This window comes from Vidua macroura, chromosome 5 (genome assembly GCF_024509145.1).
Source record: "Vidua macroura isolate BioBank_ID:100142 chromosome 5, ASM2450914v1, whole genome shotgun sequence".
Taxonomy (NCBI): domain Eukaryota; kingdom Metazoa; phylum Chordata; class Aves; order Passeriformes; family Viduidae; genus Vidua; species Vidua macroura.
The window spans coordinates 43,571,069-43,634,847 of NC_071575.1; the positions used below are offsets into that span (position 1 = coordinate 43,571,069).

General features: G+C 41.7%; 1 protein-coding gene across 2 annotated transcripts; it reads left to right on the forward strand.

Annotated features, from left to right (window-relative positions):
- Positions 1-13,999: 13,999 nt before the first annotated feature.
- SLC38A1 (solute carrier family 38 member 1) lies at positions 14,000-56,389 on the forward strand. Of its 2 annotated transcripts, XR_008437146.1 has the most exons (17): positions 14,000-14,195; positions 22,844-23,056; positions 30,768-30,843; positions 31,415-31,530; positions 36,402-36,475; positions 38,107-38,199; positions 38,513-38,594; positions 39,742-39,824; positions 40,739-40,797; positions 41,512-41,631; positions 43,758-43,837; positions 44,876-44,976; positions 48,141-48,259; positions 48,815-48,956; positions 49,066-49,163; positions 50,211-50,398; positions 53,531-56,389. XR_008437146.1 is itself a non-coding variant. In XM_053977716.1 (16 exons), exons 2-16 carry the CDS (start codon positions 22,938-22,940, stop codon positions 50,310-50,312), a joined length of 1,464 nt encoding a protein of 487 aa, XP_053833691.1. In that variant the 5' UTR covers positions 14,000-14,195; positions 22,844-22,937; the 3' UTR covers positions 50,313-56,389. The 2 variants fall into 2 exon arrangements, 1 of the variants encoding a protein (XP_053833691.1); XM_053977716.1 differs by having other exon boundaries at positions 50,211-56,389.
- The last annotated feature ends 7,390 nt before the right edge of the window (positions 56,390-63,779 follow it).

The window sequence follows — 63,779 nt, forward strand, 5'->3', positions numbered from 1 at the left end:
TACAGAATTAATTTAGAAACTAAAAAAAGAAATTGTAACTCAAACTTTGCACTGAAACAAGCAAGTAACTTTCTCAGACATGTGCTGAGAAAGGTGACAGAGAGAATCCCTGCAGCATGAGAAGAGTTACCCCAGCTCCCGGGCTTGCTGTAGATACCTAATCCTATTACAAACTCTGCTGAATCCTTACCAAAACTGTTCTCATTATATTTTCCTGGCTGACATACCTGCGTGTGTTTCATCAGACATGGCACCATAATAAGAGAGGGTATGGCGTCAGCAGGGCCAGGAAAGCCAAGCATGGTAAAAACAAACTGTGCAACTGGGATGCATTTTCCAGGCATTTGGCCTTTGAACACACCAGGTTTTTCAGCTTAATGGGCTCTTACAAATATTCCCAGACATTCCTTCAGCTGAACCAGTCAAGGAATTTCTCACAGATGTCCTTTCACAGTAAATGTTTCAAGAAACTTCTCAGCTAATGGACCCGAAGGTGTTTCAGGGAAGCCATGGCCACTTTTGGAAGGAGACTCCTCGGCAGGAGAATTAGGCAGATGATGATAGCCGACTCAAGGTGGCTGCTGTGTGAATGCTTTGTTTGCAGGCAGGTGCCACCTTGCCTGTGCTCACGGAGCTGTGGTGGAGCAGAGGGCAGCGGCGATGCTGCAGACGCCAGAGCTTCCCCTGGCCCCTCACGTGAGCCAGCAAAGCCACGGTTATCCGCTGGGCGAAGTCATATGACAGCACACAGAACAATATTGCTGTGTTTCCTTCCCACTGACTACTTAGGGACCGCTACTTCGGAGAAAATTAGGAAAATTCCTGCCTGCTGCTAAGTAGCAAAGTTACAAAAAAGCAACTGTTTTTTTTTAATTCACTTCTCATTCTCCTCTTGTTACAATTCTTTTTCCCATTCTGATATAATACAAGACCTTTTAACATTATTTTCTGTCTCTTAAGTTTCCTGCATAGGAAGCATCATCCTGATGTATTGTATCAATCCTTAAAGAGGATCAAATGAAAAAAGGTAAAAATACTCAAATTTGGAGGTTATTAGGATCCTCTTGAGGATGATTTTCTTGTTTTCCATTTCCTGTCAGAATTTGATTTTGCGAATGAAGCTGACATATGCAAACTCTGATCACATCTTGCTATTAGTTTTATATTTAGATTTATGAGCTTAATTCAGATTTAGCTTGGGATTATCAGAATTTCAGCTGCTCATTTCTTTAACACAGAAAACAGTTCTGCAAGGAAAGCACATCTGAGGATAACAGCATGATAGATCAATAAGAGCATTATATGTAATACCATACTTCTATCAAAGATAAATCACTTCCCACTTGTCTGAAAGGTGCATATCTATCTCCTGGAACAGCAAAACAGAAAAGAGACAGGTCTATATATCCAAAACCAAATACAGGGGGGACAGAAATAAACTGAAGACTGTTCAATTTAGATGTCAAAGAAGTAACATTGACATTTTTCTGTACATTGTAAACAGGACTGTGGAAAAACTGCAGTGCAGCAGAGGAACACATATTCTCAGAAGAGTCCATTTTAAAATCATAGGAATCACAGTTTAATTTTGCGACTTCCCTCCATAAACATTTTCACAGGAATATATTGTCTCTTTTCTATGATATAGAATGAAAGTTGAGAATATGCTGCCATATATATAAAAATAAGTTGTATTCAATACATATTTGAATTAAAAGATGTAGCATCATTGTAGCCAAAAGGCATAAGAAATAAACAAGACAGGTTTGGTAACTAGGGATTACATCTTTTATTAGATGAATTGGTGAAATTTTAAAAAATTAGAAAAAAAAAAAAAAAGCTGGTACGAACACAAGCTCTTATATAGATCTGAAATAGAAGCAGCAAACTGATGTTTGCTATGAAACTAAGTTTCACTGCACATCACTACTGCTTCTTTCCCATTCTCACATCTGGCAGGTGATACATTACCCCTCCCCACACTTCAAGGGATATACTTATCAAATATCTCCATTTTGCTGAGTGAGTACCAGCTACCTTTTCTGCTGCGTGGCCAAACTTAGATACACCCAATTTGGCTTAGAGCAGCTTCCCTCTACTTCTGCCAAGTTTTGAAGTTTGCTTCTACGTCTTACCCAGAGATGGCCATGTGTGCTCAAAAGTTTGCCTTACTCAGAGTGCAAAACTCTTCTTGCCAGAGTGTGTTAGTGCACCCCATCTCCATGAATCCCCATCTCCTGGTTTGTTGCTATCTCTCATGATGTGCTAAATAGAATTATCCAGATGAGTAGAAAAACAAGAGCAAGTGTTACTGCAGCAGCATGACAACGACATAAACACTTCAAGCACTAGCGTCACTGGCATAGGAGAAAATAAGCACTTTCACAGCAAGAAATAAATTCTTAGAGAAAATTATAGACTCATGAATGAAATATGAGTGAATTCTGCATGACACAGTATTTTTAGACCGGATAAATGCAGGGGGATGGCAGTCACTTTTGTTAGTATATTAATATTTTCCAAGAACACTTCAACACTAGATGTTATTTATAAGTATAGACATATAAATAGTTATATATATAAATAAATAACTAACTATATATATATATACATATATACATAAAAATATATACAAATAATTAAAAAAAAAAATTAATTTCATTCTCCAAATATGCAGTGTGGACTCCAAAACTCTAAGAGAGCACGCAATAAGTATCCATACTCAAACAGCCCCAGATAGACCACCTAGATTTTGCATATTATCACAAAAATGAGGGAAGGTACAGGGTGTGCTTTCTGTCCCTGTGTCCATAGGGCATACTGGGATGAGGTCTGGATCAGCGTATGGGGCAATGCAGGTGACCTGGAAGTGTGGTCTTTTAATTAGCAAAGAGATATGGACTGAAGGTATTGAAAAAGGGAAAGTTTTGTCTGTCCCTAATTAATGACATTGGTGCTCCACCTTTCTCATTATGTAATATGACATAAAGTTATTTATGGTGCAAGTTAGCCTAAATTAAGGGAGACATGGTAAGGAAAAGGGCAGGGAGAAAAACATAAATTTCAATCCAAAAATTTTCCAACCATGAGATTAAAATGATGAGGAAAAAAATCCCTCCATTTTTAGAAGTCCCAACGCAGCACTGTTGTGTGCAAAAGGCCTGAAGAAGGCGGCCCTTGGTTGTGTTACACTCGTTTTCACATTACACAGGTCATCAACTCTGTTGTTGCAACATTTTCAGGCAATTGATTACCTGGTTAGGAAGCACAACTTAATGAGTCATGAGCAGAAAGGTTTGTTGTGAGTGGCACATGTTTGTTTAATCCACATGAGAAATTACATGTTTGTTTAATCCACGTGAGAAATTACATTAAAAGCATCAATAGCCATTTCAAACTAGATGAACGTCAGAGAAGAGCAAATAATTTTATATTTTTAATACTACACATTGGCATCAAACCCTTCTTCTGACAGAAAACCAAAAGGCAAACAATGAGCCAGTGAGTGCTTGTGCCCATGGAGGCTGTGGGTGTTGCCAGCAACAGCTAGCCGTGAAATTGAAAGCAAATATTTGCTCTGCTTAAAAAATGCTCAGACTGTAATAACTACATAATTTTGTAAGCTTTGAGAGTTTCTTGATCATTTATGGACACTGCCTCTCTGCCTGCAGAATATTTACTGAGCACAGGGTGAGGTTCTCAGCAATTGACAATCAGTCACTCCCCTGGTTAAACCCAAAACATTTTCAAACAGAATTATGCATGTGAGTCAAGTTCTGATATACCATATTTTTTTGTTTCCTGGTTCCCTGTAATACAATCTGCTGGTTTTGTTTGTGGCAGTGGGCATGCCCCAAAGTCCAACCCCTCTTTCATTTAAGGTACTGATTTGGGTCTCTTAAAAAATCGCAGTCAAAATCTTGACATTTCCTATGCCAGGCATGCTCCAAGCACTAGGTGGCTTGGGGGGGAGTTGTGGGACTGGATTTGTCCTGTCTCAACCAAGAAGAGAGGAGAAGATTTTGTGGCTGGGCTTGGATACTTTTTTCTGTCACAAATCTGCCAACTGGCATCCAGATTTTCCCAATTCTCAACTTTGCACTAAGCCACAGATTTTAATGCAAAAAACAAAAAGTGCAAAACCCAAGGAAAATTGCAGAACAGTGCCATTTGGAATGCAGGAATAAACACAGTTTTATAACCCAGAGAGCTGTGTAGCTTCTGTAGGGCTGTGGTCGCTGCTGCAGGGAGCTTCAGTGAGCTACCATGCTCCCTCCAGGTCAGCATACAGAGCATCCTTTCTGAGTTTTACCCAAGGTTGCCATCACCAGCCTGTTCCCCCATGTGATGAGGCAGCTCTCACCAGGTCTGTCCCCCTGCTCTGATCCCAAGCACCCCAGTGCTGCTCCGGCCATGGCCCCTGAGGCTGCCTGGGGCCCAGGGAGGGTCCTGCTCTGGGGAAGGGAAACATCAGTGCAGTGCAGACTCTCAAGCACTCAGTCTGGGAAGGGGACAGAAGAGGTGGGATTAAAAATCTCTTGTTCAAACTCTTCCAGTGGGAAGTCAGGTCCCAGACAAGTTGTTGTAGACAGCTCTCATGAGTTAAAAGTGCTAGCTCAAGCTTCAGGGAAGCAAAGCTGCCTGTGCACCACCTGCCCATTTCTGGCTTTGCAATGGCCCTTCTGTGAACAGATCTGAGCTCAAGGCTCGGGACGATGTTGTTACTAACCAGGATGTGTGCCCCAGCCTGGCTGGAAGGAAATGATATGGCTCTGCAGCCATAGCCTAGCAGGGAGGCATGCTCCTGCACGGACTGCTTCTTGTCCCTGGACCCTTGTAACTTCCGAGAAATTATTTACACCATTACATCCTGGACTTCCCATTATGGGCCAAATTTCAAAAAGTGCTTCAGCACAGCATTTGCTTTATTCATCTCCCTGCCTTCATTATCTTCAGGAAGCTTCTGGCTAGCCCTAACACTAACTGAGATTGCCTAAGAGGCCACTTCTCACAGCCCCCTTGCACATGCATAGAGGTGTGATGGACTCTGCAAAACTGGCACCACGACTCTTTCTGGAAACAGCAGTTTTGGACTACAATCTTCTAGAAAAGCATCCACAACCTGAACCAGGTAGCATTTGTGATGAACATTAATATTTCAGAACACATTTGCAAAATGCAGTTATGCCTTCCTTTCACATCTGCATTAAGCCATGATGGTAATACTAAAAACACATTGGGCTTTGTACATTAGCCCATAACAATATTTTCAATGTGACTTCAGTACCCGAATGCACAAAATTTGCAGGATCAGGCTATGGCTTTCTGCAAAGGCAAGGCTTCAGGAAGACAGCATTTTCAAATGGCCATTTTGGACTAGGTATACTTAGCAAACTACAGTCAAGCTCCTTCATGAAATACAAGTTCTAAACCCATACTCAGGATTTAAAAAAATATATATTTATTATAAGAGCTTTAGTAGCATCAGATAATATGCATTATGCATTAGATATCTTTAAATTTTAGCTATAAAATAATAATGTAAATTTATATATCCTACCTATTGTAATAGATCTTTTTTCTTCTGGTTACTCAGAGCTTTATATACTAAATCTACTGGCAAAGCATTTGTTACACTCTGATCTTCTAAGAACTTTTTCTACTATCAGTTTCCTCAGGATACATTTTTTTTAAACCAACATTTAGACTCTTACACGAGTCTTTGAAATTTTATTGCACTTTACCTCTGACACAGTCTTGTTAAAATGTTACTGTCACCTGTTTTCTTCATCTTCTGACTAAGAAACATGAAACAGATGGTGAAACAGGAGGGCCCTGTAGATGAGTGAAAGCAGTGGGAATCAAATCTACTGAATCCCTTTTCCAGTGTGAAGAGCCTCTGCCAAAGCTTGAGTTCTGTATGTTCCATTGATAATGATCATCTTGTTTCTGTAAGAGGGTGTACATTTAGCTGTAAGCATTGCTAAGTGAACAGCATCTTCTGCTAGCACACATTTGTTGGAAGAGGCTGCAGGACATGGCAGGTAGTCTTCACTAAGATGCTGAACTTCTGGTCACACCAACTGTCCCACATAGGACACTGAGGGATGTAAGCCCAGACAGGAGAGGGATTTAAGCCTACAGTGTTGAAATACATTTTAGGTGGGCAAATATACAGCTGCTGAAAGACAATAAAACAGATGCTGGTAAGGAGCAGGTTTGTTGTCCATCTCCAAAGATATCAGGAGCTGGTATGAAGGCAGCCCTTCTGAGAAGTAAATATCAGTAATTAAGGCAGACATGTGAAGTTTCTGTCTTGTAACACTGTGCTTCTATCATTAATATGACTATATAGAATTGTATGAAGAGTGGGGAACTTTTCTGGGAAATAAAAGTTGCAGGTGCTGTATCTAGCTAGCGACTGTGAGCAGTCTCATTTTGTACCCAAAACCTATAGCAACAGGACCTGCACAGAAGATCCTTTCATCCAAAAGAAATGCAACGAAAGGTCTCTTACATCCTCTCGAGGACATTAAAGAAAAGGGTATCTAGTCTTGAACTAGCTAGTCTTGCTGTAACATTTGATAGGAATCCTAAATGAATAATATATTCTCCTTTTTCCCCCAAGTTTTCAGTTTGCAATGGGACTAATAATACTTGCCTCTTGTAGCAAAATACCAAGCGATTCTGAGATTAAAAACATTGTGTAAGTTCAAAGTACTTAATGTAATCAATAATTCTACAATATGATAGACTCCTCACTTCAATCAAGTGCACTTAAAAAAAAAATTATGTGCTCTAAAGATAATTTCCCAAACACTATCCTCAAAATCAGAGGATTCAGATATAGAGTACTTAACTAGATTGCAGGAGCGCATGCCATTTCTAGTCCTGTAATTAGGCAACAGAGCAGATCTAATCACTTCATTACTGTAATGACAGCTGCTACATGAAGCCCAAAACCAGAGAGAGAAATAGGTTACCACACAGGTACCTCAGAATGTGTTTAAGCATGACTGCTAATAGAGCTGCATACTTTGACATTTTTGTCTGCTATTTGCCTTTTCTCCTCATTTGCAGCTCGAGCTCAATAGCCTGTCTGTGAGACACAACTGGTGTTGACCAGCTCCCTGCCGCATGGGAGGCTCAGGGGAAGCAGCCACACCAGCAAGGCTTGAAACTTCCCTGTCTTGGGCAGATCAGGAAGTCTTGCTATATTTATAACTATATGCTATATGAAATTCCAGTGTGTTTAATTTTATTAGTTTAATGCTTTTTCTATGGAACTTTACTCCTCTATAAATATGTCATTAAAGACATGCACACTTCATAACCACTGAACACATGCACATAGCATGGCCTTGGCCTATAGCGCTGTCACAATCTGGGACTTGCATGGAATATGCAATACCCAAAGCCTTGTAAATGATGGAATAAATTCTGCTTTCACTAATTTAACTTACGTTTAATGAATATTGAATTTGTTTGTATTTTACAGAATTGCAAAAGCTAATGTACATACCAGAAGAAGTATGGGATGGGTCCTGGGTACCACATGAAGCATCTGTCTGGTCTTACAGATGTGTTAACGACATCAGATTTTAAATAAACTGACTACTTCTGTTAGATTCTAGCCATACTTCCTGAAATGCCCTCAGGCATGTCAATAGCTTTATTTTGGTTTGTTCTTTTAAAAAATATTGGCCATCAAGGTGTTAATGGACTTCATTTTAACCTAGTCCTCTACTCTCTGGGCCTGAATTTCTTCTGTGTAAAGCTAAGCTTTATTTGTTGTTTGTTTACTGTGGTGATTTAAAGAATTCATCATTTCCCCACCATCCTGAAAAATCTTACGCCATCTTATTACATGGGAATTCTAAAAAAAAATTCTTTCCTTTTTTCCAAATTCTCCCATTTCATGATGTTTCATGACACCATGAGGTCAGCAGATCACATTATTGCAGGGTTACACTAAGATCACTATGCACAACCTGGATACTTCCAAGTCAGCACCTAATTTCACACTGAGTCAGGTAAACAAGCACTCTGCTTTCTAAAGAAACTGATTTCCCTCAATGCCCATGGATTTAAGCAGCAGTGAGATATGCTCATCAACTTCAAAAGCTTTTAATCAATGTTATGGATTTAGCTATATAATATTTGGCACCTAAATTCTCAACTAAGTTTTAATTTTTTTTCTTTCATTTTTATACATATATCTATATCTATATCTATCTATCTATCTATCTAATCTATCTATCTATCTATCTATCTATCTATCTATCTATCTACCTTTTAATCTATCTTCTTTAAAAGAGGAGAATTCAATTACTGGGCTCTGCACTAGCAGGCCAGTCCTAGACTAAACAAATTATATTTAGTATAATTTAATACAATACATAACTAAGTATTTTTAGTATAATTTAATTCACACCAGTTATCAATTATCTCATGTTTCTAGACACATCCCATTCTCAATAGCTATGCTGTATATGCTGAGACTAGGAGTTGTAATTGGCCAGGACAATTTCTGATAACATGAGATCACAGGTATTATCTCTCCAAATGCTAAGCAAGCCCCTGAAGTTACTCTATACAAAAGGAATGTCAAGACCCATTCTTTTCTGAGGAAAAGAAGAGAGGCTTTCATCTTTATGCTGTAACACAACTCAGCATCCTGCTCACCACAAAATCTGAATTTACTAATTTCAAAAAGATCAAAGATTTATGGTCTACTCAGACCATATAAATTGGTCTATAGTGCTATAAACTGACGTCAAGAAGCAACACCTTAAAGGTGAGTAAATAATAGAGCATTTTGTTACACCTACTTTTAAAATGTGTTTAAATGAAACTTCCGCTATCACTGCAGACATCTATCATATTGTAAATCTCTTTTATTTTAACCACTGCTATTTCCTTAGCCTCATGCAAGAAGTTTGAAAACTTTGTATCGCAGTTAAACACTTGTTTTGACCAAAAAAAAAAAAAGAGTTAGAGCAGATGATCAGGAGTTAAGGAGAAAAAGCACAACTACCTGGTTCATCGTGTGAATTCCTGAATCTGAAGAGGAAGAGCAGAGGACAACTCCTATTAAACCAGGATTACTCATCATCAGTCGTATACCATACTTTGGCCAGGAAACTAACGAACGATAACATCTCATGGTCACAGCATTACAGACATGCATGCAAGATTTTGCAGCCCTGGAAAACTGATTGTCTTGACATGCCGAGTTGGAGGCGGCTCAACACATGTTTAGACACAGTTGATGCTATCAGTGTTCATGAAATCTGTGACAAGTGTGGGCAGCTCTTTTCAGAGTATCACGCAAGACCGGTCATGTACAGATCGTACATTATGCATCAGTCAATGATGTTCTGCCTTGCCCAGCTGCTAGGCAAAATATCCTCCTGTGCTAATGTCATAGACTCAGTGTCAGGACCCTGCTAGCACCAGAAGGCTTTTAACATGGTGATTGATATCCCCTATATTTTTGTTTGCTAGCAAATCCTGGCACAGCAGCACTAGAGAATCCATAGATATTTGTTGAAACATTTAGTTTATTTCCAAGAATAAATTTGTACTGTGAAGTAAATAGCTTGCTGTTCCACCTTGAAAGACTTCACCCACTCAACAAGCCCCATGGTGTGTTTGGGCTTGAATCACACCCAGCCCAAGTAGGTACCAGTATTTTGTTTGTCCTTGCAGCACGTGTCCAAGACTTTTCAAGCACACAGTCTCTGTGAAGCTTTGGTGAGAAAATGATCTTCCTGTCTAATTACTTCCTTTAAGAGGACCGGTACTGCCCCCTCCTGTGAGCAGCCCCATGGCTGACACTCTCTTATCAAACCTAAGCTTGTTGGTTCTCTACAGAAAATGGACACAAATTCCTCTTTCCAAAAAGCCATGAAATTCTATGCTCATTTTAGTTCGACTTGATTCAGATGTAGTACTCAGGTGCAAAAATAGCCATTGCTTACACCCTTTTCTTCATCACTATTCTTGAACAGCAGTCAGAGACTTTAAAGAGGTTCAAGGTCACTTTCTGGCAGCAAGCACCTTCTCTGAAAAACACAAGATTTTCTCCTTCAGGTGGCTTTACACTTCTGATCTGTTCTCTTTTATTCTCCTCTCTTTCACATAAGCACTAACACATGAGTTCAAGCATGCCAATGACGGATGTACTAAAATAGAGGTGAAGAGAGCTCTGTAAGCACCTCCAGCTCCACCTGTCAGGCTCATCACAAGAGCCATGAATTCCTCTGCCCCAGGCACAGCCACTTCCAACTCCAGCAACTCCATTCCCCTGGGCTGTAGCCGTATATTTGCCTGAGGGTAAAATAGTTGAACGGATAATCATACAAAATTAATGACACTCTGTCATCAGCTTTGTTTCAGGTGCAAGAATTGTGTCTGGAATGTCTGGTAGACTTTGCTGCAATTTGGAAGCAAAAGACAACAAAGAAGCCAAACAAGCTCCACTTTCAATGAAATGCATGCCAAATCAAACAGCATTCTGAAACTGCATGAAGAAAATTGCCAAATGTTCACACGTGCAACAATTTAACCAAAGAAGTATTTGGTGTCTTTTGATTTAAGTTCACTTTTATTATGTAGATATATTTTTTGCTGCATACCAGCAGTTTCCATTAGTAAGTATAAGTTAGTCAATAAGCATAAATTTTTGAAGGACAGTACAGAAGGGAATTTTCCAGACTCTGGAAGAACATTGCACTTCAGAGGGTAGTTCTGAAAATGAACATGGCTGTTGATTCATTTTAGGCAGGCAAAATATAATCTAAAGGATATTTGGAAGTTGCAAGTCTGAACAAAAGCAGGATGAGAATGGTGATACCACAAACAGAGAAAGGCTCAGGGTTATTTCAGAGGAAAGAAAAGAGGATCCATTTTGACTAGATAAAAATGCATTGAAAGACATCCAAGAAAAGATTTGAGATGGATGCCCATCTCATACCCGTTTAATATGGGCAACAGAAAGAAAAATATTACAGTAAATTCCTGAATCTTTGTGGTATGTCTCTAAACCAGAAATAGGAACAAGATAATGAGTGAAAAGAATAAAGAAAAAGACACAGGAGAAGTGATTAGGGTCAATAAGGAGTGACTGTCATGAAAACCTGTTGGAAAAAAGCTTACAAGAAACCAGAAAACTAGAACTAGAAGATGCTTGCTGCAAGCATCAAAGTTTCACAGCATATTAAGGCAAACAGAACCAACAGTGATAAAAAATCAGAGAGATATTGAGAGGGAGATTGGAGAAATTTGAAATATGAATAATACAAAGTAAAATAGTTTCCATTCCTGAAAAGTACTATTATTTTTTTGGAGCTGGTTAAAATATATTAAAAAGACTTTTTAAAAAATTCTATGAAAAATAATTACCTCCATTCCAAGAAAGCACATGAAAGGGTAAGAATCAAATAGCCTGCCTTTATAACTATGAAAGGAAAGGAGGTAACAGAACACATCAAATCAATGATCATTCACCTGATAGCCTGATACGTGTTTTGTTTTAAAGAAACAAAGTAGTTTCCTCTTATTCCCTACAGTAACACTACCTGGCCTCATCCACTATATAATACACATTTTTATTCAATAAGCTGGGGGAGAGATTGATTTTCAGTTTACCATATGTAAGTCTAATTGAGTCAGAATGAATTGCAAATATCTGCTTCTCTGCTTTCAGGCATGGTACCTTGCACTGAGGGCTGGGTGGAGAGTGAAGCTTCTGGCTTGGAATACAGTCCCATATTGATTTTTTGAGGTTGGGATTGAAGGTACTTGAGATGGTATTTTATATTTGGACTTAGGTGTTTATTATTTCTCCTTAGTGAAATAGTTTTACAATTATGAGTTTGGTAGCTTTTTATTAGTAAGGTATAAAATGGGTAATTGACTTTTGTTAGAAGGTCTTTTAAAACTAAACTATTCAATTAAGAAAGGACACTTAGATTATTTTCTTTTTTTACTTAATAACTGATCATTTGAAGTTTGTGATGTGGAATTTTTTGTTTAATAATAAAACATCACTTAAAATTATGAAGAAGAAGGAAGAAGAAGGTAAGGAAGCACTACTTGTATTTACCTTAAAACTTCTATTTTGCTTCATATTTATTTCTATATTCTAAAACCCTAAACTCTAAGTTTTCTACTTTGTGATATTACACAGTTCTAACTAACTACATACTCAGTAATCTCAGTATTATCAAAAAATATTTAAAGTCTTCTCTACAGCCTCAGGTCAAATGCAATGCTCTCTTGTGGGTCTGTGCCTTTCAGCACAGAAAGTCTAAAATTCTCAGCATCTAGGACTCCAACAGTCCCACATCTTTTGTCAATCTTAAATTTCTCTGGAACTGCATATGATTCTGATGTGAGAGGTATAATCACATGAGTAAGGTTAAAAGATCAGCCCTTGCCTTAATGCCCTTGTTCAGCTAGCCCTTCCTCAGGCTTCACTCTCAATACTGGGATGATATGGCTCTTGTCCTAGCAGGGTGCAATAGGTGTTAATTAAATTACTGTTTGTACAGCACTTCACATTCAGAGAACTCTGGGGTCCTCAGCACAGGAGACACATGAGGCTTTGGAGCAGTAGGGTGATGAACATAGGTATGGAGCACCTCTCCTGTGAGAAAGGGCTGAAAGAGTTGGTGTTTTTCAGCCTGGGGAAAAGAAGGCTCCAAGGAGACCTTATTGTGGCCTTTCAGTACCTAAAGGGGGCCTATAAGAAAGAAAGTGACAAACTTTTTAGCAGGGCCTGTTGCAATAGGACAAGGGTCTAAACTGAAGGAAGGTCAATTTAGATTAGATATAAGGAAAATGAGGACGGTGAAACACTGGAAGAGGTTGCCCAGCGGGGTGGTGGATCCCTGAAAACATTCAAAATCAAGCTGGATGGGGCTCTGAGCAACTTGATGTAGCTGAGGATGTCCCTCTTCATTGCTGGGGGTTGGACTAGATGACTTTTAAAGGTCCTTCTAAGCCAAACTGTTCTATGATTCTGTGAACTGCCCTACTGGAAAAAAAAAAGAAAAAAAAAGAAAAAAAAAAAAGTGGTGAAAGCACCAAAACAGGAATCCAATTTCTATATGCAAAGTCAGTAATTTGTAAACCACAGTTCTTCATGTGTGTCATCTACCTTTTTGGCCTGACATTTAGGAGACCCAGTAGTGGAAATTCCAGAGGAAGCACCTCAAGAAGCTTCTCAAAGAGCTGCCATGAAAGCTTCCCAGAAGCCATTACCCTCCATGGGTAGCCAGGCAAACTGCACCCAAACCCACAGGCTCCCTCATCCTTTCATTCTTTGCCTTGTGATATCCCATGCAAGTCATGTGTTCTGTAGAGTGGGGGGGAGCCAAGGACAGCTGCAATACCATCTTGCTTCAGGTTAGTTCTTGAAAAGTTTTTTCCAAGCCAAAAAGCTCATGCAATGCTTTCTAGATATTAGGATGGAAATAACAAGCTACAGCAAATCATCTGTGTATTGAATTCCCTATTCATGTTGAGGAAAGTGTCTTGCCCCAGCAGGAAATACTCTGACCTCTCGCACAAATGGCAGCATTTTCAGCATATACCTTTTGCATGTCAAAACAGGAAATCGGCTAACACAATAGTGCCAGATCTTCCATAGCCATTTCAAGCCACAAAAATCCAGCCCGCCTGCCAGAAGGGGTTCTCCTGTGGCCAACCGTAGCGTGAAAGAAAATATTGTCTGTTGTAAAAAAAGAGTAAAAAATGACTTGGTTTTTTCTAAAAAGGAAAGGTGCTGAACGTCCATGCGGCCGGGGACCTGGGCGTGTCGGGGGGCCCGTGGGTCCCCTGCCCGACACGTGTGAGCAGCCGGCCCGCGGAGTCTCCGCGCCCCGCAGCACCTGATGGCGCGGCCCCGGCGCCGGCCCCGCGCGGCGCGCGCCCGGCGCGCTCCCGCCAGCCCGCCCACCTCCACATGCACACACCCGCGGCGGGAGGAGGAAGGGCGTCTTTCTTGCCGTTTTCGTTTCGCCAGTTTCATGCACCCCCCTTCTCGCCCCTTTTTCTTCTCCTTCTTCTTCTTTTAATTACATTTTATTTTATTTTTATCCCTGTAATTATTTGTCGGCGTTCTCCAGTCGGATCCCGACGGAAAAGGTGGATCGCTTCTCAGAGGGTTCCCGCGGCTCCTGGGGAAGGTAGGCAGCAGCAGCTAATGCAATCGGAGGGATGGGGCCGCGGCTCCCCGCGCACCCTTTGTCTCCGCGCCGCGGCCGCGCAGCGCGGGCCGGAGCCCGGAGCCCGCCGCCGCCGCCCGCGCTTTGTCCCCGCCGTGTGCGCAGCCCTCCCCCCATCCCCCGCAAAACGTGTCCGCTCGCCCCCGGTGCTGCCCAGTGCAAACCCTAGATATGCAAGCAGCGAGCCGGGCGGGGCTGGGGGAGCCCGGCGGGGTGGAGGGGACGTGCGGACGGGGCGGCCATGTGGCATCTCCCCACGGCTGGGGCGCGCTGCCGCGCCGGAGGCGGGAGGCGATGCTGCCCTCGCGGACTGCTGAGGCGGGCATGGAAAAAACCCGCAAACAGACAAACAGAACCCGCAGAAATAAAGCAAAAACCTGGCAGTCTGCGGCTACGGGCTTCCGCTGGCAGCGAAAAAAAATATAGTAATAATAAATGACATTGCCCCTTACGACGGCCGGGTCCCGGGTGCCGCAGCCCCCACAGGGTGCGCGGCCGCGGTATAGCCGTGCCGGGGGAACGTTCCTGCCTTCCCCTTAAACCCAGCACTGCCATGGGGTCAGTGCAAGTTTTACGGTATTCGGAAAATGCAGCCTGGGCCCACGGCGCGCACGCGTGTCCGTGGTGCCCGTAAATACATAGTAACAGCTGAGGTGGTCGCTTTTGGTGAGCGAAGGCGAGAACAAAAAGAGGCCCGAGTGAATGCCCGGGGGTGCATTGGCTCACGTGTGTGTACGTCCAGCTCGCTCTTGTGGTAGGGGGCTTGTTCCATTGTTTTGCGGAGTTCATAATGCAACCTGTAGCTAGGATGTGTCTGTTTCCTTGTGAGGGAGGAGACGATGAGATGTGTAAAGCCGTGCTTTGTTTATGTGACATTGGAAGGACTGAAATAAACCCTAGATCTGGCAGCTGGTTTTATAGAAGGAGAAGCTATAGCTTCCTTCTGCCACCAGCTGAACTCACCGCATGTCCGTAGGCTATTCAGAGTCCAGACTGCTGTGGGGCATTTCTACCAACCTCTAGTCCAAATTATAAATAGGAACCCGTGCTGTGCTTCATTCACCTTCAGGTTTGTTTGGCTTTTACTTGTGCTTGAAAGGCAAAATAACATAGAACAGACTTCGTTCTAGAAGTAAATTGTAAGAAAAATATACATTTTAGTTGATAAAATATATTACAGGATTAAAAAACAAAACAAAGCAAAAATCCCCTACATTCTGAGACAACCTTCATAGAGCTGAAGTAAAAACAGCTGCAGGGGGAGAAAGAAACAGCATCCTCCATCTAAATTTTACTTTATTTCCTACCAAAACACCAGCTCTGTTTAAAAAGCCTCTCTCTAAAAGGAAATCCATCTGTTGCTGAAGGATATAGGTATCAATAACTGCCCTTTCCAGGGCAGGAGCCCCTGCCGAAATGGTACTGAAATCCGCTTTGCAAAACCTGCGTGAAATCTCCGAGCTGCCATATTGCTGGTAAGCAGAGGCCTTCTGCTGAGGCTCTGTGGAAATTCACTGACTAAAATGGGATCTGCTTCACTGTCGTACTGAATGACTCCTATTTGACTTTGCCTTTTCGGAAGGTCGGGTTTTTTTCTTTTAAGAGGCACCATAGAGAGAGCACTTCACTGAAGCACACTGCAGCATCCTCTGTCTTGTCACTTGAGACTATTTATGGTGTAGTTGGACCAACTGGGTTCTCCAGGCTGGGTGAGGATGGGAGACGATTGTTGGCAGTGAGCACCAAGCTGCACATACCCGTGTGAAGAGGATTATCCCCTGAGTTTGACGCTTTCTGCAGACTGCTGTAAAACGTGGAGGATCAATTGTCCTTCGTGCCCAAATCCTGCTTTTTACAAGGTTTTTAAAGGATGGAAGGGGAGGCAGTGCTCTCTCTTCCTGCTTGGAGGCTGCTCATCCTGGGTCTCTGTCCTACATTTTGTCTGTGTTTGCTGTTTTGGGAGCTTGTTCTTAGCAGTGTAGGAGTGGTGACCAAGCAGAAAGGGGACTCTCTCCTGTGCTCTTCTCTCTCTTTTTTAGCATCTTGCTAATTTCTGTTGGAATCTGCTTAGCAAGTAACATGATAATAACCATCACTCACAAGTTTTTATTGTGAAGACAAGTGGATGTTGTGGAAATATTTAAATATTTTAAGCCTGAATTCAGTTTTCTTTCTGATGGATACTTACTGCTGTGGCCTTAATCCAATCCAAGAAGTTTGAGCAACTGCTCTTGGGAAAAATGGCAGCTTTTACATGTTTTGCAGTTAACTCTTAAAATATTTGCCCAAGCTTATCAGGTAAATATTGCTTTGAGTCTATTACAGTCAAGAAAACTGAGGCAGAGAAATTACTTGTAAACTGGGGCAGATGAAAAGTGAGTTACACACGAACTTATACGAAGGATTCTTCCTTCTGTAGTACAAAAGTTTATTTAAATGGGAATTTCAGAGCTGCTGTTTAACCCTTAGAAATACATCTGGATAGTGTGTGTTTTGTTACACACATAAAGAGACCCATAAAGCCCCACTCATACAGCATTTCCACTTTCTGTGGAAGACAAGAGTGCATTTATTTGTGACAGTGTGTTGTGGGATCTCTTCCGAAAACCAAGACTGTTAAGAAGATTTCACAAAGCAATATAATTAGGAAAAAATGTGACTATATTCCTCTGCCAAATGCCTTTCCTAATTTGACTAGGAAGGGCTCAAAACAAAAATGTACTTAAAACCATTTTCCTTCTTGGCTCATCTTTAAGTGTTTTGCCTAAAGTAATGAATCACTTGGTGAATCAGACTGGGATTTTATGGTTTCTTATTTGCCTGCCTTTGATCAGCTGAGTAGCCTGTCGAAACTTAATTTGGGACTGTCTTCCCTTTCTTCATGGCAGCATGGAAAGGCAGTGTGGAGAGTGATGGGGCAGAGCGGGAGAATTTTCCTGTTGCAGCACAAGGTCGTGCACTACCAAGAGAAAGGCTGACGATCCACATTTGTTCTCATCACTTCTGTTTTATAGCACCCTTTTCTGAGCTTCCTTCCCAAGACTTCTGCCACATGTTTTCCCACCCTCCAACTTATCTTTTAACTGTTTCTATCCTGCATGCCCTGGGGGCTGTGAGAGAGAGGAGCCTGGGGAAGAGAGGTGGTGGCTTGCAGACACCAAGCAAATGGCTGCCCCAGCACCAAGGCCTTGGCCAGCACACTGCCCTCATCCTGTCGCCGTTGCTGATGGGCAGGACAGGTGTGTGCCAGCACCTCTCTGTGGTGCCTGGGCCCAGCTGGGACACCACTGGGGCCAGGGAGAGCCCGCTTCCTTCCACTGCTCCTGTGGCTGCAGCCTGCGGCAGAGGGGCAGAGCTGAGGAGCTGGAAGCAATGACATTTCAAGCACTGCAGATGTTTGCTCAGTGGATGTGAGTCAGTCTAATTTCCAAGCTCTTTGTTATCTCAGTGGCTCTTTTCTAATCTCTCCATTTTGTCCTTTCTGTAGATGAGGAGTAAGTCTGGAGCTTTATGTCCCTCATGTCAGGTGTCACCAGTGCAGAACAAAAAGGAAATAGTTGCTTCCCTGCCTCCCAGTGTGATACTGTTACGTATAAAGCCTATTCTTGCTTTCTGTCATTTAAGTGAATAGTCTGTACACAGAGTTTCAGTCTCCGTGTTTCATTATTTATATCCATGGTGTCTTACCGGTCATATTGCTCTTCTTTGAAAGAACTTTCAAAAGTATGAGCAAAGAAAGATGTATCACATCTCAGGCTTTGCAGGAGTAAAAACAGCTTGTGCGAAACTCAAGTGCAGGGTTCTGATGACTCGTAACCAACCAAGTTTTTCTTGGCAAAACTCTCTTTGAGAAGAAAGTTGAGCCACATTTTGTCTTTTGAGCAAATTATCTTGAATTCCATAGTTAAAAGTGCTTAGTGTGTCTTGCATATTTACCAGCCCCAAGACCGTTTGACTGCGGGAAGTGCACAGTGAATGAAGTGTCCAGTGAAAGGGCATATTGCAAAAACCGTACCCAGACATGGAGTAGATGTTGTCCAGATTGACCACTTACCCAAATGCCTTTCGCATACTGGGTCAGCTTTTGAGCAGCCATGTGCCTTAAGATGACACTTTCAGAACTGTGTCATTTACAGGATATAAAAAAAATATGACACATGAATTAAGCTGTTGTGATTACTACCAGGAGTGATGATGTTCTTTTTAGAAACACAGCTTCTGGTGAAGTGTTTTCTGAGATTATACCTCTTCCATGTACGGCCTAGAAAGGATTCATGCATGAACCAGAAGAAATAGATTGTCTGTATTATCATATTTTTTTTTCAAACATAAAGTTTTTGATCCCATTACTGCTCTTGTGGAATTTTAGCAGTCCAGGAAACTAGAGCTGCAGGGATTTTTTTTTTTTTAATGTTTCACAAGTCAACAGAAAAAATTACTACAATTCTTGGAATATGTTTTAATGGCTTGTGAAGGTCTCGGTGTCCTTGAAAATAATAAACTCATTTTATCTTCTTGTGTCATCTCATAGTCCTCCTGAAGCTGTGACCAGTTGTAATCTTTCCCATATTCTGCAAGGAGCACACAACAAATAAATTATCTGTAATGGCTTTTACAAGACATATCATGGGATGGTTAAAGAGAAAGCTAAGCTGCTAGGCCAGAGCAATGCTTTTTCTACTAAATAGAGGAGCTGGATCAGCTACCAAACACAGATCCTTGAGGTTCATTTTGAAGAGTCATTAGCTTTTTGCTGGTTTTCTCTTGGGGTGATGCCTTCTTCAAGAAGGAGTGCTTGCCCATCTGAGTAGAAAATTTTGAAGCAAGAGCAAAATTCTGATTTGTCCTTTATGATTTACTAAGTGTTTGTCTGGAAAGAGAGGTTTGATGGTGGGTCTCTGGAAGTTTTCCTTTGAGGGGTTTAAGGCTGAGTAGTAAGACAGAGTAGTAAGCACAGTGACTGAGGTGATTGGAATTTCTGTATTCACTATTCACGTGATTATTTACTGTCTTTCAATATGAATTAGGAATAAAGCTTAGCCTAAGAACTCTTGCCAACATAGCATTTTTATTTGCATTTCTTTTAAGACATTTCTTGAATGAAAAGGCCATAAAAGTACAAATGTTACCCTGCTGCTTCCAGTACAGCTCAGTATCAACATATGGTGAATTTTTATTAGTTGAAGCAATTTTGGATTTTTTTTCTCACAGCACTAATGGCACGTACACCTGAGGTGGCACCTTGCTCAGCTATCCCAGCGTTGAATCTCCTTTTGGGAGCAAAGCTATTGCAATTGCAGGGAACAGCTCAGCGTGACTGCAGACCCCTCCCATGGGTCAGACAGGTTGTCCAGCAGCAGCACCAGGCTCTGCTGTAAAGGCCAAGTGACAGGCCTGGAGTGGACACTTGATTTGTAAGGAATTAAGCTAGTTGACATAAATGCTAACCTTTTGGGATTTTAGATTTTTTTTAGACTCTGTGATTTGTCACCTGGGTGAACTTGAAGCTTAGAGTAGGTGATTTGGGGATGAAATTCATGTGAGCACCTATACTCCATTGACTGTGGAGAGTGCCCAGAGTAATTAGCAGTGACAAAGTGTTTTCTCTGTATATCTCTAAGATAAAGTTATCATTGCAAAAAAATTTGTAATTTGCATAGTGTTTTATTCCAGGTATCACACTTGAATCACCCTTTGTCTCTGAATCTTCAAGCACTTCACAAACTGAGTATTAGTGTCGCTATTATCATCTTAATTTTACAGGTGGAGATACAGAGGACATGTTGGTTTGACTTTGCCAAAGATTTGTGATGAATTCATGCCATGACAATGAAAACTTCAGTTCCCAGCCCCACCACTCTCTCCTCTCCCACTTCATGTTTTGACACTGAGATCAGGTTTTCTCATACTTCGAAGTGCTATGCATTATGTCATTCAAGATTTTTTTGTTTGTTTCAGGATTTTGTTTTGGTGTTTTTTTAGTAATTCACTTATCCTAGCAAGAAACTGACCCATATTCAGAGATGTGCCTGCTGTCATGATGCTTCAGGAGCAACTCATCTGTCTGAAACATGAAATCTGCTGAAATGGTTGTTGGTGCTTCAGCTTACTCTAAGATTTTGCTCTGTCCTATAGAATCATAGAAGGGTTTGGGTTGGAAAAGACCTTCAAGATCATCTTGTTCCAGCCCCTCTGCCATGGGCAAGGACACCTTCCACTACACCAGGTTGTACAAAGCCCTATCCAACCTGACCTTGAACAGCTCCAGAGATGGGGCATTCACAACTTCTCTGGGCAACCTGTTCCAGTGCCTCACCACCCTCACAGTGAAGAATTTCTTCCTAATATCTAACTTAAACCTGCCCTCTTTCAGTTTAAAGCCATTCCCCCTTGTCCTATCACTACATGCCCTTGTGAAGAGTCTTCATTCAATTAGTTTTCTGCGGAAGCAGGGTTTTGGTTGAAACAGACAAAGCTTGTCACTTTTGTGCTGCAAAGATTCCTTGGGAATGAAGCAGGGAGCTGTGTTCCTGCCAGTCTGGTGCTGTAGTGTTTCAGTGACAGAGGGGCAGAGGGCGAAGCTGGAGCCACACGTCAGTGAGCTGTGCAGCCGGCTCTCAAGTGTGCTGCTTACCTCACACTGCTGCTAATTTCAGCACCTGCTTTTGAAACGCTTAATGGGGAATTTATTAAGCACAGGCAATGTCAAGGCAGTTCTGAAAATCCTCCTGGACATCAGGATGCAAAACGGTGCCCAAAGGAAAAGCTTCGCTGCTTGAATCTCAGCTGAACCTTTACACAGGTTTTAAAGTGCCAGGGGACACAGATCCTGGTACAGAGGTTGCTGGGTCTCTTAAGAAATTGTTTATTTTAGGAACTCATGGTCACAAGAAACTTCAGAATTTAGTGGGCTTGGTCCTTGCCACCTCAGCAGTCACTGTCTCCTGTGGCTTTATCCTTTTATAAAAAGATTGTGCTTCTCTTCCAAAATAGGTAGACTATTTTATCCCTGCAGCCTCTGGGAAGACTGTTCCAGAATGCTAAAACCACCCTCTGCTTGCCAGTCTGCATTTATTTATCAGCAGCCTAAATAAATTTTTTTTTTTTTAAATATTTTATTGTGCCAACATTTTAATCCCTGAGCAGTTTTCTACTGGTATCTGTAGTGGAAATCTCTTTTGCAGAAGAGTTGAGAAGTACCCAGCTCACACCCCCCAAACTCTACCCTTGCACCAGGCAGTGTTTGCCACTATAATCACAGGCTTAGCTGCTTCTTCCGTTGAAGAGAAGGGATCCTGCCTTTAGCCTCGAGGGTAGCCTTTAGACTTGGCACCTGCACTTTGGACAGGGTGGGCTCTTGAGGAATTGAAAATGGCGTTTCTGAGAAAGTATTTACAGGGAAAAAACTGCTCATTTGCAAAGCTATCTTCTGTGTGGTGGGGATGTGGTATAAAACAGAAGTACTGGCTTCTGTAAACTTAATTTGAAACAGGCAGATGTCATAACTGAACAAGTGAACTACATCCTCCTGTCTCGCCCTGCAAGAGCCTGGGGATACTCATGCTTCTTTGGTTGCATGCAGTTTGATGGCTTTGAGGTAAAACTGAGAATTTAAAAATATCCCCAAATTAATCTGGTATCTTAAGGTTCACCACGTACCCCAGGCTGAATAGTTGTTTGGCAATACTGCAGGAAATTCATTCACAAAATGGGAATTGAGAGAGTTGTGGTACAAGAGCTTGTTTGTGAGTAACATACTGTTGCCTCACTACCACACTGGAGTTGTAGCTCAGCTGAGAGTGGTTGGACTCTGGAAAATATTGGTCTTTCAGTTGATTTGCATTGCTGATGAGGAAGTATGTCACTGTAGCAGACTTCTCTGATCTGCATTTGGTGTTCTTCTTTGTGCTTTTATGGAACACATCTATCAGAGGAGAGATTACCTGGTCTCTAGATAATAACTGCTTGACACAAGGTATACATTGCTCTTTCTTTCTGTGATACATGAGCTTAGGGATTTCGTTTTTTTCTGTTTCTCTCCTTGTTCGTAACAAATTTAACCATCTAAAAACTTAAACAAAGCATCCACTGCACCTGTGCTTTCCCAAAAATCCTTAACAGGTTGGAATACATGTATTAGTAGACCAGAGTACTGGGATAACTCTATCCCTTTTTCTATCCCACTTAGCATCAGCATGGATATGCATTTTATATTTTTAAGTAAGAATAGAGAGCGTACAGGAGACAAACACCAGATATTTAATTGGGACTTGGACAAGCAAATAATTTTCATTCCTTAATTTGAGGTTAATCTTTTTTCCTGAAGCAAACAAGCTGGGTTTGCTCACAAGTTTAAAAAAAAAATTACTGTTTTCAGCAACTGATTGCAGGACAGGGTAAATTTATAAGGTTAGTGAGGTTGATCTCATTAAGACATACAAGGTTACTATTGTTCTGCAGTGTATTTAGAGAATAACCTGTGGTCCATCTAACAGTACAAAATTGGTTGGTATGGATGTCTCTCCTGTGCAGGTTTCACTGGTTTCTCCTGGTGATACTGTCTGCTGTTGGTGATATACATCTTGGATTTTTCCTTTTGTTTTATTTAGGTTGCCAGCCCTGTGGCTGCAGTTTACTCACGAGATACCAACCAAACACTAGTATTTGAAGAACAACTTGGATAGGCACAGCTCCTCCCCCAGCATGCCTTTCAAAGCTGGATTAGAACTGACTGAATTGCAGAATATGACTGTCCCTGAAGATGATAACATCAGCAATGATTCAAATGATTTCACAGAGGTGGAAAATGGCCAGATAAATAGGTGAGTATTTTTCCACTGACGTTGCTTCTGCTAAGAAACACACTGTTTAAAAACAGCATTCTAATTTTCAGTATATATCTTGAATTATTCATTACCAAGTCATGCTCCATTTGAAGATGTAATTTGAATTTCATACGTAACATCTGTTGGGCATAGGCTGCAATAGCAGATAAAGCAAACAGAGTAGTGATTTATTCATCATTTTGAATCTTTCAAATTAGTCTAATAAAAATATAATGCAGCAAAAAGCCAAAATTCTTAGATGTCTGCTTCCACACAGCAAAGAACTTACAACAATACAATGGTATAATTTTGGGGAAGTCTCTTAGTTGACTTTTAATCTCTGATATGACAATTTTAACTTGTCTGGCCACCTCCATGTATCCAAGCTTCTGGGGAGTTACAGCTGGTATGGTTGGCAGCAATTGTAGTTCCAGTCTGTATTTGCAATTTGACAAGATAAACTGGGCAGCGGTTTGCTCCCTTGAGGCAGAGATGGCAAGAAGATGGTAAAACAGTGTCTTACACCTAACTCAGATCAAGGTTAAAAAAAATGCATCAATATTGGTGAAAATTATTAGTTACAATTATTATTAATACAATTATTAGACTGCTGGCTTTTCCTATAAGCTTATGGTCATTTCTGAAGAGTTGCCTTTTCTCCAGAGAGCAGTTATCCAGCCCTTCCTGCCAGCCTCCAACAGGTGCTGAGCCATCCACTTTACAGCAAAGATCTGCTGACAGACCCTGTTTGTATTTTGTGAGCTGTAAAATAGGAAGCTCTGTTTTGATCAAACTTCCTGTTCAAACCAAGGTGGAGCACTGGGCCAGTCAGTGCCTGCATAGGAAGAACATCGTTCTGCTTCCTTCTGTGGGGCTGCCACCACCTATTTTATGATCTTTAAAAACTTCTTCTCTTGCCTTTTCTTCCCGCTGGCAGCATCCTCTCAAGCTACGTGAGAAACTCACTTTCTAGTGTTCAAACAAAATTCAGAGCTGTTTTTTCCCAGGTAACGTTAGAGTCAGTTGTGAGACTCGCAACTGCATGGGTGGACAAAGATCTTGGTGACAGGTGTGAGAATAAGCACCCGGCATGGTCCACACCATTCAAGTAGCAAAACCAGCCAGCTGTACGGTGGGACAGAGCAGGGGGCCTGACTGGTGGCGGGGGTGGGGGCAGGAGAATGCCAGCCTGTCCCCGCCGCCAGCCCCAGGAAGTCCTGGGGCTGTCACCAGCAGAGCGGGTGGTGCTGTGACCACAGCGCAGCTGCGCTGATGAAGATTAGAGCTGGTCAGGAATTTTCTGATGCAACTGCTTTAATGGAAAGTGCCAAAATGAAACACAAACCACTTCTGAAAAAAAAAAAAAAAAAAAAGGCAAGAGAAAGACAAAAAGCCCTCCAACTTTGCCAAAACAAAACAGTTCCAGTATGAACCTGCTTGCTTTCCTGCTGGTTCATGTTGCAAGGAGAGAAGCTTAGGGGCTGACAGTGGTAAATTCACTCCCTGGAGGCTGTTGAGGATTTATATCCTTGAGACAAGGAGTGGCTATACCGGGCTAGCTGTGCCTCCCCAGCACTTTGGCTGATGCCATCAGTAACTGTTACGGGGAAAAGCCCTACTGGTGCTTCATTGTCAGTGAATGTTTATGGAGGGTGGGGAAAGAGTGTGCTGTATGTGCCTGGTCCTCTGTGGTCACAGTGTACTCTGTGGAGTTAGGGCATAGTAAGTGTGGCAAGATCTGGATTGGATCCAGACTACCTGCAAAAGGGAGAAGAAAAGTGAAGTGAGGAAACAGGGTCAGAAACTCAGAGGCAGAATTTCTGATTACTGTTCTGGCTCTTAGGGCAGGTTAACATATTTCACAATTTTCTATTCCTTTCTGGAGAACTTGCTTCCTCTGCAGAAGGAGGATCTATCATTACGCTATAAGATATAGCCTGTTATGGTTCTCTTAGCCCTCTGCCCAGGCACTCATGGGACAGCTACTTGCATCCCATGCATGACTATTTTGCCCTGTATATCCCAGTTTGTTCATGTCCCCTGCCATGTCCAAACCAAGAGTTTCAAGGCAGCTCGCACTGAGGACAGCTTCCAGTGCAGCAGCACGTTGGCACCAGTGCAGCCCTGACAGCATACCCTGGGGCTGAGGCTGTCACTGAGCCACCCACAGCTGCTGCCCTGTGCAAGCACCTCCATGCCATCCTGTGTGATGAGCAGGCAGGCATATCCTGCTCTGCACTCGTGCATCCTGAAAGGATGTGGTTAGTCCCTTCCTATAACTATTTTGGCAAACACCTTTTTTTCCATGGAGTAAGAGATTAATAGGCATAGTGAACAACACATTTTGTTCTGCCTGGCACGTGATGTGAGGCCTTGTAAAATGCCCAAGTCCATCAAAATCAGTGGGACTTTTTCTGTTGATTTCACTTGAGCCTTAGATTAGATCTGTAATTTTCAACCAACTTAATTTTTTGTTGTTTCAACCTGTTTGATTTTGCACTCTGTATTTAATTTAAATTTTTTTTCTCTCAGGACATAGTTTTTCAAGCTTAATACAGAGCAACTTTTTAAGGGTCTTGTGGAGGTAGTACACCAGGCACAAGCTGATTCCACAGCTGGCTGTAAACTCCAAATATTTCTTGATCTTGGAAAAGAGTTCTGTATGTTCCTTTAGCTTTCCAGCCTTTTCTGGTCCTAAATATATGTAGGGAGGGGATGTTGATTTGAAGAGGCTGCACTAAGAGGGGTTTTTCTTTGTATGCAGATGTTGAATGGGAATGTCTTCTGAAAATGTCAGTTCAGAGATTTGCATGAAACCCAGACGTGGATTTTGTGACTTTTAACTATGTCTCCTGGCTATAAAATTTTGCCATCTCTGCACATAATTGTAAATCAGTATTTAGATAACTTACTCCTTAACTATAACAATGCTCTCAGGAAACTGATGTCTGAATGCCTGTCTTGGTTTACAGCTGCTAGTAAGTTATCAGCACCCCTTGTTCAATTAACAAGATTGTTAGTAAGTATGCTAAGATCTGGTCCAAGTTTCATAGTGTAAGTCAGATCATGTTTTTCTCTGCGTTTCTTGTTCATGCCTGCCCTGGAAATCTTTGCCACTGCTCAAGTTAGCATGCAGTTTAAGAAGCTGCCTAAGGATAAAGTTCTGTCATCTTGGCAAAACTAGCTTAACCTAACAAATGTTTAAGGCATTGTAAAATACCATTTTAATTCAATTATGTTTAAACGTATCTGAGATGCCTAAATGGTTTTTGGCTAACTCTGCTTAGCCAAAGTGGTTAGCTTGGGGGTATCACCTTAATCAAACGTTTCTCATTGAAGTCCTTAAATAAATTAAATTTGGAAACCATAGTTAAACATCATCCTTTTTAAACCACTTTATCAATAAGGTTAAGTTTCTGCTTTGCACTAAATCAAACCAGGAAAATAATTAGATTAAGATATTCTTTCCAGGCCAGCTGCAAGGCTTCATGTATCACAAGGATGAGCTCATTATATCTTGGCCAGGATATTTCATTAATGTATCTGAAAAGTTTTGTATAGTCTGTTCATACTCAGCTATGATACAGGAAACACAACAGGAAAGCAGAAATATATAAGAACAGATTATGTCTTTCAGTGATGGGTAAAGCATTTGAAATGAGGACAACAATCAGTGCAAATGGATTTCATGCTTGTCAGGGAGTCTCAAGGCTTTGATGGCACAGACAGTCCTACAGTGCATTGCCACAGCACCTCTCACAGTTGGCCTCTGATCCTTGGGAGGGCTGGGAGAGGCCGGCGTAAACAGGCATTTCACTTAATTTGTGTCATATTCGTAAAGGTCAAAAATACAGCATTCTGTGACAATGAATGGCTTGTTTTCTAAGCACATCTATTAAGCAGAGCAGATGCGTGTCACAGTTTAACTAGAGACTCCAGTAGTCCAACATGTTTCCTTTTATATCCTCTAAGGGAAAAAAAACACCCTGAAATAAAAAAAAATATATGTAAAAAGCAATATCTTGATAAAATTTGTTTCTGCTGAATTAATTGGATTACCTTCCACCCTACCTTTTTTTTTTTTTCCCCCCATTTTATTTCATTTAAGATCAAGTATGGTTGCACCAAGCATTGTCCCAAGGCACACCTCTGCTATGGACTTGCAGGTTAAGTTGCCTGCAACAGCAAATGCAGCACAGGCAGAGCCCACATCCCCCTGCACTGCATTGCTGCTGAGCTGTTTGGGCAAGCTGTCATGGGGCTGGGAGGCAGGGGCTGGGAAGTCCCCCATAGGAAAGCTGGGCTCAGTGCTATGTACCTCATGGTTTGGGGTCCCAGTGCCCTCATTCCCACGTCTGACTTTGCCCTCTTGTACACATCACACAGCATAAATGGAGAAAAGTGCAGTGTGATGTGGGAAACGAGCCAACTCCATTTTTACTCTAGAACTAACTCAGAAGAAAGTACTTTGGATCAATTTATCAAATCAGACTAGTTCTCTCAAAGTTGCATCCAGAAAGAAATAACATGTTTGTTGGCTGTGGAAGATACCAGCTTTGCAGAAGCTGTTTATTCTGTCAGAAGTATTCTAATGGAAAGTCTCATGGTCACTTTTATATTCAAGCAATGTTACTCAAGTGTTGTCTTTATTGTGTATTAGTTTTTAAACAATAATTGTCATGGAAGTTTAATACCAGAAGGCAATAATAATAGTGTACACAAATTTGTTATTTTTGTAATTATTAAGGGGGAACTGGCTGCAGGGGGATGAGCAGAACTGGGGGGAGCAGACTAGTGACTTCTATCATAACTCTTGACAAAATCTAAAATGACACATGATCTCCATAAATGACAGAAGAAGGCAAAGTCTGCAGATGTTCCCAGCAGCAGTTACAAATCCAAAAGAGACAAAACTTTTCTCTGTGCTCCTGCCTGTACAAATTGCCTGCAGGGTGTTTCGAGAGAGAGCTGAAATGTCTTTTTCAAGCCGTTCACACTCTGCTGCCTGTGTTCAAGAGATGGGCTTTAAACAGACATGAAAGAGAAAAAGCACATGCTCTGAATCAGGTTGAGATTTTATTCCATAAGGATGAAATACCTACAAGGTGAGCTTTGGAAAGTTAATTTCAGATCAGTCTATCTTAGAAGTGGTTGCTTTTCACTTCATGAAATGGTGGAGGAGGTTCAGCCATCTATTCCAACTGTGTTAGAGCTGGTAAATCTGACATCATGTCTATATTTTGCAGCAAATTAGTTGCTGAAGTTAGTATTTAAAAAATACAGGAGAAGCCTATAGTTCTTTTTTATTGATAAAAAGGAAATCAAAGCAGACCAATGGGCAGGAATCAAAATTGAAAAAAACCCAGCTAAAATACTACTTACGTTTTGCCATCTATGCTTGGATTTAAGGCATAAACACAAAATGTTAAAGACACAAGGCCCAGTGTGTCAGCTGTGGAAGCCAAGTCATCAGTATTATAGCTGCATGATTTAGGCATAGCCTTAGAAGCTGTGCTAGCATACGTATCACTAGTAATTAGGCCACAAATGGGGCAGTAAGGAAGTTTGCTCAAGCTCCATCTTTACAAGTTCATGGATTTATTACCAGCTTGAATATTGCTGGATGTACTGAGATGATGCAACATTTTGAGTCACAGTTTGAACTATACATGCCTGGCCAGTAGATGTTTCCCACTGTGGGAAAGGACCAGCAGTGCTGCTGTTTGTGTTCAGTGTTGTTTGTCTGCTTCAGTTTAAGAAGAGCCAGCTTAATGTAGCTGCAGCTAAAATGGGCTCTGACACTTGGTCACAGCCCCTGGTTAGGTCTGTGATGTGTACCATGGCTGAGGCATTAGCCAGTGCAGACTAAGAACCATCTGTGGATTAGCAAAGATGCCAGGGACTTAATTGTGCATAAACCTTCACAAGATGAAAAGCTGAAAGAATGCTTTATACAAACTAACATGTTTTCTGAAGAGAAGATCTGTGAGAAAATAACTGCTCATCCAAATCAGAAGTGTTGTAAATCTCAAGGATGCCAACACTGCCACAAGGGGACAGTAAATTCCTAAATGTGGATACATCAAGGACACAGAACAAGTAAAGGGTAAAGAGAAAGAAAAGCTGTTTATTCTATGTTTCCCTGCACAGAAGTGTTTAATTTTGCAGTATGATGAATTCAGCACTGAGTTTTGAAAGACACTTACAGGAAAATCCAGTAGCCCAGAACAGTGTACCAGCACAGCAGGTTGTCGGCTTCAGGATTGTCCAGCCAGCACTGGCATGTGTGTGACATCTTCCTCCTTTAACTCCAGCCATGGCAACCCTATGTGGCAGTGTCCTGGGGTGACTTTATGATGCTTGTATCCCCATTGGTCTGTTTAGCCCAGAAATAAGTTTTGTATCTTTAAGACTGGTTCTGAGAGCGAGGTGGGGGGAGAGAAGGAGCGCGGAGTTTGTTATGCACTGCACTTGCTCCCCTGCATCCTTCTGGACTGTGTCTGCAGTATGGACAGCGAGAGAGAGCTCTCCTTTGCTTTAAGTTAGTTTTTAGCTAGCTGAGGCAGAGAAGTTCCCTGGGCTGTGGTTTTTCTTTTTCTTGGACCTGTTTAAACCTGCTCTGGACTGAACACCCAGAAGAGCACCAGCAGCTCACACATGTGGCCCATCTAAGCTGAGCCTGGGCTGCGGCATTTCCAGCACCAGAAGGATTGTTAACAGACTGAATGAGTTGGGCTACAACCCACGAAAAGGACTTTCTGAGTTTGTCATCTCTTTAGATTGGCAAGAGGTTTTATTGTTTAATATTGTTCATTTTCTGTGCTGATGAATGCTTTGTGGATTAAACAAACCGTTTTTTCCACTTTCCTCCAAGGAAATCTTTTCCTGAATCAGTTGAGGGAGGGCCCACTTGAATTTGCTTTCTAGAGGCACCCCTTTGGAGGTTTTCTTCCAAATTTGCCGTAAATCAGGACAGGCAACTTAAGGTTTCAGTAGCAATGTAGGGTTTTGCAGTGCCACCTGACAGTGAGGGGACAGTTGAAATCTTTTAGGGATCTTTGGCAGAATGATGATGGCAGTAATTCATAGTTACAATTAAAGGTTTATTTTTTAGCAGGATGTTATGATTAGTGTAGCACAGAATTTATGATTAGAATGGCACAGGATTTCAACAAGCAGAATCAATGCAGTACGATCTATAAGTAGTATGATACAGAATTTAGAGTACAATTTGACTTACAGTTTCTAGTCAACTGGATCCTCAGCAGATCAGATCAGCTAGGGTCAGATCTTAATCTGTGGTTTGTTGTATCAGTACACAATCATAATCTCAACTCAAAAATCATGTAAAAGAATATAAGCCTTTCCCATAATCCTTGGAGGATGCGGAGGGCAGGGAGTTGTCTCTGGCCAGTGACAGCTGCAGTCCCAAGTTCCCCACTTGTAACTGCTTGATTTTATACTCAGTGCCCAGGATGCTGTTATGCTTTCCTTTTCTGTGGAGGGGTCATCACCACTGCCTGGTGGGCCCTGTGCCTGGACCTTCCAGCCTGGCAAGGCAGGAAGGAATTGAGCTGGTGCCCAGGAGTCTTGAGTTTGATAGGGAGGGAAAGAGGAAGTCTGTTTGGTTTCTTGTACTTGCTTCACAGGACCTTGTGTTCATATTTTCTAAGCACCTGATGGAAATAAATCCTCTGACTTCTTTCAGCAAGTTTATTTCGGATCGAGAAAGCAGAAGAAGTCTCACAAACAGCCACCTCGAGAAGAAGAAATGCGATGAATATGTAAGTCTCTCTCATTGCTCTGTTCTCTGTCAAAATGAGCTGCATGTTGTGTATATGAAAGGCCTTTAGACATTGTCTTCAGAAGTGCTGGGCACACACAACTATAACTGAATTCATTTTCCAGTAGGAACTGCATGGGATCAGCACTTAAATAAAAACCCCAAAACAAAACTCCCAAGCATATTGGTTGGGTTGAGGCAAGGGGAATCCCTCTGGCCTCTGTTGGGCAGGAAGTTGTGGTGGTTCCTTATGGCTTTACTGTATATAAATTACACATCCAGGATGTTTCTCAGGTGTAGTGGAAGATGGGGTTTAAAACTGAAAGTGCAGTATGAGCTGTGTGTTGCCTGTACCATTTAGGTCAGTTTATAAAACCTATTGGGCAGCGAGCAGTGTAGCTGTGACGGAGATCAGCAATGCTTTTTCCTCTTTCAAATAATTTTTATTAAATTGTTTTCATAGCAGTAGTTACTTACATCTGATGCATCACAGAACATGGGGTTTGAAGCAGAAGTGCATGTCCCTGCTCTGTTCCAACCTGTTGCTGACACATCTGTCTTTATTTCTCCAGATCCCAGGAACTACTTCACTGGGAATGTCCGTCTTCAACCTTAGCAATGCAATTATGGGCAGTGGGATTTTGGGTCTTGCTTTTGCCTTGGCCAACACAGGAATTCTCCTTTTTCTGTAAGTATTCATGTGGTGAGCAGCTGATCTCCACGGAATTTCACTGTGTGCACTGCCAGCAAGTGGAGGGATTTACAGTCCATGTGTAATCAAGTACAGCATTCAAGCCTGAAAATATTAGCTACAAGTTTCAGACATCTTTTTTTCAGCCAAATGTTTTTGCGGAAAAAAACACTACTTGTAGTGCTAGAGAAAATTAAGTCCATGTTATTTACTACAAACCTAGACAGGGATTTTTCCTGTGCTCTGCAAGCTACATAGACATAAAAAATATTCAGTAGTAATAGTTGCAGTGAGTTAGTACCTAGGTCTTACTTCTGTCAATCTCCAGAGCTTTCTTCAAAGCTTGGTGCAATAAACACTTTTTTTAAACCAATAATACTTATTTCCTTTATATGTTACATATAATATTTTCATCTCATTCCCACTGTTTCTTTAATGAGAATCCTTGAAAGCCAATATAAATATAGCCAAGATTTTAGTATAGAAAAGAACTGAGGTGGACTACTTAACTCCAGCAAAAAAGAAAAAAAAAAAAAACAGGTGCTTTTTATAAAAGAGAATTTAATAAATTTAATAATTTAAAATGAAACAGTGCCATTGAATGACTAAGACAGTGTTGTTCTGGATCTCAGTAGGAGATATTTCATTTTGAAAAGTGATTGTTAAGAAATCAGTTGGGAATTGTGTGCAGATTTCAATGATAAATGTTCATTGAGGGAAGAAATACAATAATTTACAATATTTGAGTACAGTTCAACATAGTTATTGAGTTTACAGATTGTTCTAAAGAGATGTCATTTCTTGAATGTCAAATCTAAAAATATAGAACTTTTGTCATTTCTTAGGATTTTGGGAAATACATAATTTGAGCCCTGTATAAAGCAGAGTAGATGGCCAAGATGGTACATAGAGCCAACTGCTCTGGAGTTTTGTGCCAGCATAGCTAGATCCATGCTGCTAGCTTAGAGTTTGCTGTGGCTGGGTAAATTCTAGGAGTTATCAAAGGAGTTAATCCATTTACTTTAAGAGCGTAGAACGTCTGTTTATTGTGTTGTCACTAAGCTAGGCTGGACTGTAATTTACATCTTTTGTTAGCAGAGTGACAGAGTTTATTTTATTTTTGCTGCTTTTTTTACCCAGTATTCTAACCTGTATGTAATATTCCACCCATGCTCCATCTCTGAGAGTACAAACTGGTGGTTGCAATAACTGTTGTTGATGCCTTAAGCCTCTGTTTTTAGGTAGTCCTGAAAATACATCACTGTAAGGAAAGAAAAAAAAGTTACATCTTTTCAGTCTTGTCACCTGATACAGGCTGATTAACAGGCTCTCAGCAAAGGAGCAGCCTCAATTTGTCCTTACTGCTTTAGTTTTTTATAATCCCATCCTCTTCTCATTCTTTCAGCAATTTTTATGAGTTAAGTGACATGTGTTTGTTCTAAAGGATGTAAAAATGCAGTTTCTTTTAAGTGACATAGATCAGACAGGTGACCTGAACACCAGAGAAACTTCTAGCAAGGTAGCAAGGTATGTTGGTGACTCGAGTAGCGAGTGTGTAGATCTGTACCAACACATTGTACAAAAAACCGCCAAACATGAATGTGGACATCTCATTCAGTAAATGACAGCATTGTTCTCCATAGAATTAACTGTATGTATTTAAAAGTGGATAATAGTTTTTGTTAGCTTTATGATGCCTTCAGATCTGTTGGTCTTGAGATAGAGCAGCCAGCTGAGATCAAAAGAAGTTAGCAGGACCAACCTGAGCAGGTTAGTAGAGCTTCCCTCTCTGAAGCCTGGAGATGCAGGACACGATGTCTGTAGTTAGGCTTGAAAGTTGAACTGCTTTAAATGTTCTGCTCCCATGCCATAATCTCAGCATTAAACCTAGTCCATTAGTGATGGATTTTTTTCTTACATGCTAATTCAGTTCATTTTTCCCATAAGTGTATAGTTCTGCTGTCACTGTCACAGGTAGATCATTTCTGCTTTGCACGTGATTAGAGTCCTAACAATACTTTCACTGCTTTTTGCACATGAGAACGATCTTAAATTCACTGCCTTTGAGTAGCACAGTTCTGGAAAGGTTCTAGGTTGCTTTATCCAGTATTGGCATGCACCATTGCTGAAAATTCTGCAGATGCAGAAAAATTAAGGGAGCATTTTCAGCACTAACAAAGCAGACCCAGCCTGCTTTCCACTCTCACAACTTTTGGGCTCCTTCAGTGTGAAGTGTGTACTGCCATGAACATCTGGATCAATTCAGATATGATATCCTAAGCAAAAGATGTGCAAAATAAACATAGCAATGACACATCTTATTTGCTTAACAGTGCCATAACAAAGCATTATACTTTCTAGGCAAAATTACTGGTGGTGGGAACTCAGAGGAACTTAATCCCAGTGTTATTGATAACTACGGCCTAGACTAAAAGAGAACATCATTTCCAGTATGCAAAAGGAGAGAAAACTTTGCTGTAGAAAGATAACAGAAAAATTTTGAAAAGCTAGAGATTAGCTGGACTACCTGGAGATGGCAGGAGCAGTTGTTGCTTGTGATTTCATCCTGGAGAGTCAGGACCAAAGTGATCGGTCATGTTGCAGAGAAATATGGGCTGGCCAAGCACAAGGTTTTTTCAACCTGCATTTAACCCAGCACTACAGCTGAAGTTTCACACTGCAGCCACTTCTGCTGGGTGTGTCTGGAAGGGGCCAGGAAGCCGCAGTGTAACTTCTGCAGTGTTTTAGGGCAGGCTGGCAGACCAGCCTGCAGGGAGGCAGTATGAGAGCAAACCTGGTGCTTTTCCATCCTTTTCAACTTTTGAGGGTTCAGGACTGCTCAGTGAAATAATTCTTGTGACTGCATAAGCTTCACAGGTCTTCTGGCCCCAAAGCCTGGGATTTCACAGAGGGGAGGGACAACACAGGTTTCAGTTTACCTGGTAAATGTGGCATCTGAGAGAAGACAGCAGAAGGCATCACTGAAGCATTTTGTTCTTCCCAACACTGTATCAGTCCCCTTGCCTAAACTGTTTATTCTTTTGGGGGAAGGTAACTTTTGCATCTGCTGTTGGCTTCCATAGCTACCAGCACTTCTTTGAAAGCAGACAAAATAAAAAGTAGAGGAGTGCTTTTGGGACTGCAGTACAAGCTCCCCTGCTTCTGTTTTGAATTTGTGCAAAGCGAGTGGCATGGACATTTTCATTCCTTTCCAAGGGGTGGTTCTGGCACAAATATTCCTGTCCATACCACAGTCCTAGCACAAACAAGTTTTTCATGCAGTGCTAATGAAAATGCCAAGTGTCTGTAGGAACCCTATGGGGAGCTAAGGACAACAGATCAGATAAATACCTGGCTGCTTGGGAGTGTTATTTTTACCACTGCAAAGGCTCCATGAGCTCAGTGCCTGAAAAACAGAAGCTTTTAATATTAAGACAGACTGGATGCTGGCATGCAGAGCTATAGCCATTTGGGGCTGGGAGTGACTCAGCCCCAGCAGCTGAGCACTGGGGCTGAGCGCAGTGTCTGTAGGCAGACAGGGGCGGAACGGCTCAGCAGGGAACACGGGCAGGAGCAGGGCTTAGCAAATCCATAAAAAATGGACCAGAGTGACCTCAGCTAGTACAGTCTTCCTTTCCTTCTCCACCTTCTCAATGAGAAACACCCTTAGGGCTGTACAAAGAGTGTGTTGTTATTGTCAATTATCATTCTTTGCTGGCAAAAGGACAGTTCCTCCTATCACCTCTTTATGTTTCTCGCTGTTCCTCTGGCCCCAAGAAACGAATCGGTCATTATTTGGCATGAAAGTAGTTCCAGTCTAAACTAATAAAAAAGTGTGGGGAGGAGGCTTCTCATTCTATTCTTTCCATGTATTCCTGTGAAAAAGATGTGTTGCTGCCTATCTATGGCAGCAGTTCGTTTTCTCTTGAATTTTAGCCTTGTTTTTCTTGGTATCTGGAGGGTTGTTGTCATAATAAAGGGAAGAATTGCCAACAGATTGTCTGAATGCTCTTCGTACACATCATGAAAACATCATCAGGTCTTTGTGTGTCAGAGTGTTGGAGGGGAAGGCACGCATGGTGCTTGGATTAAAGACATTGAGCAATGAGAAAATGTGCTTTTATGCACTTGGCCCCCGGCACTGACTAATTATCATTTGTGCCAGGAAGTTTCCTAAACAAACAGTTTGGTCATTACTTCCTGCAATTCTCCTGAGTGAAGTTAAATTATGGATCATGTCAGACCAGGACTGAGAACAGTGAGGGAGCACGAATCTCTACCTGGACAAAGTAAAAGCCTTTGGTTGCTGCCTTTATTCCCAAGGGAAGCCAGTCAAGCTTTAACTCCCTACATCTTCCTCCTCCTCGGGCACTGTGAGACACATAAAAAGCCATTCGGGCACCCCTTTGGTAGTGTATGAAACATGTCCTGGAAAAAGATGCTTCAATTTGTTATGGAAGTCCTTAAATAAAGGGCTCTCCTTTATATTTTCACTCTGCTTCCAAAAAAAAAAACAAAAAAAACCCAACCTTAGAATGGATTTTGAGTGACATATCTGGCTTGTCTCTGCTCTGATAAATCTTCATTCCTATATGATAAAACATCTTTATTCTTGCTTTTTTCAATATGGGGAGGTGTAACTCTGCAGCTCTGCTAAATCTTATTTGATTGTATCCCTCTTCATGCAGAATTTTCTACCTCCATTGTGGAACTGCGAGCAGGACGTAAATCACATGTATTTTAGGGCTTATTTCATTGTCAGGAGGAAAAAAGTTATCTCAGAGTGAATAGGAACATGACCTGACATGAAATACTGCAATGTCAGACCTCATCTCATATGGTAAACTTTATTTTCCATTCTTTTTTAGAGTGCTTTTGGTTTCGGTCACGCTGCTGTCTATTTATTCAATACATCTCCTGTTGGTGTGTTCAAAGGAAACAGGTAATTTAATATGTTACCCCACTCAGTATAATGTAATAATCAAGAGGCGACAAGTGTCCAAATGAGGCCAGGTGCTTTGTGTAAGATGGGGAGTTTCTATCACTTTGCTGACACAGTAGGAAGGCCTGACACACTTGGGGTCAGAAGCCTAGAATTAACAAGAATTTGAAGAATTTGTGGCATGGCAATGGTGAACAACATCACTGTAAAGAGAAATATTTATGACAAAGAATGAATTCTGCTGCCCAGAAATCTTATCTTCAATGAGCTAGAAGGAACAGTTCATATAGTTTCTTTGCATTACAAATCAAATTGCAAATGAAATATAATGAATCTTTGCCTGTAGTGAAGCTTACCTGAAAATACAGTTTGTCCTTAGTGGTTAGTGTGAAACTCCTGATAATCTTTGTGGTGGAGTTTCCTTAGAATAAAATAAAAGGGAACGGTTTCTTCACAGAAAGAAGTGTAACTGTAACACAGATACACTATCTAAACACAGTAACTAGAAGTTGCCTACAGTATTATGTCAAATGACACTGTGTTCTGAAGTCCAAGAGCCTCTTTCCTTGTTAACAATGTCTAAAGCCATATTTTAAAAATAATCTGTGAATAAGAATATTGTAATATTTAAATATGCAATTTGGACACACGTGATTACTGCATAGTATGTATAATGTCAGCAACTGCCTATTTCAACTAGGTACAGCTTCCTCAATGCGGATACATTTGTGCCCCAGTATTCCTGTTTTCTATGTTGCTGGTACATTTAAGCTCAAACTTACTTTTTACACAAACTTTAAAGTAGAAATGTCAGCTGTAAGGTAATATAGAGAAAACCAGATAATGGGATACATTTTAAAAATCATCTGCCCAGTACAACATCTGCAGTATTTCTCTTTCTGTTCCTGTGTATCTCACCATCTTCACAATGCCCACTCTTTTTATAAGCCTACATCACAGCCAAGTAAAAAAAAAGAAACAAACATTTAACATAAACACAAACCAATTAACAGAGGAGTTTGACAGGCTTGACAGATATTTGAAAAGAAATTTTAGTTATCTTTTACACCTTTGCCTGCTTTGCCAAAAACATATGACATTGAAAATTCACAAGATGAGGCTTTGTCATTAGAAGCCATAAATGATCCGCTAAACCAGTGGCTGTCCTCATTTGATCATTCAGTCAAGGCAAGCAGAACTGCAGAATGGCAGTAGTGTGTGTCCAGGCTGCCAGGGCTGACTTGTGGATCCTGCTGTGCTGGGTTTTTCCTGGCGAGGAGCCTTTCTGCATTACTCTCATTGCAGGTGCAAAACTTAATATGGTGGGATGAGGATACCAGAACTTAACATGTCACTCGGGATATAGACAGGCTCATTAAAGGTGTGTAATACTCGCATTAAGAGCTTCCATTTGAGAAGTGACTGGTAGCCAACAATAACATTTCTAGAAGTCAGGAAAATATGCCTATATAATTTTCAGCCCTAGAAATTACAAGAGAGCTCCCTATTTACTTGCAAGTGGCAGGTTTGGCTGCATAGATAGGCGCTTGGCTGAACAGGAATCATAAATGCTTTGACTCAACAGCTTTCAGTAGTGTGTTTGTTACCTTTCTCCTCTTCTTCTCATGCAGGCTGCATGGTGTATGAAAAGCTTGGTGAGCAGATCTTTGGTACCCCAGGGAAAATGATTGTCTTTGGATCTACATCTCTTCAGAATGTTGGAGGTAAAGGAAATAAGGAATATTGGAAAACAAAGCCCAGGAATATCGCAATAATGTTACAACTGCAAACAAGTCAGGTTCCTTCTCTCCATGACATCCAGGGACCTTCATGCTCCTCAATATAGTTGTGGCTATAATTTTGCATGCATCCCTTTAAAAATACTGCATTACTGAGTGATCAGTAATTTACACTCAGTCATAGTTTGCAGTCTTCTATCATCAGACACTGATGTGGGAAGAGGTTAAGGATGCTTCTGGGTACTTGTTCCACAAACTATTTTACCCATTTTCTAAAATTATCTTCTTCTTCCTCCAGCAATGTTGAGCTATCTCTTCATAGTCAAAAATGAGCTGCCTTCTGCCATAAAGTTTCTAATGGGAAAAGAAGAAACATTTTCGTAAGTTGAATTAATTCTGGTGCTTAGACTGTAGAATTTAACATTGTATAGTAAAGTTTAAGCGTATGTTTACAAAAGCTCTGAAGTATTGGATACCCTTTAGGTTTGTCAAAGTAGATTTTCACAGGAATATCTCAGGGGGTTAATAAAAGACAAAACAAATTTGGGAAGGAGAAGATGGATAGGAAATGAAACTTTAGTTGCCCTTTTTGCACACCAGCTTTTCATGAAGAATTTTGTTATAATCATAGAATCCAATATTTTACAGTGTTAGGCAACACTTGAAATATTGGGAAAATGCAAGTTAAAGATACTATGTGTTTCCCTGAGTTCTCAAACTCTTACATGATTTTGCCCCTGAAACAATGTCCACAGAGTGAAATTCTTTGCTACTAGCATATAACCACTGCAGAATATTTATATAAATAAGATTTCTGCCCCTTATCTCTCTTTGGCATTTACTAGCTACTTTAGTAGAGGGGTGGCATTTTTTATACCAGTAAATGCCCCTTGCACTGGATTATATGGTGTGCTGCAGTGTATGAGAAGGTTACAGAAATTCCATTATTAGGTTTTCCTACTATACTGGACCAAGCAATGCAAATAGGTCATACAGAACTTCACTAACACTGCCCCTTCTCCTCCTTCTTTCTTTACAGTAGGATGCAAAACATTTTGGTAGAGGAGATGCAGACTCGGGCTAGCTAGTGCATGCCAGCCTGCTGGAGCCTGGTTTGCTGCTCCAGTCACGTGCTTGGGTGGTTTGGCAAATGACTTGTGCTGGCCCCCCAGCCCCACTGTGCTCTGTGGCCCATTGCGTGATCTTTCATCCTCGTGGCAGGGTGGCTTGTATCAGGTTACAGAGGTGGTGGTTGTGCCTCTCAGACCCACACACTGATCTCCATGGTAGGGTAATACTTTGGTGTCTCTGGAAGTCTTCCCTACTTGAGTCAGAGCAGTGCCATGGATACCTAATGAGTCTGCAAAGCCAAGATGTGATCCTTTCTCTCCTTTTGTAGGAACTTGTAGGGTAAGGAGATCAGAGATAGTTTCGTAAGTATATCAATCAAAGAGGATGACTGAGTGAGGAAAGCCAGAAAATGTTTAGGACGTGCTCATGGTATGTTTTTTTTATTGTTTTATACAGGGAATGGTACGTGGATGGGCGGATTCTTGTTGTCACAGTGACATTTTGTATAATCCTCCCTTTATGTCTCCTGAAGAACTTAGGTAAGATGAAAATGCCATTACGAGAATCAAAAAGAGGAACCCAGATATTGTGCCACTGATGGCCAAACTGACAATTCTACTATAATAAGAAAAATATGCTCCCATTGTTATCTAAGCAGCCTCCCTGATCCAGAAATAATCTGTCTTTTGAGCATTTTGAAACAAGTAGGCCTAAATTATCACAGTGATTGAGCTCAGTATAAACCAGCTTTATCCGTACAATTGTGGAAATTGATTTTAGAAGTTATAGTTAAGAGGGTCTTCATTTTATAAGGTAATTCAATTTTATGTGCAGCCCATAAAAACAAGTTCACAAATGGTGAAATTACAAAAAATGTTACTTTTCTATCTGCATGAAAATTTTTACTGATGAGGCTAATTGGAAGCATTGGACTTTGAAATAAGATATGTACAGAGAATTGCATTTTCAGATGTGTTTAAATTCAATTGCAATGCCAGTAGGTACACAGTGTATTATTTTAAAACCATGCTGGTAACAACATTTGGCACCAAAGTCCATTTGGGATCTTCCTTTTTGAGATAAAAACCCAAACTCAGCTGACATGACTCAGGGAACCTGGGTCACATTCAGATTGCAATTGCACATTTTCAGGTTTTTTTCAATTATCACAGCCTCTTTTAAAAGTAAAGTTAGTTAAACTGTGGTAAAGGTGATCCTGAGGAAGTCACAACAGTTCAGAGCAAGGCTTAGGCTTGCCCAAAAGCTAGGAGACTTGAAAGACTTTGGGAGACTGCCACACCAGCAGGACATGCTTTTGTCCTGCCCTGAAGTTCACAATACATATTAAATGTTTAATACATTTGAACTTTTCATGCAGAAGCAAAAAGCAGTAAAAACCAAGATAAGACTAATAAAACTATTGTGTATGAGACTGCCTCTTAATTTCTTTCAGGATACCTTGGCTATACCAGTGGATTTTCATTAAGCTGCATGGTATTTTTCCTGGTAGTGGTAAGTTCAGCTTGCTTTCTTTGTTGGATGAATCACTTGGAATCAGAATTGTTAAGGTGTCGGCGATGAAAAGACTGGAAAAGCCCAGCTGTCAGCCAAGCACCTTGTTTACCATTAAACTATGTCCTCAAATGAAACATCTACTTTTGTGTTTTTGAACACTTTTAGGGATAGTGACTCCACCAATTCCCTGGGCAGTCTTTCCAATGCTTTACAACAGTTTCCATTAAAAAAAAAATTCCTAATGTCCAATTTGAATGCCCCTCGGTGCAACTTAAGGTCATTTCCTCTCATCCTGTCACTTGTTACCTGGAAGAAGAGGCTGAGCTCCACCTGGCTACAGCCTCCTATCAGGCAGTTGTAGAGAGTGATAAGGTCCCTGCTCAGCCTCTTTTTCTCCAGGCTGAACATCTCCAGCTTCCTCAGCAGCTCCTCCTATGACTCACTCTAGGCCCTTCACCAGCTGTGTTCCCCTTCTCTGGATATGCTGCAGCACCTCAATGTCCTTGTTGTAGTGAGGGGCCCAGAACTGGAAACAGCACTCAAGGGAAAGCCTCACCAGTGCTGAGTACAGGGTAATGATCACTTCCCTAGTCCTGCTGGCCACACTATTGCTGATACAGGCCAGGATGCCCACAATTCCACTGATATTTTAATTCTAATTTGCTTTTCATTATTATTTTAGCAATTAGCTATCTTTTGCTTTTATTCTAGGTTATTTACAAGAAGTTTCAAATTCCCTGTGATGGACAAGGGCTAAATGCAACATCATCTATACTATCAAATAGCTCAGAACATACGTGTAAGCCAAAGTATGTTATCTTTAATTCCAAGGTATGTTTATTTTTATAATACTTACTTTTAATTCACATAATATATGCACCTACACTCCATATTCTTATTCTGATCAGCACCACAAAGGGCCTGATTCTCCATGGTTCCACCTGTGATCCAGTGGTTAATGCACACTGGTCTTACAGAGATGCCATGGTGAATGTGTCTCCTTGCAGTGTAGTCCTGCCCTGGTAGTAGATGTGTTAAGGCTATGAGTCCAAGCTATCACTGGACAATAATTGCTCTCTTCAGGAGATTTTTCCTTTCCAATGCTGCTTACTATCCATGCTGCAACTGTGCCTTTAGGCTGTTGCTCAGTAGAGGCTGAGTAGGCCACATCTGCATCCAAAGCCCATAACCTCTGTCTTTCTGCACACAAACCACTTCTTTGTAACAGGGTACATGTTTCTGTAGCCATGGAGTGAATTGGACTGTGAAAAGGATATGGTTGAAAGATAATCCAGCAAAAATATGGTTGCCTTTCAGCTGGATGCTTCCCTCCATCACCACACAGCTGCAGAAAAAGTTGGTCTAAGAGAATGTGAGAGGGCAGCTGTCTCTAACTGAGAGCAGGAGGATGGCTTCTGTCAGCTGTGCTGGGATGCAGTGCTCCCAGTGAAGCAGCACCTTATACATCAGGACGTGGTCCTCAGGGCCTTAGTCACTTTCATTGGGAATGCACATTTATAACAGCAGTTGAAGAAGCCAAGTGAAGCACTTTTCTTTGGCTGCGGCTAGCCATCACCCCAGATCCACCATGATGGACCAAGAATTAGTTAATTTGTTGTGCCATGGCAGCTTAGGTGTAGGTATATTTCAGAAAGCATTGAAAGGTAGTCTTCTTCTGCAGTGTCAGCATTTGCCTCAGATCCAATGGAGGCACCTTGGAAGGACTGGTCCATATGAATTAGGCACACCGGAGCTGAACTCCAGAGGCTTGCCCTCAGGGCCAACAATTTGCCAATCATTTTAGCAACTTCAGTGTTTGAGAGGAGAGACAGGACAGTTTCACAGAAGGATATCCAAGGTTGGCATAGACCTGGAGGTCACCTGGTCAAACCCTGTGCTGAGGCAGGGCCACCCAGCACTGTGTTGAGGCAACTTCTAAATATCCCTACAGATGGAGACACCACAATAGTACTGTGCTGTGAGTGAGGGAGAGGTGGCAAAGGCCTGAGCAAGGAAGGACCTCCAGAGAGCAACCAGCACATTTACTGAACCTGTCAGGCCTGGGGTGCACCATAGGATGTCTTGTGTGGGAAGGGGATGCCTGTGACCAGCACAAGCAGATCTCAGAGGGCAGCACAGAGCTGCATGTAGAATAGACGCATGTTGTCCTTCGGGGAGGATCTGTAATTTCCTGTGACCTCTGCTCATACCTGTTCCCTCAGGAGAATGGAAGTGCCTGAGCACTGATACCATTTTTGAAGTTTGGCTGAGGACTGAAACCCACCCGAGTTCTTAGTGGAGAAGGGGCTGAGGTCCCACTTGGAGGCCTCCTGCGCTTTCTGGTGACATAATGGTCTTTCTCTTTCCCCAAGAAAAAGCATGCTCCCTCCACAGCCCTCCTAGTCCTTTTGTTGGCCTGGGAAATTAAGGGATTCAGTCTGGTACCTTGAAATATCCATTTCTTTGTAAGTTCTGCATTCCTGTTCTCTTTTCTTACAGTCTGGATACGGGCTTCCTCTTCAGGACTTCAGCCTTAGCACCATGGGTGCGCACCCCTCTCCATGCCAAGGCAGGGTAGCGTAGCGGTGACCCACCATACGTCCCTTTCACGCATGACACCGTGCTAGTAACGGTGGCAGTAGCTGGGCAGGCAAACCCATCCCAGGGGGCAAAGCCAGCAGCAGCGTGGCATCCAGCTCTGTGCTCTGCGAGCACAGTCAGTGCTGTGCTTAGCCACCAACGCAAGACTTTGTCCTCCTGTTGAAAGCGCGCTGGTTTCCACATATCATTAAACACATGCTAATTGACAGGTCTTCTGCCTTCTCAGAAAGGCTCTCAATATTCGGTTGAAGAGTCCAGCGAGCTTGGAGCTGAGGTAGTTGCACATGGAACATTTCTTCAGACCACTGGGGGAAATACTTCTTCTTAACTTATTTTCTGAAATTCTCTCTGAACAGACCGTGTACGCTTTGCCCACCATTGCTTTTGCGTTTGTGTGCCACCCATCAGTCCTCCCGATTTACAGCGAACTTAAAGAGTAAGCCCTTCTTTTTTTTTTTTTTCCAATAGTTTATTGTTTTGAACCGTTTTACATGGAAAGTGTTAGCACAGAGGTGTTCTGAATCATTTGTGCCACTCAGAGGCACGCCTTCATAACACCCAACAAGCGTGGCTGTCAGCTAGGAAATCTGGCCTCCCAGGCGTGCTGTGCCTCTGGGGCAGGGGCAAGGGAGGGGGAGAATAATGCAACTTGGGAGTTTTCCCTGGAAGTACACAGCAGCCTGGGGAGAGCCAAGTTCTGCCGGTTGATATTTGGCATAGGAGAGGCGTGTGTTCTGCTAACAGTGTTTGTTCCACAGCATTAGTGCAACTAAAAGTCTGTTGCAGTACCAGGAAAGTAAAAGTGCTTTCAGCCTTACTGGTACTAAAAGAACTTTGTTGGTACTGCTGTCTCACTGACACCTCCAGCTGGACTGCCCTCAGACACTTGCTGGGTCCTTTAAATTTTAAGTGACTTGAGCAGGTTCCCAGGTACCATTAGGGCAACCTTTTGTGGATTTAAAAGTCTGAGTTTAGGTACTGGAGTGTGAATATTTCAGAATAAATATCGAAAGATTAAATGGTTACACTTAACCTATTTTACAGGTCAGCATAAATCCAGTATTTTCTACCCATGGGGACAGAAATATTTCTCTGCAGTCATTCAGAACATTTTGGAGGTTTTTTTCTCTCTGTATAATTTTATGCTTCCTTCATTTTGACCTTTTAATTTAATTACCAAAGTGTTTCATGGTCATCCTCTCTCCACATGGCTTCACTGTTTAAGCAGGTACAGACATAGAGCAGACTCACAGGTCACACCCACTATTTTTTCACTTAAGCCCCAAGAAGGGTCCTTTCCCTAGTCCTTTTCTTCTTTGTGCAGCTGTCAGTGAGTTTCTGTTTTAAATGAAAATGCATTCATGAGTCTCCCCAGAATTACTATGCTTATGCAAACACCTAATACATTTTGAAACAGCTATGGAAAAATCCAGCCCAACCATTCTTATGTGTTCTTTTCTTGTTCTTTCTCCAGCCGTTCACAGAAAAAAATGCAGTTGGTTTCAAATATCTCATTTTTTGCCATGTTTCTGATGTACTTTATGACTGCCATATTTGGCTATTTGACTTTCTACGGTAAGTATGTGGTTCTTTACTGATCAGAGTAGAAAGGGGATACATGTAAAATCAATAGTGTATCCCAGCTGGAAAGTCCCATCCACTTATATTAAAATACTTTTCCAAATACTTTTCCTTGTAGTTCTCATATTGAAGGTATAAATCCTTTCCTCCTTTTCCCCTGTGGATGAAAAGCACAAGTGAAAGTATTATTTGCAAAAGGCATTTTCGAAGTATGAGGGAGAGATTTGTTTTACAGAATTGGGGATTAGCTGGGCCCCACTAAGATTTTATTCCAAGGTCCTCACCTGAATGATGTGTGCATTGGTAATGGCTGAAGCATGCATATTTGCAAAAACTGAGACAGATTTGAGAGCAGGTCCTAGGAAATGAGTAACAAATTGGCCATCACAGCTTTTTCACTTTCTTAGTAACACTTTCGTCATAGAGGCAACAGACCAAATGTTTTCCCTGTGTCCCTAGAGCTGACCTCTTTAGGTCTTGGTTTAACAAACTGGCAGTGAAGGTGGGGAAGCTTTGAGTGTTGTCCCAGCTCAGCCACCAAAAGATGATTATCTCAGTGTTTGAGACTCCCACCCTGTCTCTTTGCATGCATATCAATTCCGTTAACAAACAAATTATGTTGTATCACTAAAGGATACAATATGTATACCCTAAAGGCACAATTGTTAAGTAAAGTAGGATAAAATATGAATCAAAAAAATGAAAAATATTCCCGGGAATGTTGCCATGGAACTGCCATATTCCAGTATCATGAGAATGTTGAAAAGTAGTGTCTTTTTCCATGGACTGTTAAGGGGTTACAAGACAGGTGACAAAGCTGATGTTTGCCTTTTACCTCAGAGTCACCCATCAGTCTTCACCACCCTATTCTAAGTGGCATTTTTGTTACAACCTCCTCATTCATGATAATGTCCCTTGTGAGCCACCAATTACAAGAGAAAAAGAAAAGTAAATATGAAATGTGGGTTTTTTTTTTTTTCTCTAAAGCTGTACCTATCTCATATTTGCTTTCTCAAACTCTCATTCTGATTATGAGGCCTTGAGTATACATGTGTTGAAGTAACTTGAGGTCATCTGTTCTAATTTTCCCAATAAACCCACAAATAGGCTGCAAGTGACAACAGCATCAGCCGTTCTCATCCAGCTGCTCCCATCTAACACATTTTCGTAGTGATGCATCAAATTAGCAGCCCCAGGGAGCAAGTGGGTGTAAATCAGCATGGACCCCTTCGCTTTGGCAGGGAGGAGATTCTGATGTGATTGCCCCAGGGATCTGAGGAGGCAGATCTGTGGCGCTCCTCTCTGGGAATCTCCCACATCCCTCAAGGACGAGGGTCTGGAGTCCATGGAGGAGGTAGGGGCTGCGTCCTTCTGGCCCTCCTGAGGGGGAATGGCGGAGGAATCCCTGGGGTGTCTTTTGTGCCTCCCCCCACATTAGGCATCCCTGTTCTCCAGCACTGACAGCCCACAGGTGGAAGCTGTGGAGAGCTCTGCTTGGGCTCTGCAGTGTCAGTGCAGTGACAGGCTGCAAAAAAGACACTGAGGGAATATAGAATTCCTCCATAAAATTCCTTCATGCTTCCCCTTGAGACCCTAAAGACCTTACCTTTCATATGTTCACTTACAGTGTTCTAACCCTCTTCTCTACCCTTACCTGGGTAAGAACAGTATTTTTATTGTGACCATTTCTTCTTTACACCAATAGTACTTGTCTGTTTGCTGTGTTCTCAAAAGTGTTGCAGTGATGACTATATTTACATTGCAGAATTACAGAAAAGAGGTGTTTTTCTTCCCCTAAAAGGTCACAGTGTGGTTGGGCTCTGTGGTGTATCTAGCTGAAAGGAAAACAGACCTTCAACTGTAAGCCTTGCCCTTCACTTCCTACCTGGCTGCAGCCCGTGAGCGGTACAGAAGTTGCAGTCTGTGCTTGCAGGAGCAGAGTAAGCTCTGTGTTGCAGAAGCTGTGCATGTGCCCGGCTTGAAAACCCCACTCCTGATCTGCAGGGAGGTGGGAGAGCGTTTTCTTTCTCCTGGTGGGGATTCAGGCACTGTGTAGGTGGTGTTGACCTGTGGTCTCTACCCAGAAGGGTGCCCTGGGGGGAGTGTAGGCATTTTGCCAGAGGATAGATCCCTCTGCCTCCAGGAATACATAAGGTTTTCCCGAGTGACAAAGATGGTAAATTAGACATGGCCACTGAGTTCCCTTTAAGAGCTGTTATGTTTTACCACCAGCTTTCTAAGATTAGCAGGCAGAAACAAAACATGGGCCTAAAAAGGGGCAGCAAGTGTGTTTGTGGTGGCATGCTTAACAGCCACCCCTTTAGGTTATTGCTCTTGGATATTTAAAAATTACAAAGCAAATATGTAGGTCCCTCAGCAACTTGGTTTTCCTGCTGGTTAGTACATGCAGACCTGCTCTGCACTATTTATCACAGCTTCAAGGAAACATTTTGGCAGGAGGTTGTATTAAAATATTGCCAGCACCTCCCTGTTAAGCACCCTCTGTGATTTGTCTTGGCTGCTGGGGCTGCTGGCCAGCGTGGAGCTGAGCTGCAGGCTCTGCTGGCAGCCCTCAGAGGAGCTGCTGAAGGATTTGAGTGCAAATGTCAGAGCGTCCTGCTGAGAGATGACCCAAGATAGGCTTTGTTCTCAGTTGAGAACACGGGCACTGCTTTTTGCTGGAAGTCTATTTGCTGTTTAGACTAATTTAGCTCAAGACCTTGCAGTTTATATTAAGTTCAGCCATTGCAGTGCATGTGTTTATTTTTATATCATTTGGAACTTCAAAGAAAGTCCACAGAACCAATTAAAAATAGCTGATTTCACTTTACCTATTTTTATATAAATGTATATATGTAACCAAGCTTTCCTGTATGTCTCACTGTTGTCTTTTCTACAGTGAAAATTACCTTAGACTTAGGCATGTGCTGTCATGAATTAAGATGCATTCCTAAATCAGGCCGCCAAAGGATTAAACTGGAATAATGGGATCATTGAGATTTTGTTCAAAGTGCTGTTTTAACTCAAGGATGTTTCATTCCATACTGTTTTGTTTACAGATAAATCACTTGTTGTTCAAGAAGGCTGTTGTTAAGCAATGATTTTTGTGGACTAATTGCCTTTTTGCCAGAACACTTACCTTACTGTGTTCCCCATAGAGAATGTGCAATCAGATCTGCTTCACAAATACCAGAGCAAAGATGACATCCTCATCCTGACCGTGCGCTTGGCTGTGATCGTGGCAGTGATTCTCACCGTGCCGGTGCTGTTTTTCACTGTAAGTAAAAAGATCTGCATGGTTTGGAAGTTGGTAACAGCTGTGCACAGCACATTTCTTCAAACCACAATCCAGTGATGGCTGGGACTACAATGTTACAGCTACAAAAAGAGCTTGAGCTTGGATTAGTCTTTTCTCATGCCAGACGCCCACTAACTTTTAGAGAAGTTCTCTATGCAGTAAATAAATAAATCACTTTTGGTCTTAAATCTGTTTTAAATTGAATCCACACGTGTCCTCTCTTACATCACATCACTTTACTGGAGCAGGCTCAGAGGTGAAGTTCCCTTTAAAGTGCAGAAGGATTCAAAAAGGCATGTTAGAAAGAGAGGAATATCCTACTGCACATGCACATGTACAGTTCTGAAATAGCAAATTAATTTTAAGGAGTATTTCAAAGGACATTACTTCAGGCAACCCAAAATTTCTGACAGATCTATGCAGCACTTGTCACATGAAGAACCGATTAAAATAAACATGGGAAGCTTTGAATTGGCTCATAGACTATTCTTGACAGAAAACTTCCTCTCTTTCTCTCTCTCTCTCCCCCTACAGGTGCGTTCATCATTATTCGAGATGGCCAGAAAAACAAAATTTGACTTATGCCGTCATGTTTTGGTTACTTTTGTTCTTTTGGTTATCATCAACCTGTTAGTCATTTTTATCCCATCCATGAAGGATATTTTTGGAGTTGTAGGTAGAGTATCCTGGTTTTGTACTACTAATATAAAAACAGTTGCTAATGAGCAACGCAATAATTAGCTGTTGCTGACAGTTAACAAAACTCTTTCTTTTGAATTTTGCAGGGGTCACTTCTGCCAATATGCTGATCTTCATTCTTCCTTCGTCATTGTATTTAAAAATTACACAGCAGGATGGATCAAAGTTGACTCAGAGGATTTGGGTATGCATTCCGGTTCCCATCAATGCAACACTTCCATCTTGTCATTCTCTTTAATGTGCTAGGTGCAAAGCAGAACTAATCTGAACATATGTGTGAGCTCCTTTACATTACATTCCCTCTGTACTTCAGTCAGTTGGCAGCTGTCTTTGCCCTTCTCCTTTGCTTACCCTGGGAGTCCCCTGGTGGAGGGGCCATGCATGCACAGCATCTTGTGTTATGGGGAGGCCCTTCTTTGTGGGATGAGGTACTTCCCTGGCTGGCAAGAAGCAGCAGCTGTCAGCACGGTGCAGGAAGCCCTCCAGCCCACTTCAACAAGCCTTTCAGCACAGCAAGCTCTCTCTGCTTCTGTGTGTTGATCCAGAAAGCATGCAAAGTGCTCCATTTGCAGTATTCCTCATGGTTTTAACAAACCCGAGTCAGACATAGGGCGGTTGCACACGAAGCAGCCAGCTGAAGTGTAATGTTAGCCATTTGGCATACGTGAGCAAATAGGAATGGACCTTGGAAAGATTTCCTGTGAGTCCTAGAGAGTGCTGCATCTGAAAAGATGCAACACTTCTGTGTATTCCCAGTCTAATGGGGCATGCACTGGAAGCATTGTACAGTCAGACCTTTCTTCTCTGAGCAGGCAGGTAGAAAACATGTTTCACTTTGGTTGCATCCACAGATCCCATGACAAAAGGACTGAACTTAGATGAACACATATCTGATGGGAAGAATATACTGATTTCTGTGAGGCTTTGGAAAGAGCACAACTGATCAATCCTAAAAACAGACTCACTTAATCTTTAGAGGTGATCAGTGTTTAAGAAGTGAATTGAAAGGAGAAAAAAAATTAGTTTAGTGTTCAGCAAGTAATTATTAATGACGCTAATCTGTTTAATTATCTGTTGGTCTTGTCTTTACCAGACATGCTAGCTGGTTTTAGCTGATAACTTTAATACACCACCTTGTACATCTCCTTAAGAGAAGTTAACATAGTTGAATTAATTGTCTTTTCTTTTTATTCGTTAATCTTCTTTCCTTTTTTTTTTTTTTTTGTTTCAGGCTTCTCTTTTTTTGGCACTGGGGGTATTGTTTTCCCTAGTGAGCATTCCCTTGGTCATCTATGACTGGGTACAATCAGGAGGCAGGGCCGAAGGCCACTGAAGTTCACCTTCTTCTCAAAAGAAGATACCCCTATTTGCTACACACCAAAACTGCAACCATCCATTCTGTTGTCTATTCCACCTTTTGTGAGTGTACTCAAATCAAATCCAAATAATGGTTATCCAGTACTGAAAATACTGTCATGGGAGTATTTTCTTGCAGAAAACAGACCCGTTCTTCCAAACAGGCATATCACTCTCTGATCAGCAAAAAGTGTGTGTTAATTGTCCATGAGATTTTATAGAGCATCACTTATAGAAATTCATCACAATTAGTTTCCCCTCCTCCACCCATGAATTCCATTGTTCCATTATTTTCCTTAGCCCTCCAGCCACAAGCTCTGCTCCTTTATGGCAGCAGTGCCTGTTGCTATCAATTCCAACTGGAGTGTTGTCCGTTCCCATCCTTCCCCCCTCTTTTAGCCAAAACTCTGCTCTCTAATTGTATGCATTTGGTTTGTTGGTTTGTTTGTTTGTTCTGTTGCTGTTCCAGGCACCATTTGCCTCACTGGGTTAAGTGTAGCATTCTGGACACAGGCATGGAAAGCACCACAAGAGCATAGCTGAGCACTGTGTAAGCGTAGGTCCTAAATCCGGTGCTTCTCTCTGATGTTTTGGGGGGTAAACCAGGCCCAGAGCTTGGCCCATTCATGCCTCTGGGGAACAGACTGTGTGTGTCTGTGTGTGCGTGTCTTTGTGATGCGGAGCAGGGAGCAGGAGGACAGCCACCACCATCAGCCATTATTCCTCTGGCACACTTGAGTTGGAGGTTGACCAGAACTTGACCCCAAACCATGAGTACTTAAGTCTGAAAAGAAGCAGACATTTGAAGATTTCCATAAGAAGTCTGCATTTTCTTCAGCATTTAACTGTTTAGTAATGCCCCATTGCTCTCAGAAAAAAAATACCAAGCTCCAGTTTTATCAAAACTTATGCATTTAATCATACCTCATGCCTTTTCCATACCTTGTAGGGACTGGCTCCTCTCTTGTGTCTTACCCTCCTCCCACTGAAGTCAGTGGGGTCTTTGACAGCAGTGGGAGCAGGATTTGACTCACTCTGCCAAACTACTAGATTCCTAATGGAAATTGAAATCTGCAACATTTCTTTAAACAAACAGAAATACTTTTTATATTTAAAAGATTTCATTTACATTTTTCATTAGTTCTGCATAATAATTAGAAGATATTCTACTAGCAGAAACACTGTAACTTGCAACAGTTGTCCACAGAATAAGCATTTGCCTAATGCCTTACAGCTGGTGTAGAGAAGCACATGTAGAGACTCAAAAGTTAAGCAGGTGATCACTCACCGTCCTGAGCAGGCATCTTCTATTAGTGCACTGCCAGCAGGGTAAACGTGTTCACTTTATGTCATTCACCATGTGAGCTAAAGAGTGTCTCAGAATATGGACGTGTCTCCCACTGAAAGAACGGATGGCTATAGGGAGCCCCGCTTCATGCCCAAGGGCTGTGATGCCCTTGGTATGCTAGAGCCATACCTGTCAGTATGCAGTGACCCTCTTGTTCTCAGTAGCTGGTTCATTGACAACTCCCTTTTTAACTGTGGAAGCAGACTGTCATCAGCTGTGAGGAACCTGTCATTGCAACTTACTCTTTTTAAGGTTAGCGATAGAATATTTGGGATCTTGGGATTTCTGTGAGCCACTGAATTGCTTCAGTTGCCATTACCTTGTAATGTAACACCTTATCACAGCTTGAAGTCACTGAGAGTTGAGATCACAGAACACATCTCAGGACCCTGAAAGTTGGTTTCTAAAGATAACATCCAGAGAGGTTGGTTTGGGGCCTTCCTAGAAATTTGGGAATTGAGATGCAGATTGTTCATGCTGCAGAAACTAAGCCTACTAAGCCCAGACTGCCAGATCTGTACCTTAGCATAGGCAGTGAGGTGCTTGCCTCTGATAATACTTCACTGTGATCCAGAAATAAGGCAGAGTGGATTCCACAGGCTGCCAAAGTACTTGGAGTAGTCCAACAGCAAGAACAAAACTGGGAACCTCCCAGCAAGGTCTCTGGTACATCATCCTTTCTTCCAAGCACCTCCAGCCTTTAACATACAAACTGCTGAGCTACCTGGTATTCTTCACTAAGGTCCCATGTACTTTCCTGTGGCTGGTCTCAGACCCTTGTCTGTGATGGTGCAGGTTCTTTCTGTTTCTTTTTGTTCTGTTCCCTTATGGGACTGATCCCTGCCCTTATTCACAGAGAGCCTACAAGACCAGGTGTTAGGCAAGCTCTGGGGACAAGAGCCTGTGCTTTGTTCCTATCTCTTTGCACTTCATTCCAGGCGTCTTCTCAGCTTGGGATGTAAATTTGTGGTTTTCCTTTTGCAGGCACCCAACCCTCAGTGGTCACTGCAGCAGAAGCCCAGCATCTCACTCCATTCTCTGACTCAGCTTGCATTTCAGCTTTTGAGGTGCCTTATAATCTCTCTGGATCTTATCCTAAAAACTTAACTCAGACCTGAGAATGCTGTGCAGTGTTATCCTTAAGATGCTACCAAGCTCTCCTGCTTCCCCCCCCCACCCCCTTTATCTTTCTTCTACTACTGATTAATGAACAGCACAGCGCTGTGCATTGGGGGGTTGTGAGAGATGAGATCCTGGGAATGATTTTCAAGTATACAGGTATGAGCTAGAGGATTCCAGCAAGGTCACATATGTGACATCTCCCTCCTCCTTCCTCCCCCGCCACCGCAAATAGTCTGTAGTCTGTTATTTGAAATATGAACCATTGAGTTTTGGCACCCAACTTCGACTTGAAGGGCTGTTGGGTCACTGATTGTTCATCTTCCTAAATCTCCTCCATCATTATTCCTCTCTCTCTCCTCTTTGCTGTTCTGCCTTCTCCTTTTCCCCAGTTTATTTGTATACTGGAGTTTTATTGAATAAATAGGAAGAATGAGCTGAGTGTGCATAGAAGTGAAATTACCCAAGGTACTGAACCACCAAAGCATGTCTTATATACTGAAAAATAGATACCCAAAATATTAAGTCTTTAAGCAGACTTTGTTTCTGGGTCTCATTAAAAAAAAAAAAAAAAAAAAAAAAAAAAAGAAAAAGAAAAAGAAAGAGGGAATTTTGCTTAGACTGATTTACTGGCATCATATTTATAGATATTTATGGAAAGGAATCATGTGTTTTTTGATGTCTTTGGTAATGAACGTGAAATAACGTGCTTTTTGTTTTCTCATCAGGTTTATACATTCTTAACAGAATGCAATAGACCCTGCTGTAACTGTCAACATCAGTGATGGATGACAATATTTGTATGAGGTTATCTGTAAAATATACTGCTGTTATTCAGTTCATTTGGAATAGTGAACCTGTAACCACGATTGTACGAGTCCCACATTTTAGTTAGGATTTTAAAAGCACAGTGAAATGCTGTAGGAGTTTCTCTGTTGTAAAATTAATAGGATCCAGAGTACCATATCTACTTAGTAGGTGATAGCATGCTTTCTTTTCATGGAGAGTTTATCACTATTGTGAGCACTGCAAGTGTCACAGACTGGATGCAAAATTGCTCCTAATAACTGCAACAAAAAACTTCAAAATTCTTATTTGTGTAGTAGCAACAATCGAGTGGTGAGGAACAAGGAAGGACTAATTAGAAGCAGGGACTACTAATAAGATTGTAAGAGCTAATCCTACACTTAAAAGACAGCCTTGCTGCCTCTCCTAGTCCACAGCACATTGCAAAGAAAATAGTTACGGGCTTACAGCAAACGTAATACAACTGCCCTTCTCTGTCCAATGCAAACATGCCTAGGTAGTAAAACACAGTAAATTGTTATTTGGGAACAGTATCTCGGGGCAGTGACCTCTCTGGGTGATGCGTGCTCCTGGTCAGAGGGCCAATGCCAAATCTGTGCACCAGCACAGACCTTTTGTAGAGCTGACACGGACCAAGTGGTGCCTGGTACATGTGCAAGCCTAGGGCACAAGAGCTGCTGTCATCCTGCGAGGTCAGGGATGGGGATGCTCATCCACTCCGAGGGCTGCTCTTCTGAGCCACATGTGAACCCGAAGCCTGTGCTCCACCTGTAATAGGTCACACATGCAAGTGTGGGTTTTGTCTGTACATCTGCCTTACAATGCATAAGCGCAACACAGCTCTCTGATATTGAGTATTAAACAGTAACAATTAATGGTATGTCTAGTTTAAATTTATGCATTTCTTTGCTTGAACCTTACATTAAGGCTAAAGAGCACCTTGGTCAAAACAAAACTTTTCATGTGGTGGTGTCCCACCTCCAGTCCTACTGCCCCACCCCAGTGCCTGTAGGAGAAAGGCACCACAGAATGTACTCAGCTCCATCAGCAGCTCCATGGGATGGCTTTATCAGCTGGCACCACAGTGCTTTCATAAACAAATCCCCAGAGCCCTTGGCGTCAGAAAATCCTTATTTCCTGTAACGTACAGCAAAGAATGTTTTATTTGTATCTAATGTAAGGATTTCTGTAACAAACTGTGAAAAAAAAGGATAATTAATTAATAAAAGGTACAGGGCTGGAAAGTCTAGAATTCACAAATTGTACACATACCTGTGTTTCTGAAGACAAATCTATGCAGTTGTGTTGTATTGTAGGAAATTTCATTTTTATGTACATATATATTGTAAATAAATAGGATGCTGTATATTTTTGCAGTTGGTTATCCCCTATGAATAGAAGTGTTGAGATAGGCTCTGCATATTAAGAATAATTTTAATAGAATTACAAATATTTTAGCTTCTTAGCAAAATGTATATCCTTTTCTTTCTCCCAAGAGTTCACAAATTAAATCCTAAACTTGAAATTATAATTACATCTCTAAAGTAAAAAGAGAAATAAAAGTTCCAGTTAAATTGCTAGGATTAATTCCAGTGCATGACTCCCTGTTTTCTCAACAGCAAGTCTGCCAGTCTTCCTGCTGGGTAAAATATCTCCCTTGTTAAAGTGCCCCTTTGGTACCCAGATACCTCTTACCTTCTCAGCTGGGGTCAGTTGGGAGTAAAGTGCTGAAAAGGCTTTATGGAAGAAACCATGGCAAACTGCAGCCAGCAATTTGACTTAGTATTACGCCGTGTTGTATCCAGGCGTGTATTTACCCAACTAGTACAAACAGAAGTCAGGGCAGAGCTTCTGCATTTCCATTTTCAGGCATCAGAAATGCCAGTAGTTCTGAAAAAAAAAAAAAAAAACAACAGTATGACAAGTCAGGGATCAGCAGCAACCAGAGCAATTGGTGCCATTTCCAGCCCCTTCCCTTCCTGCAGAGTCCTGTGGCTGCTCTGCCTCAGACCCTGCCGCTCTCATGAGACCAAAACGCTGGCACCTGAGGCTGCCAAGAGCTTCCCTCGCCAGGGACTGCTTGCACATTCCACTCTGTGAACAAGCAGAGGTCATTAGATAGCTGTGTGTCCAGGGGTGAGGGCTGGGTATGTCCTGAGAGTGCATCCATCAGAGGCCTTGCATAGACTTTCTCACTGGTAAAGCATGGAAATGTTGTTTCAGGACTGCTGAAAAATGGAGGTTAAGAAATGCATCTAAAAATAATTGTGGGTTTTTTTCCATGTTTACTTTATGAGCTTGGATGAGAATGAAACTTGAAATAACATTTGCTTTTATCATGAGCACAAATTTGAGGGGAAAACCCTATATACAGTCAGTTTTACAGAGCTCTTCAAAGTAATACCAGTGTATGTTTTGTTTTCAGTGTTATAGCCAACAAAATAGAAACTGAAAAGGTATTTTTCCATTTGACTTGAACTTTACATTGTTTATAGAAACCTGGTTTTAGTGTCCCAACATATGCTAAGGCTCACACAGATCTAGTATAAACAATGTTGTTTGAATGATGTATGCTTGATACAAGCTCATCTCTAATAGATTGTTGAAGTGAGTCATCAGTAATATTTTGCTCCTTTTAACATGACCTGTTAACTTTGTGCTGCTCATATCCAAATAAACAACACAGTTTTCAGTTTCTATGTGTAAATAAAATGTATCAAGTTCTATGATCTCTCTGTTACCTCTTAGTTTTTAAACATTAAAATTGGGATCTGAATTAATGTTGGGGCCATACTCATTCTTCCAAAGGGATGACGATGTATCATTTTAATGGCTTGAACAGCAAATGCTCTCTTGCCCTATCCACGTATTTTCACTGAATTTAGGGCATGCAGCTCTTGCAAAGCCAACTACATTAGATTTGGTGCAGTATATAGAGCAAAGCATCAACAAAAGGCTATGGAACATTAAAGTGAAGTTTCTGATACAGTTTTAGAGGGACTTGAAGCTGGGGCAGATGGTTACCACAGCCTGTGGTTGCTGAAGATGACAGCATTCCTTATGGCCAGTACTTGTTTCTGTCTGCTCTTAGAAGACTGAGTGAGTGCTTGCCAGTCTGTTTCAAGGTCAAATCAGGTAATTTAACTTAAAGGGCTGCTGTTAACTTGGGTTTGAGTTAAGATGTTAAACTGGTGCCTGAAGTGACCAAACCCCTGCCAGACTCTTCTCAGCTGTGGAAGCAGAAGCTATTAGCAGATGTATGAGGAGGATACCCAAAGACAGTAATGTCTTAGGCAGCTGTTTCTGCCAAAGTACCTCTGTCAAAGCTTTAAAGGGTCTGGAAAGTACTCCCTTTTTTGCCTTTGACCACTGATTTTACTAGTGTTCAGATTATAGTGACCACCTACAAAAAGGCCTCTTGGCTAGAGTCCAGTCAACTGAAGAGCATACCTGACTGCACAGGATAAGTACAGCTCCCCAAGCTCCTCTGCAGGAGAAGTGATGAGACCATTTGGGTATCAGAGGATCCTTGGAAGCCACTGTCTGGTCCCCAAGCCCAGGGATGTATCTTAAAGCCATAAACCTGGGAGTACAGAGGAACAAGCTTCTGCACTGGACTGGTCTAATAGTCTCTTCTGTTTGGCATACATTTGCACACACTTCTCTACCCAGCCAAACTTAATCCTCTCATAGCCATATCTTAAGACATAGCAACATAATTTAGGGAGCAAAGGAAAAAAGAGAAACTACAGTTCTTTTTTCTCCTTGCTTGCAGAGACTACGACAAATACCTGTTGGCCTTCTGCAGCGCAGTCTGACAGCTTCACCTGAAGTTCACCTAAAACCACACAGCCAAAGTTAAAAACACCAATCTCCCTTCCAGCCACATGCTTCTAGTTTTGGCTTGTATCCCCAAAGTCAGCCAGATCTGTTGAGTACATCTGACTAGTCCCTGTCCGTGAGTGGGGAAAAAAATTACTATTTCCTAGGGCAAGCAATGCTCTTATCTGAAGGAAGACATTCCTCCATATGGTTCAACTGGGGTCTTAGTTTGACTTAAATTCATGTGAAATTGCATTTAGTCTTCAAGCTGAAGCCCAAATTCAAGCCACTGTTAAGATGTCTCATTCTCCGTTCTACTAAGAGCTGGGAGTAAGAACTCACGCCAACTTAAGAAAGTGCGGAGAAAGTGGAGATGGTAGGAACAGGCACAAGTGGTAAGTCCACTTCTAAGACTTTCTGACCACAAACTGAATATGGGCTTTGTTTCCTGTGAGGAAGCTTCCTTCCCTGTTCTCAGCCCCATGCAGTAGAGCAGCACCCTTTTTTTGCAGTCAGTTGTGTTAAGGATCTGTGGCTGAAATATTGACTTCCTAACACAGATCCCAGAGTGGTTAGACAGAAGTTTTCAAACAACCCAGCATCTGCATTTTTCAAATATTAAGTGGCATGCACTTCTCTTTCAGCTTACAGTTATGGCAAATGGAGACTCTTAAAGTGATCAGTGTTACTAAATATCATGGCACTGCCAAGGGACAGTGCTGCTAACCTGCTTAGTGTGCCTCAACCTTGTCATGGCTCACTGCCTGAAAAATGCAAGGTTATTGGTATTAGAAAATGGTGTTGATCAGCTAAGTGTTAGACAATATGGCTGAGAAAGTAAACCATGATGGCTGGGGTGGCACAGGCCAGCCCTGTCTGAGAGTTGATCTGCAGATAAAGCCACATTGGGAATTCCCTGAGCTATGAAAGCTGCTGTCCTGGAAAAATGGAGTAAAGTGTGTAATCAACATGAGTTAGAATGTACCCCAAGAACCACGTCCTCTCCTTAAAAATGCTACCTGGCTTAAAATGTCAGGTCCTTTTCCCAGAGGTAGCCAGATCCCCTTCCTCCTGCCTGCCACATTTTCTTGGTTTAAGACAATTTAAAGAAGTGGACACTCTAAAATTAGTTACCTCCCCTTAGTTCCAACCAATCCCTTTCCACCAATAAAGAACTAATACCAGTAGATAAAAGTGGAAAAAATAAGTTTACTAAGAAGTGAAACAGCAACAGGCAAAAAATAGTGAATAACTCAATAAAAAATTGCTAAATCTCACAAACTCCACAGGAACAAAGAGACACCCGAATTGGCAGGGTACTGCCCCCTTCCAAGATAGCAGCCCCCACTGCCAACTGGAAATAGGGAGACAAAGGGAAAATGGTCTCAGACCCAAACCTTTTAAAGGGATTCGTGCCTCCTGACCATCCCACAGTTGCGGTTCTGGCTGTGCTCCTGGGCTGTAAACAGACAGTAATGATTCTTTGGACACAGATGGATATGGAATAGAATAGTATTTTGGGTTACCTAGGACACACGTACCTTTGGGAGAATGTTTGCCCACTGAGCAGCAAACCTGAAGCACTGTCCTCTTGCCAGTTATGAAAAGCTAGTGAAATTTTGGTGGAGATCATCACCTCAGACTAAACTCCTTAGACGTACTAAGTACTGACCATGCCCTTGACATGCTCCCATGTGGTCTTCCTTCCTGGACACTTTTTAGGACTCATGCTCGGGTAAGTTCCCAAAAATTATTCTTTCCAAACCCCACTGTTTTCCCAGCAGTGCTTACTTTAAGCTTTGCAACAGCTGGACCATCCTTGTTACTGCCCGCTATAGACCTGTCCCACAGCTCAGGCAAACCTGCCAGCTCCCCTCACCTTGCTTAGGAGGAGTTTGCTAAACCATTCCCCTTGCACAACACTGAATGGCAACAACCCTTGCACAGAGTAATTTGACAGTGATTACAGGGGTGAAAACCAAGTATCAGACATGGGAGCATCTGCAGCTGCCATTTCTCCTCCTCAGGCTCATCTCATGAGCTCATCCTGGTAAGCAGCTGATGAGGATGAGAGAGGAGGGTCTGTTGCCCAGATGTCTCCCCGGCCAACAGAGCTGGATGTGCAGTCTGTTACAGAGATGGGGTGAGAATGGTGCTCAGGAGCACCACTGCAGGAGCCAAGTGCATTGAGGATAAAAAAAACTTGTTCTACCCCAGGTAATTATAAGGGAACATAGCAGAGTCAGGCGTCAAGGTATTGGAAAGTGTTAGGATAACAAAGAAACTCATGAAGAGGGTGGAGAAATTTTTACGATGTGGGATCAGATTAATGACCTGTACAACAGCTGCAGTAAAAACAGCAGCATACAGATGCTACAACATTTGTAGAACACATTTCTTCAAACCATAACCAAAGCCTGTAATTTACTAGGATGTTAAAAAAAAAAAAAAAAAAAAAAAAAAAAAAAAAAAAAAAAAAAAAAAAAAAAAGGAAGAAAATTATATGTTCACTGACTCACTGACACAGCCAGTTCTTGCAGTCTCTGAAGTCTTCTTGGGCTTAGTGCAGGCAGCAGTTCCCTGTAGTAGTTCTTATATAATAGCTGGATTTCCTATTAATTTTCAGATACTGTTTGTAGATAATCAGAGAAGTACCAGATGCTGGAGAAACAACTTCCCTGACATAACAAGGAATTATATATCTCTTGCAATTAGATCATCGCAAAATGAAAGGAAAGCAGGCATCAGTCTGCCATTCCTGCATCCAGTGGCACTTAAACAATGAGCACACTTTCTGTTACTATTGCTGGCAGCCCTCCAGCAGCACTTTGAAAAGGCAGTGTGGCCTCCCTGTAAACTGATAAACAATCTTGTAAAGCAACAAGCACAGGAACATTCAAGTCTTTGTTGAATTTTTACTTGAGTAGAGAACTAATTGGCATCTTTCTCTGCAGAACAAGCAGGGTCAACTTCTCCATTTCCAGAGGCAGATTATTTTAACCAGAATCCACAATCCCTGTAGTTAATGGAATAAACCCTAGGAATGCAGGTACTAGGAGATGCAGAAATTGTTTTCTCAAAGAGCTCTGGTTGTGAAACAATTAAACTCAGTTGACAAAAAAAGACACAATAAATGAGTCCTAGCTGTGTTGATGGCTTCAAAACATTCATTATCACTACAAAAGCAGACGTGTCATCCTCACATGGGATGCTGATGTCCTAAAGTAACACTGGCTGTACCATTCAGACCAGTCTCACCCAGAGAGGGGATGGTATTCTCACCCCTGCTCTGGGCCAAAGAATAAAAACCAGCCTGAAATCTTTTGTACAAAGCTGCCAGTGCCCACCAAGATGCAGAGTGCTCTCTAAGGAGTGGGAAATGTGCTCAGATAAATGCATGCCACCTAATTATTGTCCTTCATGTAGTGTTCTGGCATGTCCCTGCCTGCAACAAATTACACCAGGGCAAGTTCAGCTCTTGGTAGGACTCATCCTCTGGACAACTGGGAGGAAAAAGCTTGTCCCTGTGGATGACCAGAGTATGAGTTTAGATATATCATGGTGTACCAGAGCAAATGTACCCCGTGCAGTCTGCAAACCCCACACAGGCAGCTAAAGCACTGAGCAAGTGAGGCTCCACCTCAGCACTTCAGGCAAGCACATCACCAACACCTTAACCTCTCTGGGGACAATTTCACTATCCTAAAAGAGAGCACAGTAATAAATCAGTTCATTCAAGCACGAACATTTCTATATTTACATTATAACCCTCTGTCAAGCACAAGAGACCACTAGTTCTGTTTACCACAGAAATAAGCGATACTTCCTCTCAGGCAACTGAATACCACTCTGAGGGCTCAAAACAGTTGTCTAAAATTGGAAAGCATCTTTTTTGGAGTATTTTTTATTTTACTCACATCTGGACAAACAGTCCAGATAACAATAAATAAAATAGGTCAAAACTAATAGCTAGAAAAGAAGTCTTGTAACACACTCTTTACCTACCCACTTACCCTTGAGGAAACAATGTGGTTAGCACAGTGAAGACAGGAAAACAACACCCACAAAGAGCAGGATTCATTAAAGCCAGCTCTGAGAGGTACTTTTCATAATGGGACAGACAGGAAGAGGGCATTTACCCACAAGTAAATGGGTGTTTCCAACACCCATGCCTTTATAGGTGCTGCATCAGTGGACCTCCAGCAAAGGCAGCATTGTCCCAACACACAGCTGGTAACACCTCTGCTGCCTTGCTGGGGAAGTACCTACTTTGGGATGTTCCTTGGCTCAAAGCCACAAAAGAGATTTCATGTATCCTTGCTATGGACCACCCCAGCAAATTTTCAATCCCAGAGGCCTTCCAGGAAGATCTGGATGAGTCCAAGACAGAAAGCCCACACCCTAGTTACAAGAGGCCAGGTTAACTATATAGTACCCATATACAAATGCTGTGCATTTTTTAAAGAATTAATTAATGCCTCACAAAAATTTCAAGTGCCAAGTTTATGAGCAAAGAAATCTAGCCACAAACATCTTGAGCTGGTACAGAGCTTATTTCACAAAGGGTACTAGCAAGCACTACTAAGTGGCAGGCACACCAGACTAATCTGCTAATTAGATACACAGAGCTATTTCCAGGCACTATTTCCACAGACTTTCCAAGGTTCACACCCTGCTGTGAAATGGTTGAGGTCCACTGTGATCAATGGAATCAGTTTTACATTTATATAACCTGATAAAATGTCTTAGACTTCTGAAGAACTGCCTTAATGGATTCCTACTAATTTATATATGAATTTCTTTGAGGAGTTGGAGTAGATAAGAGAAATGCTATATAAGCTTCAAGCCTTTGTATCTTTTACTGCTGACAAAGGATTTATATTTTATTTGTTTCAACCTTGGTAAGAAATGAAAAAGTATCTAAACTGACTCTGTAAATGATGCAGAGGGTCAGTAAAAACCCAGGTAAACAGACAGCACTACTAAGGAAAATATCTTTAGGAATGAAAATTCACTGGAGTTGAATGAACTCCAGGTCTCTTAGGACAATATTACTTCAAATCTCTACTGAGAATAAAAAAAAAAAATTAAAGGTAAGTGCAAGCATGGTAATAGAGCTCAGTGAAACCATCTAATGCACAAGGCCCAAGCTGTGAGGAGGTAGTCAACATGGCTAGTGATGGATATTGAGAATTGCATAACTAGGCACCAAAATCCTCTCTGTTCTTGTGGTAAACTTTATTTTGCATACACACTTACAAGTCTGTCCGTAGCTATTGATGCTATTTTTCCTCGTCTCCACAGTCAGCAGAGCAAAACCATCACTGCCTATAGGATTTGTCATTGCAGGCTACACATGAAGACTAATCCCCAACACAAATTTGTCATTCTTATCCAAGTCAGGAGGCAAAACAGCACAGACACCAGCAGTTTAGCATTTCACCACTTTGCAGCAATACTTCATGCTATAGAAAATACATCTATCTGTTCTCAGCTCCAGGGAAACTGGGTCATCAAAAGTATTTCCTCCTTCACCATTGTTTTACATCTGAACACACAGAAACTGTAGTGCATGTGTAAATTCCAGTGTCCAAGTTTCTGATGACCCATAAAACAAATCCACCTCACCCAACCAAGTTAATGAAGGGCAAACACAAGCCTCACTGGGAATAATTTTTCAAACCATTAGGGCTGGGATAAGACAGTCACATGTTTTGCTTCAACAGCTGAAAAAAAACCCAGCCATACCACTGCACTGATATGTGCATGTCATTTAGCAGCCCAGTTGATGTTGCTTGTGACAGCCTTAACTTCTCTGCAGGACACTGTATGTCTACTGCTTTTTCTGTTTCAAGTCAGAAGATAGGACTTTTAGAAGGACTATGTTTTTTAGAAGGACTGACTTACAGCCAAAGAAGTTTGATAAACTCTGTAAAGAGATGCTCCAGCAAGCTGCACCTCACCTGAGAAACCTAGAAGGGGAGTAAGAAGACAAGGTCGCACATACATAATTTTACTATTGGCTGAAATAAGGAAAGATTGACAGAGGGCCAGAAAACTTTGTGTGGAAATGTAGGTCTGTAGATGAGCCATGCTTTCATTTTTAGTAATGTGCTGCTCTCTCATCTCAGCATTTTATGCTGTTGGTTCTCATGAGAGAGTCTCCAACTGCCCCCCAATACACAGTCAAGATGGTGAAGTCTCTGTTCAATGCACTCTGAAGAGAGGCACAAAACACACTGCAAAGGAAGAAAGTGCCCCCAAGAGACTCAACATCTCCTCAGAGTTGGCCAGGCAAGGAGATGTTGGCCTGAAAACTTTTTTGACTGTGGTCCTGTGTTGACAGCC

Coding starts and splice junctions, on each gene's coding strand:
- SLC38A1 (XM_053977716.1), top strand. CDS start 22,938: ATGCCTTTCAAAGCTGGATTAGAACTGACTGAATTGCAGAATATGACT. Junction 36,476..38,106: donor GGTGTGTTCAAAGGAAACAG/GTAATTTAATAT, acceptor CTTCTCATGCAG/GCTGCATGGTGTATGAAAAG. Junction 48,260..48,814: donor TGCCGGTGCTGTTTTTCACT/GTAAGTAAAAAG, acceptor CTCCCCCTACAG/GTGCGTTCATCATTATTCGA.